This window comes from Pelodiscus sinensis, chromosome 17 (genome assembly GCF_052426305.1).
Source record: "Pelodiscus sinensis isolate ZL-2025 chromosome 17, ASM5242630v1, whole genome shotgun sequence".
Classification (NCBI taxonomy): Eukaryota; Metazoa; Chordata; order Testudines; family Trionychidae; genus Pelodiscus; species Pelodiscus sinensis.
In genome coordinates, this window is record NC_143068.1 from 34,964,631 (window position 1) to 35,031,794 (window position 67,164).

Below are 67,164 nucleotides of genomic sequence, written 5' to 3' on the forward strand. Positions count from 1 at the left end.
GAAAGAGGCTGGCTGGGGTGTGCCACCCCCCATCCAGGACTGCCCTAGCCCTGAGCATCCTACCCCTCAGACGCTCTTTAGTGAGGGTGGGGGGGGGACAAAGCCTTCTCCCTATTTCATATGGGCCCATCACTGGCTGTTCCCATTCATCAGGGAGCGAGGGGAAAGTGCAGAGTTTGCCGCATTCCTCCCTCTGGCTGGGGAGCACAGGGGGCAGATGAACCTGGACCTGCCCCAGCTGGGGGACATGCCCCCCTCCCCCGGCTGTGCCCGCTGGAGCTGCAGTGGCTATGGACAGGGGCTTCTCACCTGACCCCCCCCCCTACTGCTGCAGTGACTGAGGGCTGGGGCTGTCCTCGTTCCCCGGGCAGCCTGCACCTGTTATCCCTCCTGCCAGGGGGGGACAAGGGGATGTGAGGCCCGGGGGGGGCGGGCGAGGGAATGCTCCTGCGTGAGCAGGGTGGGGCAGGCCCCCGACATAATGGGGCCTTGAGCCCTCTGGACTAGAAAGCTGTGGCCGCACGCTCCCTGCAGAGGGAATCTCTGGCTTTGCTCTGCTCACAGGTGGCGGAGGTGGGACGGAGCAGGGCTCTTGGAGGCGGGATATTTTGCAATAAGTTGTGGAGCCAGTTTTATCCTGTGCGCACATCGGGCCACGTTCTCAAAGGCTCTTGTGAACACTCACTATCGTATGACAGCACCACGGTTTCAAACGTGCAAACGCTGGCACGTGTGTGAGCGAATGTGGGTAAGCAGGCGGCTAACTGCACGTTTGTGTCTGCGATCACTCACTGTAAAAGCCGCCATCAGCTAATTGGGCTCAAGGAGGAAGGGAACCTGTGAAAGGTTCTGAGCTGTGATCCGCAGGCCAAACTGGATGAGCTAATGGTCTTAGCTGGCGTTACAGTCTATGAATCTGTGAATATTTTCCAAAAAGGTGGCCCATGCTCTGCCGCTAGCACTGAGCAGGTGCTGCACTTGAGCACAGCACAGAGCCCTGGTCCACGCTACAGAAGGACTTTGCTAGAAATACATTCCTGAGGTGCATGGATACCTGGGGGTGCAGGCATTACACCGACCCAAGCGACGGGCAGACAGGGGTACGTCAAGGGGACAGCTTCTCCTGCCAACGTAGCGAGCACCTCTTGTGGAAGTGGATTGACTAAGCCAACACAACGACCTCTCTTGTCCATTACAGCGCTACTGCACAGAGGCCACGTTTTATGGGTTTTCTGGAGTCTCCGGATTGCGACACGTGTCTCACGGGAAGAGATGCATACCGGGAGAGCTCAGGTCCTTGCAAGTCGTCCCTCTGCCAGGTCCCGATTGGTTGGAGCAGGAACCCTGCGATTGGGCAGCTGGAGGCTTTCTGTGCTTTCAGCGACACGTGTCCAAAAATCTTGTGCAACGTGCGGACGTGAACTTTACATTTGGATTCGACACGCTCAGCCCATTCCTGGTCCAGTCTGGATTCACGCAGGCCAGAAAGGGGGTCCCCACACTATGAGACACTCAGCCGCGATTTACTTTGGCACGCCATAAATGCCACGGCGAGACAATTCGATGCCTTAATTCCTCGGCTTTTATGACGCTTCTTTTCCTCATTCTTGAGCAAGCTTATGTTATATAAGGGCTGCCCGCTCCCTGCCAAGCACAGAGGGCTGAGCAGCTCCGGAACGGCTGCCGCTGACCACTCGCGGGACAAGGTAAGAGAAACGCTGTAAAGACGCCGGATCTGAAGCGGTGTCTTCTACGGCAAAGGCAGACGAGAAGGGCCCGGGGTCTGGATCCTTCTGCTCGTTGCAGTCTTTCGTGTTCACCAAGAGATATGGGCTCCCCTCTGACTGCCCTGGGTTTCGGTCCGGCCCGACTTTCCAAGCAGGAATTCAAATGCTTCCGTCAGTTCTTAGCTTTCCACCTCCTGCCCTATGAAATGAAACGTCAGCCCCATTGTCACTTCCCCCTCCCCATCCACAGCCCCCACCCAACACTCAAAGCCCCTCCCCCAGGAGACCCAAAGACCAACGGGTGAGAGATCTGAGCCATGACACGCGCCTCTAAAGATGGCCAACGTTCTGGCCCTTAAGAATTACAGCACCGATCCCAGGAGCCAGCGAATACCAGACTGCTCTTGTCCTCAGGGCACGTCTCCACGTGCGGGAAGAGCGACGCAGTGGTGATCAATCTTCCGGCATTTGATTTAGAGGGTCTAGTAAGGACTCGCTAAATCAAACACTGAGGGTGCCCCCATCAGTTGACAGGAGTGTTTCTCCCATCCACCTCCTGCTGCGAGGAGGCTTAAGGTATGTTGACTTCAGCCACGCTATTTATGTAGCTGGAATTGTCTATCTTAAGCTGACCTTCGGCTGTAGGGTGGACCCGCCCTGAGGGGGTGGCCATGTGAGTCTGTAGCTGCAAAAACAACGGCGAGTCCTGTGGTGCCTTAAAGACTAACAGATACCTCGTTGAATCCTCCCTCTTTTGGTCATCACACCTCCCCCTCAACTGCTGGGAGGGAGCCCCCACCACCCTCACTGAACTGGCCTCGTTAACACTGGTCCCACAGTCGAAAAGTAACTCCCTTCTTTTGATATGCCAGTGGGTTTGACCCACGGAAGCTGATGCCCAGATAAATCTGTGAGTCTTTAAGGTGCCGCAGGATTCTGCCTTGTCCAGACCTGTCGTGGGGAAGGTTTGCTCTTGGAGGAACTAACTGCAAAGGGCCCCACCCCGCCGCCAGCCCACTGCTGCGTGCTGGGGATTTGCCGAACTCAGGCCGTCAGGGCTGGCCCAGAACAAGCCCGAGCATTAGGATTTCCTGCCTCCTTGGGGGAGCTCTCCCTGAGCCTTTGCAGCGAGCCAGCACCCCGCTCGCAGAGCCGGGCCGTACCCACGGAAACGTGGGCACGCCGCGTGGACGGCTTTCAGCCCAGAGCGAGCCACGTTGCTCCCTTCCATGAGTCACGGCTGGGACTTCCAGGGGAGCGCGGCCATTTCAGGGAGAGTCTGAAGGAGGACAGTTTGGGCTAACAGGAGAGGCTGTTCGTGAGCTGCAGAAAGAGCTCCGGGCTGACCTCCGTGGGCCGTTTCCTCAGCTCCCCAAGGGGCCGTTCTGACAGCCGGAGATGGCTTCTGTCCACCAGGGCCAGGAAGGGGGAAGCCGAGAGGTGGCTCCTGCTGACTCTAGGCCAGCTGGGAATTCTTCCACGTCTGAGGACCCCCCGGCCACACCACACAAGCAGGGGCGAGGCTCAGCCTCACCATCTCTAGAGCGTGCCCCCAGCTCCTTGCCGTTCTAGAACATATCCTGCGTCTCAGCTCTGTCCGGCTGGCTCTCTGGGCTCTGATTTGGGCCTGTCCCCTTCCCAGGCAGGAGCCGTGACCCGCCTTGGGGCGAAGATGTCGAAGGTCCACAGCCTGCTCCTCTTCTGCGCTCTGCTGAGCCTGCCTCCCGGCTCCCAGGGCTACCGGCCGGCGCAAATGATCCGGCAGAAGGCTTCGGGGAAGGGTGAGTGGAAAACGTCCCGTTCGCTCCACAAACTGCCCTCCGGGTTGCCTTCCTGCCCCCCCCTCCCCGGGACCGTTCGCCGGCACTACCATTTGCTGGCTCGTGTCAAGCAGCGATAGGATCAGGCTGGGCCCGTGTGGCCCTCGGATCAGGGCCCTGCTCACTCTCCCTCTATAATGCTCCCCCGCTGGCCGCCATAGCGCAGAGCGTTTGCCTGCACCAGCCCACGCCCTTCCAGAGCTCCCCACGGGCGCCCACGGAGGCAGAATGGGGGCAGAGGCGGTGCATGGCCCTGGTGGTCCTGCATGCGGCGCCCCAGGGGCGACGTTGCCATGGAGACTGGGGAGCCGAGTGGGAAGGTCCCAGTGAAACATTTTCGCCTCAGATTTTGCTAGTTCCTCGAAATGAAAACGCTCCCCTGAGACGTCTCGGTTCTGACAAAGCTCAGAGGGAATCCAGGGCAGTCCCAGCCCGCCTGGCTTCCTGCCCGCCTGGGGGAAGCTGCAGGCCGGTCCGTAGCTTCCCGGCGTTCCTGGCAGATTGCGTGTGCGTCGGGAACGCCGCGGCTCCACTCCCCGGCACAGCTAGACTCATCATTTGGGGGTTCCCCCTGGGACTGGTGTGAAGCCAGAGCTCAGACCCGCGCAGTCCCCCGCCGCGTGGGACGGCCTTTCCCGGCCCAGCTCTGGCCAGGAGCCGAAGGGCTGGGCACACAGACCTCCCAGGGCCCGGCTCCTCAAAGCTCTTTCGGCCCCCCAGATGCAGGGAGTCAGAAGAGGCCACACGCCCTGCCCGGTTCTGCCAGGAAGTGAGCCCCAGAAGTGAGCGCTGGGCGGGCTGCCGGGCCGTGGGCTCCTCCAGCAGCGGCGGGACCCCCCCCACCCCTATGCTGATAGGGGGTGTCAGGAGCTGGGCACTGCTCAGCAAGAGAGAGGGGCAGCGGGCCACTCTGAAAAGGGCCCGGTGCCTGAGGGCAGGGCTGTGGGAAGCCCTAGGGCAGGGGGAGGCGGACGGACCGCCCTGCCCCCCGCCCGGCTCACCAGGCCCGTCACTGACATACCTCCCGATCCTTCCAGCCTTTCTGGACGTGGGGGCCCGCGCGCTCCGTGGGCAGAGTCTGGTGGATGTGCAGCTCAGCGGTGGCCCTCGAGTGCGGCGCCCGGGCGCTGGAGGCCCAGCCGGGGCGGGAAGGCAGCTATCGCTCCTGGGCGCCCTGCTCTCCATGGTGGGAAGGCTCTTAGGGGGGCAGGGAGCAGAGAATTTGCCCAACGGGCAGGGGGCGGGAGCCAGGCCTTCCCTAGCGGGCCTCCTGGGGGTGCAGGCAGAGGCAGGGGCCAGACCGATATTGGGGGCAGAAGGCAGCAGGGCAGATCAGAGTGTCCTCGGGGCAGGGCTTGGCTCACACGCCCGAGGCCCACGTCGGCCCTTGCTGACATGGCTGCTTGGGGGACACAGGCGGGGGACGCGACCTTTCCCTGGGGAAACGCTTGGAGGGGGAAGGAGAGGAGCAGGAGCCCCTGCAGTTGGGGCTGGGGGGCTCCTTGTGGCGGGAGAAGATGCACTTGCACCTCAGGGTGCCTTAGAAGGGGCAGAAGGAGTCACTCTTCTGGGAAACACGCTCAGTGCAGGAGCAGGGATCCCTGTAGCTGTAGATACCCTGAGTGGGGAAGCAGGGATCCCTGTAGCTGTAGATACCCTGAGTGGGGAAGCAGGGATCCCTGTAGCTGTAGATACCCTGAGTGGGGGAGCAGGGGTCCCTATAGCTATAGATGCACTGAGTGGGGGAGCAGGGGTCCCTGTAGCTATAGATACTCTGAGTGGGGGAACAGGGGCTCCTATAGTAGAAGACACATTGAGTGGGGGAGCAGGGGTCCCTATTGTAAAAGAAAACCTCGGTGGGGGAGCAGGGGTCCCTATAGTAGAAGGTACTCTGAGTGGGGGAACAGGGGCTCCTATAGTAGAAGACACGCTGAGTGGGGGAGCAGGGGTCCCTATAGCTGTAGATATACTGAGTGGGGGAACAGGGGTCCCTATGGCTGTAGATACACTGAGTGGGGGAATAGATGTCCCTATAGTAAAAGACATGCTCAGTGGGGGAGCAGGGGTCCCTATAACTGTAGATTCACTGAGTGCGGGAGCAGGGGTCCCTATAGCTGTAGATATACTGAGTGGGGGAACAGGGGTCCCTATTGTAAAAGACAAGCTCGGTGGAGGAGCAGGGGTCCCTATAGTAGAAGGTACTCTGAGTGTTGGAACAGGAGTCCCTGTAGTAAAAGACACTCTGAGTGGGGGATCAGGGGTCCCTATAGCTGTGGATAGGCTGAGTGGGGGAACAGGGATCCCTATAGCTGTAGATAGGCTGAGTGGGGAAACAGGGATCCCTATAGCTGCAGAAGACACCCTGAGTGGCGGAGCAAGGGTCCCTATAGTAGAAGACACCCTGAGTGGGGGAGCAGGGGTCCCTATAGTAGAAGAAACGTTGAGTGGGGGATCAGGCGTCCCTATAGCTGTAGATACACTGAGTGTGGGAACAGAAGTCCCTGTAGTAGAAGACATGCTGAGTGGGGGAGCAGGGGTCCCTATAGTAGAAGATACTCTGAGTGGCAGAACAGAGGTCCCTATAGCTATAGATACTCTGAGTCGGGAAGCAGGGGTCACTATAGTAGAAGACACGCTGAGTGGCGGAGTAGAGGTCCCCATAGTAGAAGACACGTTGAGTGGGGGAGCAGGGATCCCTGCAGTACAAGACACGTTGAGTGGTGGAGCAGGGGTCCCTATAGTAGAAGACACGTTGAGTGGTGGAGCAGGGGTCCCTATAGTAGAAGACACGTTGAGTGGTGGAGCAGGGGTCCCTATAGTAGAAGACACGTTGAGTGGTGGAGCAGGGGTCCCCGTAGCTGTGGATACACTGAGTGGCAGAATAGGGGTCCCTATAGTAGAGGACACACTCAGTGGGGGAGCAGAGGTCCCTATAGCTGTAGATACACTGAGTGCGGTAACAGGGGTCTCTATAGTAGAAGACATGCTGAGTGGGGGAGCAGAGATCCCTATAGTAGAAGATACTCTGAGAGGGGAAACTGGGGTCCCTATAGCTGTAAATACACTGAGTGGGGGAACAGGGGTCCCTGTAGCGGGAGATACGCTCAGTGTGGGAGCAGGTGTCCCTGTAGTGGGAGATATGCTCAGTGGGGGAACAGAGGTCCCTATAGTGGGAGATATGCTCAGTGGGGGAACAGAGGTCCCTATAGTGGGAGATTTGCTCAGTGCGGGAACAGGGGTCCCTATAGTGGGAGAAACATTCAGTGGGGGAGCATGGGTCCCTATAGTAAAAGATACTCTGAGTGAGGGAACAGGGGTCCCTATAGCGGAAGATACGCTCAGTGGGGGAGCAGGGGTCCCAATAGCGGGAATTATGCCCAGTGGGGGAGCAGGGGTCCCAATAGCGCGAGTTACGCTCAGTGGGGGAACAGAGGTCCATATAGCGGGAGATATGCTCAGTGGTGGAGCAGGGGTCCCTATAGAAGAAGATACTCTGAGTGGGGGAGCAGGGGTCCCTATAGTGGGAGATACGTTCAGTGTGGGCGCAGGTGTCCCTGTAGCGGGAGATTCGCTCAGTGGGGGAGCAGGGGTCCCCGTAGTGGGGGAGACACTCGGTGGGGGAACAGGGGTCCCTATAGCGGGAGATTCGCTTAGTGGGGGAGCAGGTGTCCCTCTAACGGGAGATACGCTCAGTGGGGGAGCAGGGATCCCTATAGTAGAAGATACTCGGAGTGGGAGTACAGGGGTCCCTATAGCGGGAGATATGCTCAGTGTGGAAGCAGGTGTCCCTGTAGCGGGAGATTCGCTCAGTGGGGGAGCAGGGGTCCCTATAGCGGGAGATACGCTCAGTGGGGGAACAGGGGTGCCTATAGCGGGAGATACGCTCAGTGTGGGCGCAGGTGTCCCTGTAGCAGGAGATACGCTCAGTGGGGGAACAGGGGTCCCTATAGTGGGAGTTACGCTCAGTGGGGGAGCAGGGGTCCCTATAGCGGGAGATACTCTCAGTGGGGGAGCAGGGGTCCCTATAGTGGGAGTTATGCTCAGTGGGGGAGCAGGGGTCCCTATAGCGGGAGATACGCTCAGTGGGGGAGCAGGTGTCCCTATAGCGGGAGTTACGCTCAGTGGGGGAGCAGGGGTCCCTATAGCGGGAGATACGCTCAGTGGGGGAGCAGGGGTCCCTATAGCGGGAGTTACGCTCAGTGGGGGAGCAGGGATCCCTATAATAGGAAATACTCTGAGTGGGGGAGCAGGGGTCCCTATAGCGGGAGTTACGCTCAGTGGGGGAGCAGGGGTCCCTATAGCGGGAGTTACGCTCAGTGGAGGAGCAGGGGTCCCTATAGCAGGAGTTACGCTCAGTGGGGGAGCAGGGGTCCCTATAGCGGGAGATACGCTCAGTGGGGGAACAGGGGTCCCTATAGCGGGAGATACGCTCAGTGTGGGCGCAGGTGTCCCTGTAGCAGGAGATACGCTCAGTGGGGGAGCAGGGGTCCCTATAGCGGGAGATACGCTCAGTGGGGGAACAGGTGTCCCTGTAGCGGGAGATTCGCTCAGTGGGGGAGCAGGGGTCCCTATAGCGGGAGATACGCTCAGTGTGGGCGCAGGTGTCCCTGTAGCAGGAGATACGCTCAGTGGGGGAGCAGGGGTCCCTATAGCGGGAGATACGCTCAGTGTGGGTGCAGGGGTCCCTATAGCGGGAGTTACGCTCAGTGGGGGAGCAGGGGTCCCTATAACAGGAGTTACGCTCAGTGGGGGAGCAGGGGTCCCTATAGCGGGAGATACGCTCAGTGGGGGAACAGGGGTCCCTATAGCGGGAGATACGCTCAGTGGGGGAGCAGGGGTCCCTATAGCGGGAGTTACGCTCAGTGGGGGAGCATGGGTCCCTATAGCAGGAGATATGCTCAGTGGGGGAGCAGGGGTCCCTATAGCGGGAGTTACGCTCAGTGGGGGAACAGGGGTCCCTATAGCGGGAGTTACGCTCAGTGGGGGAGCAGGGGTCCCTATAGCGGGAGTTACGCTCAGTGGGGGAGCAGGGGTCCCTATAGTGGGAGATACGCTCAGTGGGGGAGCAGGGGTCCCTATAGCGGGAGATACGCTCAGTGTGGGCGCAGGTGTCCCTGTAGCGGGAGATACGCTCAGTGGGGGAACAGGGGTCCCTATAGCGGGAGATATACTCAGTGTGGGCGCAGATGTCCCTGTAGCAGGAGATACGCTCAGTGGGGGAGCAGGGGTCCCTATAGCGGGAGATACGCTCAGTGGGGGAGCAGGGGTCCCTATAGCGGGAGATATGCTCAGTGGGGGAGCAGGGGTCCCTATAGCGGGAGATATGCTCAGTGTGGGCGCAGATGTCCCTGTAGCGGGAGATACGCTCAGTGGGGGAACAGGGGTCCCTATAGCGGGAGATACGCTCAGTGGGGGAGCAGGGGTCCCTATAGCGGGAGATACGCTCAGTGGGGGAGCAGGGGTCCCTGCAGTGGGAGATACGCTCAGTGTGGGCGCAGGTGTCCCTGTAGCAGGAGATACGCTCAGTGGGGGAGCAGGGGTCCCTATAGCGGGAGATACGCTCAGTGGGGGAGCAGGGGTCCCTATAGTGGGAGATACGCTCAGTGGGGGATCAGGGGTCCCTATAGCGGGAGTTACGCTCAGTGGGGGAGCAGGGGTCCCTATAGCGGGAGTTATGCTCAGTGGGGGAACAGAGGTCCCTATAGTGGGAGTTACGCTCAGCGGGGGAGCAGGGGTCCCTATAGCGGGAGATACGCTCAGTGGGGGAGCAGGGGTCCCTATAGCGGGAGATACGCTCAGTGGGGGAGCAGGGGTCCCTATAGCGGGAGATACGCTCAGTGGGGGAGCAGGGGTCCCTATAGCGGGAGTTACGCTCAGTGGGGGAGCAGGGGTCCCTATAGCGGGAGATACGCTCAGTGGGGAAGCAGGGGTCCCTATAGCGGGAGATACGCTCAGTGGGAGAGCAGGGGTCCCTATAGCGGGAGATACGCTCAGTGGGGGAGCAGGGGTCCCTATAGCGGGAGTTACGCTCAGTGGGGGAGCAGGGGTCCCTATAGCGGGAGATACGCTCAGTGGGGGAACAGGGGTCCCTATAGCGGGAGATATGCTCAGTGTGGGCGCAGATGTCCCTGCAGCGGGAGATATGCTTAGTGGGGGATCAGGGGTCCCTATAGCGGGAGATACGCTCAGTGGGGGAACAGGTGTCCCTGTAGCGGGAGATTCGCTCAGTGGGGGAGCAGGGGTCCCTATAGCGGGAGATACGCTCAGTGTGGGCGCAGGTGTCCCTGTAGCAGGAGATACGCTCAGTGGGAGAGCAGGGGTCCCTATAGCGGGAGATATGCTCAGTGTGGGTGCAGGGGTCCCTATAGAGGGAGTTACGCTCAGTGGGGGAACAGGGGTCCCTATAGCGGGAGATACGCTCAGTGGGGGAGCAGGGGTCCCTATAGCGGGAGTTACGCTCAGTGGGGGAGCAGGGGTCCCTATAGCGGGAGATACGCTCAGTGGGGGAGCAGGGGTCCCTATAGCGGGAGATACGCTCAGTGGGGGAGCAGGGGTCCCTATAGCGGGAGTTACGCTCAGTGGGGGAGCAGGGGTCCCTATAGTGGGAGATACGCTCAGTGGGGGAGCAGGGGTCCCTATAGCGGGAGATACGCTCAGTGGGGGAACAGGTGTCCCTGTAGCGGGAGATTCGCTCAGTGGGGGAGCAGGGGTCCCTGTAGCGGGAGATATACTCAGTGTGGGCGCAGATGTCCCTGTAGCAGGAGATATGCTCAGTGGGGGAACAGGGGTCCCTATAGCGGGAGATACGCTCAGTGGGGGAGCAGAGGTCCCTATAGCGGGAGATACGCTCAGTGGGGGAGCAGGGGTCCCTATAGCGGGAGATATGCTCAGTGTGGGCGCAGATGTCCCTGTAGCGGGAGATACGCTCAGTGGGGGAACAGGGGTCCCTATAGCGGGAGATACGCTCAGCGGGGGAACAGGGGTCCCTATAGCGGGAGATACGCTCAGTGGGGGAGCAGGGGTCCCTATAGCGGGAGATACGCTCAGTGGGGGAGCAGGGGTCCCTATAGCGGGAGATACGCTCAGCGGGGGAGCAGGGGTCCCTATAGCGGGAGATACGCTCAGTGGGGGAGCAGGGGTCCCTATAGCGGGAGATACGCTCAGTGGGGGAGCAGGGGTCCCTATAGCGGGAGATACGCTCAGTGGGGGAGCAGGGGTCCCTATAGCGGGAGTTACGCTCAGTGGGGGAGCAGGGGTCCCTATAGCGGGAGATACGCTCATTGGGGGAGCAGGGGTCCCTATAGCGGGAGATACGCTCAGTGGGGGAGCAGGGGTCCCTATAGCGGGAGTTACGCTCAGTGGGGGAGCAGGGGTCCCTATAGCGGGAGATACGCTCAGTGGGGGAGCAGGGGTCCCTATAGCGGGAGTTACGCTCAGTGGGGGAGCAGGGGTCCCTATAGTGGGAGATACGCTCAGTGGGGGAACAGGGGTCCCTATAGCGGGAGATACGCTCAGTGGGGGAGCAGGGGTCCCTATAGCGGGAGATACGCTCAGTGTGGGCGCAGATGTCCCTGTAGCAGGAGATACGCTCAGTGGGGGAACAGGGGTCCTTATAGCGGGAGATACGCTCAGTGGGGGAGCAGGGGTCCCTATAGCGGGAGTTACGCTCAGTGGGGGAGCAGGGGTCCCTATAGCGGGAGTTACGCTCAGTGGGGGAGCAGGGGTCCCTATAGCGGGAGATATGCTCAGTGTGGGCGCAGGTGTCCCTGTAGCAGGAGATACGCTCAGTGGGGGAACAGGGGTCCCTATAGCGGGAGATACGCTCAGTGGGGGAACAGGGGTCCCTATAGCGGGAGATACGCTCAGTGGGGGAGCAGGTGTCCCTGTAGCGGGAGATACGCTCAGTGGGGGAACAGGGGTCCCTATAGCGGGAGATTCGCTCAGTGGGGGAGCAGGGGTCCCTGTAGCAGGAGATACGCTCAGTGGGGGAACAGGGGTCCCTATAGCGGGAGATACGCTCAGTGGGGGAGCAGGGGTCCCTATAGCGGGAGTTACGCTCAGTGGGGGAGAAGGTGTCCCTATAGCGGGAGATACGCTCAGTGGGGGAACAGGGGTCCCTATAGCGGCAGTTACGCTCAGTGGGGGAGCAGGGGTCCCTGCAGCGGGAGATACGCTCAGTGGGGGAGCAGGGGTCCCTATAGCGGGAGATACGCTCAGTGGGGGAACAGGGGTCCCTATAGCGGCAGTTACGCTTAGTGGGGGAGCAGGGGTCCCTGCAGCGGGAGATACGCTCAGTGGGGGAGCAGGGGTCCCTGTAGCAGGAGATTCGCTCAGTGGGGGAGAAGGCGTCCCTATAGCGGGAGATACGCTCAGTGGGGGAACAGGGGTCCCTATAGCGGGAGTTACGCTCAGTGGGGGAGCAGTGGTCCCTATAGCGGGAGATACGCTCAGTGGGGGAGCAGGGGTCCCTATAGCGGGAGATACGCTCAGTAGGGGAACTGGGGTCCCTATAGCGGGAGATACGCTCAGTGGGGGAGCCGGCGGTGTCGGTGGAGCCGGAGAAGATCTGTCTGTCTCCGGAGAGTCACTTATCGGGAGTCTGGTGAGCGCTTCCCTCCCCCCTGGAGACCTCGTTGGGACGGGACGGACCCCTCTGGGCGACTCCGGCAGCGCTGGCCTGCTGGGCATCGAGCTGAGTCCTGGTCTCAGGTGAGTTTATCCCAAACTGATGCTGTTTTCTTTCTGAAAAATGACTCGGATGAAATTCCGGAAGGGGACTGCGGCCTGTCCCCGGAGCCTGCCCAGGGCAGAATGGGCCAGGGCTGCCTCGGACGGCATCCGGCAGGGGATAACGGAGGGGGTGTAGTGTATCGCCCCCCCAAACGCGCGTCCCTGGGGCAACGGTGCTGCCAACGACGGGAACGGCCTCTGGGCAGTTTTAGCAGGGCGGGTGTAAGCCAGTCCCAGACGTAATTCTTGTGCTGTGCTTAGCGCTGTGCAGACCAGGCCCAGAGTCCTGGGTCCAGTGTGGGCACCTCGCTTCGGGCCAGTGCAGAGCAGCTGCAGAAAGTCCAGAGGGGAGTAACAAAAATGGCTAACGGCCTAGACAACATGAGCTACCAGGTGAGGTCGAAACAAGGGCGCCGTCTGGGAAGAAAAGACAGGGTGGGGGAGGGCGCATAGACAACAGGGGTCGAGTACCTCGAAGATCCGTACAAAGAGGAGGGTGATAAATTGGTCTCCTCTGCACTGAGGCTAGGGCAAGAGGCAATGGGCTGGAATGACAGGGAGGGCATGGGACCGGCTGGATCCCAGAGGTCCGTTTGAGACTGCCACCTCATGGGCTGATCGTGCCACAGAGCCCCCTTCCTGCCCTCTGGGGTGCCCCACCACCCTGTCCTGCTAGGCCATGGCAGCAGGGTAATCCAGACACTGACCCAGCTCAGCTCCAGTTGGTTTTGAGATTTGAGAGCACCCAAGTGCACAGCCCAATGGGACCAGCCCCCCCCCCAAAAAAATCCGTCTGACTGTGTCGAAGTTTGACACAAAGCAAGTTCCCAAAAACGTTTGTTCTCTTTATTAATGACAGAGACAGTGTGTCCAGACTACACCTCTCTGGCGATAGAGAGATGCAGATTAGGCACATTGAAATTGCTAATGAAGCTGGGATTTAAATATCCCGTGTCTCATTAGCATAAACATGGCCGCCACTTTTTTTCAAAACTGAGCTTGTTCGGAAAAAGAAAAAGGCAGACTAGATGCAGATTTGTCAAAAGTAAAGCCTTTTTCAACAGATCCTGTAAACCTCATTCTTTGAGGAACACAGGATCTGTCGAAAAAGGCTTTATTTTCGACAGATCCGCATCTAGACTGCCGTTTTTTTCAAAAAAGCTCAGTTTCGAAAAAACAGTGGCGGCCATTTTTATACTAATGAGGCATGGGATATTTAAATCCCTGCTTCATTGGCAATTTCGATGTGCTTGATTTGCATCCCTCTGTCGACAGACGGATGCAGTCTAGATATAGCCAGAGAGATGCACAGCTGTTGCTCCCCCTAAGTAACAATTATTTACACGGGGTTGGATAATTAAAAAAAAAAAGTGCTCTATTAAGTATAAAATAATAGGATTTAAGCGATTGTAAGGAAAACAGACAGATCAAAGTAAGTTACTAATTAAAATAAAACCAAACTTGCCGGCTAAGCTCAATACACTCTGAGAAGTTGTTACAAATCATGTTTCTCACCCTGGTGCTTATTCCTGGTACAGTTCTTCACAAGTCAGAGCTGGTCTCTTTCTCTGACATGGGCGCAGCCGTGCATTCTTTTCTTTTGCTGGTGTTCTTGGGTATCCTCTTAGAGGGGTGGTGGCAGCTAAGGACACTCTTTGTTTGCTACCCATCCCTTGCATAGAATTTCCCCAGGTCGGGAATTCTTTGTCCCATCCTCCCCAGCCCAGTGGAAACATTTAAGATGGATTCCAGCACCAAGAGGCATGGTCACAAGTCTTAGTAGGACCATCCACAGTTTAGGCTCACAGGAAAAACAAAACCATTTACAGAACATTGCTTTGAGCACTGGGCCATTAAGTTCCTTAAGTACCACTAATAACTTTCAGTTCATCTTTCTAACTTCACCCTCAAGAAAGATACAAGCACTCAGGTTTAGATTGGACATTAGGAAAATCTTCCCAACTGTCAGGCTGATTAAGCAAAGGAACAAATTACCTAGGGGGGTTGTGGACTCTTGTTCCCTGTAGATTTTTAAGAACACCACTCAGGGATGGTCTAGCACAGGGCTACCCAACTTTGAAACCCCCAGGGGCCACAGTGATACTCACAGCACATGCCGAGGGCCACAACTTAAGTGTGGTTGCATGTACATGCAAATACATATGCAAATATATGCAAATAGATTTTCACACTGACCGGTATGAATACAAAGATGAAGGCAAGACTACACAACACGCAGACCCCATTTAAGTCATTGTTGATATTAATAGAATGCAATAGTTACCCGATGTTCACCCGTATGGCAGTGCTTTTGCTGAGCAATGACAGCCCAGGGATTTCACTACTAAAACGCATCTCACCAGACGACCATTCTGTTGACTTGCCATTGGGGAGCGTGTTCCCAGCGGAGGCCGTGTTCAAAGGGCCCCACCCGTGGGCCACGTGTTGCGTAGCCCTGCTCTAGACGGCTCCAGATCAGTGGTGGGCTACCTGCAGGCCCAGGGCCTCGTGCAGCCCGTCGGGGTTCTGTGTGTGGCCTGTTACCAGATTTGCCCAAAACTCTGGGGTATGCTCATTTATCAGGGTTACCCTTATGGGACTGGGGGAAGGTTAACAGTTCTATCAGTGTGCTGTTGGTGCTTACTTGGGCTCTCATATGGAGCTGAATTCTCCCTGCTGCCAATTCCCCCTCCCACTGGAGCTCTCCTGCAGGAACTAGGTTCCTCAGGACGGGGTTCTTACCACCTTAGCAACACACACAGACACTCACACCCACTAATCAGAGCACGTCTGAGAGGACTGGGTACTCAGCACTCACAAGCTGACCCCCTCATATGTCCCTGGACTCAGCTGGCTGGGTTTCACAGCAATGCCACACTGCACCCTCATGTGCCTTTGGACTCCGTGGGCTGGATTAAACAGCACTTTAAGCTGCCATCCTCATAAGCCCCCAGGTTCAGCACCCCTTATCCCCACTTTCACACCACAGTCATTCACAGGTAAACCACACGATGAGCAAACCCCACAGGATTTTGGGCACTACAGGGATCTTTTGCTTGGGTACAAGAAGCGTTGTTGCAGAGCGAATGGGGAAGCCAAAACAACACCCCTTAAGGAAGAGTGAGCAAAAGAGAAAGAAAGAGAGAGAAGCAACCAGCTTAACAATGAAAGTGATTTATTTCTGAGTAGTGAATAGATATCAAACAGTTACAATATTAAATCTAACAATTACAATATTAAATCTAAATTGAAGCTGCTTACAAATGTTAGGTAACCATATAATAGTTTACACAGGGCAGGGTCAGGAGGCTATGCTTAGAGAGATAGTTGAGAGAGAGAGAAAGAGAGAGAGAGAGAGAGAGACCTCACCACTCCACGGAGCTTGCACTGATCGGGGTTCCCAGATGATGATGGTAGCCGGGGGTCCAGAGGGCAGGAGAAAAGCAGGACAGAGCCCCCAGCACAATCAGACAGGAGATGAAGAAGTCTCAATGGAACTGATGCAGTTTAAGTCCAGGTATCAGAACAGTTTTCTTGGGACAAGGATAGGAGTTTTTATAGGGATAGTTCAAAGAGAAAGAGGAGAGACAATAGAGACTGATCACACCTGGTTATGGGTGATGTTCCTTGAACGAGCTCACAATGCAACTAGGCAGTTTCAGTATTTTGGATGTCAATAGGATCGTTACTAGAATTGGTCTGATAATGACTAATTTGGGTGTGAGCAGGCCTAGGTTCATTAGCATCTGGAGCAGGGATTTCCCATCAGGCAGTGCTTCTCTGCTTTCGGTGTCCCATAGTTCAGTGCGGTTCCTGCCTTGGAAGAGCTGCTCTCCATTCTGTATGCTAATGAGATGTCCCTCTGTTCCATCCTTAATGTAAATGAGGCTGGGGTGTTTCCTTAATTGTATCACCCTTGTCTGAAGCAGTTTAGGTGTGTCTTCCCCTGCCTTTTCTTTGCTTTGTCTTTGATTCTAGCAGAGGCCTGAGGGAGGGGAATGGTTTTCCATGAGTGTCACTCCCTGACTCCCCAAGAGCACAAGGCTGACAGGTGACCATGTTCTGGTTCCCCAATAATCACAGAGCTGGTGGGTAACAGGCCCACAAGGCATTTTGTAAGACTGAGTCTGCCTCAGGGCAGGGCACTGGCCCAGATGACCTACTGAGGCCCCCTTCTAGGCCAGCATTCCTATCATATTAGGACAAATGATTTCCCTGGGCTGGTGGGGAAGCGCTGGGCTGGGTTCCCGAGGGAGGGGGTGGAATCTCCATCCCTAAAGGTGTTTAAGTCTCGGCTTGACCAAGTCCTGGCTGGGCTGATTGAGTTGGGGTTGGTCCTGCTTTGGGCCGGGGGCTGGACTGATGACTTCTGAAGTCTCTTCCAGCCCTGGGGTTTTATGGGCCTATGATGCAGGAAGCCAGCAGGGAAACATGGCAGAGTGGTTCTAATGCGATCAGAGAGCAGGCGCGTGCCCCCGAGGGTTACAGTCCCATGAGGAATTCCAAGCCTAATTCTCCTCTCACTGTCACTCCGCTTGCACCAGTACAAATCCATAGGCTGGATTGTGCTCTCCCTCGCATCACTTTTACACTAGTGTAAACCCACAGAATGTATTCGCACTGCGCCTCTGGATTCGCCCAGGTGTGAGTGAGGGGGGACTCGGGCACAGTGGTTTTCACCAGGGGACCACGCTGCGCCTTGTACACGTTAGCGAGACCTCACCGTGAGAACAAGAGCTGTTGCCTCATTTTGCAGAGCCAGGCCAGGACTGTGGGGCTGAAATGGCTTCCCCAAGGTTCCCACAAGAAAGTACAATCCCCAAATTCTGATCCCAGTCTGCTCTACCCACTAGATCACGCTGCCCACGACACACTAGATGTTAGAAACACACCAAGGGCATGTCCACGTTACTGAATTATTTCAACAAAACTAAATTTGAAATCATTCCTGAAATAACACAACGGAACTCGCGTGTCCACACGACCAGGAAGCCTCGAAATGAGCCCGAGGCAGGCTCCGTTAGTGTGGAGGCTCCGTTAATGCAGGCTCCCTTGCCCTAGAGCCCCAGGAGGCATTGGGAAGAAGTTACTTCGAATGACTCTGGGGAGCTGTTATTTCAAAATACAGGTGGCCCCCGACTTGTGCCGCAATTGGTTCCCAGGGAAGTATCGCAAGTCGGGGGCGTTGTAACATGAACCCTCATTTACAATAGGCGCTGTGCGGCATCGTAAATGCTGGCTGAGGACGTAAGTTGGGGGGTTTTGGCCCCTTCCGCACTTGTAAGTGGGGGGGTTGTAACTTGGGGGTTTCCTGTAGTGACACCGGAGCAGCCACACAACCGCTATTTCGAACTAGCTGGTTTGAAATTAGCATTACTCCCCGAGGAGAGCCGGAGTGCAGATTTCGAAATAACCAGCCTGTTACTTCTAGCTAACGGGCGTGGTTGTGTGGACGCTCCACTTATGTCAAAAGAAGGGGGGCTATTCCGAAATAACTCCCCGGTGCAGACCAGGGCTAGCTGTCCCATTTGTCATGTAAAGAACTAAAAGCAGAAAGGGATTTGCGGGTTTGAAATGTCTCTGCTGCCCCTGCTGGCCACGCGTTTCTGCTCATTAGCTCTGGTGTCATTGGCAGACTTAGAATCCAGGATGTCACGGCCCTGAACGTCACCCTGGACGTTGTATCGAACAGCGCGGTGGAAATCACCTTAACGCTGAGGCTGCAGCTTGTACTCGAGAGGTGAGCAAACATTTGGCTTGTTCTTTCGATGTTCCTTCGCGGAAAGAGGCCAGAACGGAGCCGGATTGGCTACGGATCGATGCCTCTCTGCAAACATTGCGCCTGCTGCATGTCATAGGTACCAACTGATCGCTGAGTGAAACGCAGCTGCACTGATGGCTCTTGGGCCGCTGCCCGGCAGCCAGCCACAAGGCGCCTGTTTACAACAGCAAGAGCTGGGCATAAAATGCCCCACTAGTGTGGGAAACGGTGACCCAGGCACATGGACGCAGGTTTCCAGCCAGCGATGGGCTGAAGGCCCCAACGTGCAACGAGCCAATGTTTTCGGGCAGACCCCTGTGGCGTCTCACCAGGAGGGAGCCGAGGGTTTGCCGTTCTCTGCTGCGGCCCCGGAAATCGGAACTGTCCCCAAAGGAGCCATTTCTGGAAATGCAGCAGCAACGGAGACAGGCCGATGGATCCCTGCTGAGGGCCGGGGTCCGCATTGCTGGAGTCACAGCAGAGAGCAGGGAGGGGAAACCAGGTTATTGATACAGTTTCTTCGGAAGGAGTCCCAGGGCTGGACTTGACTCCTGAGGGCTCTGCCCGCCCTGGGACTCCAGGATTCTAGGACACCCCGGAGGTGACTGGCATCCTCCCCATAAGGGCATTCGACCCGGTGGCACCTAGTCACGAATGAAGCTGCCCAGGCTGATGTATCCTCCCTAGCAAGTGCCCAGGGAGGGCAAGTGCCACTGCTGTTGACTTCTGCCCCTCAGGCCACGGGGGTGGGTGCCACGTAGCCACGTGCTGGACGCTGGGCGCCGGATTCCTGTCGATGCAGGTCGTTGGGCGCGAGCCTACCGACAATTAGGCCCGTTTGCTCCAGGCTGGCTTTGTGAGGTGGAGGGGCAGGCCAGGTGGGCACCTGCCCCCCCGTTACCTGTCACTGCCCAGCACTCGCACGTCGCGCCCATTGAATTCTCGCGCTGCTTTGCCCATCGTGGGTCTGAGGGGCTTTGGGGAACGGTTCTTGTGGGACCGTGCCGGGGTTCTGGTCACTTGGGGAAAGACCCAGGGTGGCAAGTCTCAGGGCCACTGACTTGGGCTCACGCTATGGGGCTGAAAATAGCCACATGCTCTTTGGGGCTGGAGCCAGGCTCTGAACCCCCCCCACATCGCTGTGGGAACAGCTGCCAGCAACTTCTTGTAGCGCTGTAGAGCCAGCCCCAGTGAGCGGAGGGGGAACTCTCCGGCTGGCTGCTGAGGGGCTATCTGTGCCTGGCGCCCTGGCGGGAGGTGCAGTGTCCGGGGGCAAGCCCTGGCGGGGACGGAAGTGCAGCGTTTTCCTTTGGACTCGCACTTCGGGGGGTTGGGGACGGAGCCCGGTTCCCGAGCCTGGTTGTGCCGCTTCCAGGCCAGCGGGGCTCCAGCTGTTTTTCTCCTGACCCAGTTGAAGGAAATCGTCGATGCCGTGACCCGCCGTCACGTGACTGGAGTGCGGGCTCCGGGGTGGGGCTGGGGATGGAGCTTTGGGGTGCCTTAGCCCCTCCCACCGCTCATCTGAACCCCCTGCAGCCACGAGCCCCAGCACCCGACACCCCACCCCAGTGCTGGGTTGCAACCCCTGGTTTGCAAACCGCTGGGCGAGGCCACGACCCCGCAGTCCCCTTTGGGAAGCGCCAGTTTGCAAGCCGTGGGGAGCCCAGGCGTTAGCTGTTCGCTTACCCCACGTGTGTTTCTTTAGCCCCCTTGAGCCCCTAGGAGAAATAATGGGAATGGAAGTGCACAAGAACATCGCCCTTGCAGTCGGAATGGGAGACTCCAGCCTTGTCCTCGAGGGCTGCAAAGTCCCTCTCGGCTACACGGACCTCAGAGTTCTTATAGCGTAAGTAGCAGCCCCGGTGTGGACTTCCACAGCACCGCCCTGTGAACAGCGGGTGTCTCGCATGCACGTCAGGCGCCTTCCCCGCTGGCTACTGAGGGGGAAATCTCGCTCCCCTGGGGTACAGAGCCCCCAGAAGGGTCTGAGGCCGGAGGTCAAATCAGTGAGGCAGGAGAGAAACCTAGAAGGAAAAACTTTATGATGCATGCATGCAGGCTGTCACACCAAGAGTGAAGCAGCATCCCTGGCAGACAGATTCAGGGATCCTTTATACAGTATGTTCAGACAGTTCAGTTGTTGATTGTTCTTCTTTAACATATCAAAGTCTCAGCAGAAGTACTCTGAGACTTCTGTTCACCCCAGGAGTGCTAGAAGTAAGTTTTTACAGAACAAAGCCACATGAGAACCTGAGTGAGGAGTCTACAAGGCAAACTGTGACAAAGATAAGGGTTTACATGACAAATTGTGACCGACTAGGAGTATCCATGAACTTGAGATAGGAGGCATTGGAAGGGTCTTGATTAGCGTTAATTTGATTTCTCTCTGTTACAGGGAGAGAGGTCTGGAAAACTTTTAACCCTTACAGCAGTTTTCTTTCAGAGAGTTTTGATTTCTGCACAGTTCCCCCTTTGACACAATTGGAGTTATTTGATTATTTCTCCCACACTACCCCGAGCCCCAAACATGGCACGAATGAAGGTTCTCATGCTTGAGGAGGGTTTGATTTTATTCAGTATTTCACCGCATAGTCAAATATTATAATAGTCAACCTGTCACCCTCGTGTGCACATGGCAAACTAAAGGAAGTTTTTCTTCATGCCGCGCACGGTCAACCTGGGGAACTCCTCGCCAGAGGATGTTGTGAAGATCAGGACTTTAAAGGGGTTCAAAAAAGAGCTAGATAAATTCATGGGGGCTAGGTCCATCAATGGCTGTTAGTCAGGATGGGCAGGGATGGTGTCCCTCGCCTCTGTTAGTCGGAGGCTGGGAATGGGTGACAGAGGAGGGATCACTGGATGATTCCCTGTTCTCGTCACTCTCCGGCATTGGCCACGGTGGGCAGACAGGACGCTGGGCTGGATGGACCTTTGGTCTGACCCAGTCTGGCCGCTCCTATGAGTGTCAGTCGCAGGCTCAATGCCTTGCCGGGCTTGAAACCCTGCCCCAGCCGCTGCTCATGGCTTCAGCACCAACACCTCTCTCCTGTTCCGTGCCTCGGAGCTCCACGGCTGAAGCAGCTCCCGCTATTAACCGTTGAACCTTTCACCTGCGCAGACCATCCCCGCCCCTGGAGAATGAGCTCTTGACCCTTGTCACGCGCGCACTGGACACAACCCTTCCTCAGAGCCTGCAGAAGATCGTAAGTGGAAGAGTTTATTGGGGGTTGTTCAAACTGCAGGGGCGGTGAGGGGCCTTTCAGCTGGGTCTCGCGGGCGCTGACTGCAGAGGGCAAGCTGGCAGGGAGCAGAGAGCTTGAGGGTTTGGCTCTTTGAACCCCTTGGCTACGTCTAGACTGGCATGATTTTCCACGAATGCTTTTAACGGAAAAGTTTTCTGTTAAAAGCATTTGTGGAAAAGAGCATCTAGATTGGCACGGACACTTTTCTGCAAAATCACTTTTTGCGGAACAGCGTCCATGCCAATCGAGACGCGCTTTTCCGCAAAAAAGCCCCGGTCGCCATTTTCGGGATCGGGGCTTTTTTTGCGCAAAACAAATCTGACTTTTGCCCGAACGGGAGCAGCTTAGCATTTCCGCAAGAAGCACTGATTTCAGACAGTAGGAAGTCAGTGTTCTTACAGAAATTCCAGCAGCCAGTGTAGACAGCCGGCAAGTTTGCCAGTCTAGACACAGCCTGAGAAAAACTGGTCCATGTGGAGGTTTTGACCATCCAAGAAGTGTTGTGACATCGGCCGTGTTCATGAGCTCTCCGCTAGTTTGACATGGCGTCTCCAGGGACCAGCAGATTTCAGGAGACAGCTGCAGTTCTCCAGAACACACACCGACCCGTCCGGGCAAAGGTGCCAGATTGCAGGTGCATGATGCCAGGGCCAGGTGTGAGCTGGGTCGACGTGTCTGTGACGCTTACATCTTGAATACTGGCCACTTGCCCCATGCAGCAGCGGTGTGCCAGTCTTGTCCCGGAGGCAGGCTACCCTACTCCACGTCTGGGGTGTGTCTAGTCTACAGGGTTTTGTCAACAAAAGTGGACTTCAGTCGACAAAACTATACCTGCATCTACACTACTGCCAAGATCTGTCGACAAAACTATACCTGCATCTACACTACTGCCAAGATCTGTCGATGTCGACCAAACTCGGCAGTTTTGTTGATGGCGGTAAACCTCATTCTACGAGGAATAACGCCCTTTGTCGCCAGCGCTCTGTCCTCAGAAGGCGTTATTGCATCGACACTGTCCTTTGCGTCTACACTCATGTCGACAAAGGGGCTTGCTTTGTCGACAGAGCTGGCTGTAGTCTAGATGCTCTTTGTCGACAGAAGCTTTGTAGACAAAGCCTCTGTCGACAAAAGCCTGTGGTCTAGATGTACGCCTGGATCCTAATACCACCCCCTTGGCCAAAAACCCGAAGCGAGCTGCAGGGTAGGAGCAGGGTCCCTGCACACTGGGTGCTTGGGCAGACTCAGGAGCGATTCCCATGCCACCCGGCGGATGAGCAGAGTGCCTGCAGCTATGTGTGTGTTTCTCTTGGTGGTGCACATTTGCACAGGCCTTGGTGCATACACACATTTATTCCGCACATGGATGGAAAGATTAGGGTGGGAGGGGCTTCCCAGAAGGAAGTGCAGCAGAACCCCCAAAGTGGAACCGCAAACCTCACGCCAGTGGCTGGAACCTACAAAAGCGGGGTACTGAGAAGAGGCTCGTTCTGACGTCCCGGCTTTACGGCAGAGCTGGTCGTTGGGCTATGATGCCTCGTATTGCATTAGCCTACGAGGGCAGGCAGCCTGCACCAGGCCTGTGCTGGCGTGTCCCAAGCGGCACCCCACAGCAGGCCTGCACGCAGGAATTTGGGGGGGAGGGGGCCTGAGCCATGGGAGGGGCTGGTGGCTGCCTTGCTTCCAGCCTTGCTCAGTGCAGGGGGGAATCAGCCCCAGCTTTCCCCCGGCTGGCCGGAGCACAGGGCTGGGGGGCTGGGGGGCTGGGGCAAGGGGCTGCCCCAGCCTCCTGCTTCCTTATGGGCGGGTGCATCGCATGGGGCCTGCACAGAAATCACTGAGGTGGCAACATTTACTCCGGAAAAGCCGAGGAGCCAGCTGGCCGCCCCCCGGGCTGTGGGTGTGCCAGGCCCGTGAAACCGGAGCTGGAAAACACCGAGCAAAGGCGCTGCGGCCGTCTGCCGGGTCGCTGCCCTCCCGGAGGCTCCCTCGCTCTGGGCTGTGATCCTTCTCGCTCCGTCCCGGGATTAGACCCCGCGGCTGTAGAACCCAGAGCAATATCACAAACCTCCCCCCACCCCGTGTCGTGTCCTCACTAGCGGCCTGGCCCCAGGACTCACTAGCCGTGGTGATGGGTGTGTGATTGTGTTCCAGCTCTGCCCAGTGCTAGGTGCCGTCGTGTCCAGCTTGGGGGGAACCTCATTCGGCACCGCCAGACGTAAGTTCCTTCTGTGATTCCACCTCTCCACCCCGTCCACCTCCACACGGGCGGGCGGGTTTTACTCAGCGGCCCCCAGGCCCTGACACGGGAACGGTTCTAATTTACCATCCACGGGCGCCAGCGGCGCCACCGAGGCAGAGTCCCTCGTCTCCCCCTGCCCGCAGGAGCCGGGCAAGGGGAACGGGCCCAAACTGGCAGCAACATGGCTCAGAGGTGGGATCGATCGAGTGAGGACTCTAGCCTGGGGCTGGAGACCTGGGGGGGTCTGTTCCCTGCTCTGCTACAGATTTCTTGTGGGGTCTTGAGCAAATCACTAAGGTGCTCCGTGCCTCAGTTTCCCCCTGTAACACGAGGAGAATAGCCCTGCGGTACCTTGCAGGGGGGTTGTGACAACAATGCACTAAGGAGGGTGAGGTGCCCCGATGCCATGGTGATGGGCCAGGGTAGCGCCCAAGAGACCCTTAGCCCCGGCTCTAACTGTGGCTCCCCGAATGGAGAGGGACGCTCAGGTGCCACAGCGTCGCCTGCCCTCTCTGGGTGCGCAGTGCTGGCTGGGACAGTGACTCCTGCAGGACGGTGGCTGGTTGTGGAATTTAGAGCTTCTCGGAGTTACTCGGGGGGCATTTACCGCCCCTCCCCCTTCTGGGGGAGATGGTACCAGGGCCTGCAGTGCAAAACCCTTCCATGGGTCAGACTTCGAGGGGGGGTGCAAAACCCTTCCATGGGTCAGTCTCTCAGTCCCCTTCCTCAGTTCCCTGCTGAGGTCCCTGCCAGCCTGCCCCGGAGCTTCCACTGTCTCCCTCCTCTGAGACCCTCTGCTGCCCGGCCTCGTGGCCACGCGCCCCTCTCACGCGCGTCCTGTGTCTCTGCAGCCGCGGCGTCCCCCCCGGGAGCAAACAGCCCGGATTCCGTCTTCCCAGTGTCGTTCCGTCCCGCCGCTGTGGTGCTGGAATTGAGCGTAAGTGCTTCCGCCTGGCCGGGGTGGGCGTCCAAAGACGGGTGGGCCCCTCTGAGCGCGGGGCTCCGAGGGGGGGGTTGGACTCTCACGGGGCTCCCGGGCACAGAAGGAATCAGCTGATTACGGAGGGGTAGATCCCGGGCCCGGCTGAAGTCAGAGCTGCACAGTGTCCGGCTCTTGGGTCGGGAGACAGAGCATCTGGGGACCAAGAGCTGCCATCAGTGGCTGTGCTGTCCCTCGGAGGCTGGGCTGGGTGCAGCAGGGGCTGGCTCCCATGCAGACACCGGAGGGTATTTCCTGACCCAGGTGAGTCGTGCCCGGGTGCTGGGCGGTGCAGCCTTGTGCCCTACGGCTTGGAGGCAGAGACGTCCCAGGACTAGCAACGTCTCAGCTGCCACTACCCTCGGCGGGTCACTTTCCAAAGCCTGAGGACTTGCCCTCCGGTTCTTTGAGTTTTCTCACCCACCCCAGTGGGCGTGGGCGCAGGCAGACCCGCGAAGGAGCCGCGCCGCTCTCGGAGCGCGTCCGTGGTTCTGGGAGCCGGGGAGAGGCCTCCCGCCAAGTGAGTGTCTCACTAGGCAAGAAATTGCTCCAAACTCGCCATGTGTGTAGCAAATACAGCGCCCCTCAAGGGCCTCCTAGCCGTAAAATACTGCCCCTCTTAGAATCCGAGAGCCATAGAAGAGCAGGACTGGCAGAGCCCTCAGGAGTCATCGCGGCCAATCCCTGCCCAAGGCAGGACCAACCCAACTCAACCATCCCAGCCAGGGCTTGGTCAAGCTGGGACTTAAACACCTCTAGGGATGGAGATCCCACCCCAAGAGGGGAGGTCTAGTACCACGTCTTCCTGCCCCTCCAGTTTGGGGCTGGGCCCCCGCACGCACTGACCCGCTGGAGGAGGGCCGGGCTGGGGGCGGAGAGGCAGGGAGGGGGTTCCAGCTGGCGGGCGGAGGAGGAGCAGGCGAGTCGAAGGATGACAGGGAGCGGACGGGGACTAAATTGGCGCCCCCCTAGCGTGGTGCCCTGGGGCAACTGCTCTCCCCCCACCGCCCCGCTCGCAATGCCGCTGGACCCAGGTGGGGAAACAAGAGAGTCATGTGAGCCAGGGGGCGCATGGAAAGGGCCTTGGGAGATCCCAACCCGGGAGGCTGGCCAGCGGCCGTGGGGAGCAGGGGGCTGTAGGCGGTTAGAAACCTTTTGCTCTGGTTTTGGAGCCGTTTGCGACAGCGAGGCGCCCAGCACGGGGGTCAGTGGCGAGGGGAGAGCCCTGGAGACGTCCGTGAGGAGCAGGCCGCTGCGGCCTGGGTGCTGCGGAGGCCACCTTAGGGCTGGCTCCGGGGTGGTGTGTCTGGCGGCGTGGGGCAAAGCGCCCTGCCCAGAAAGCCACACAGCACGCTCGCTTCCCGCCCACACGCTCTCGTCTCTTCCACAGGCGCAGGCTTAGTGACCAAACCCTGCCTCTGCGTCCCCAACCCGGCGCCGAGGTGAGTGCTTTCGTGTGCGGCCGGCGCACTCTGCCCTGAGCTCGTGGCGCTGCCTCGACTTCCCCCGTCCCTGCTCTGGGAACACGGAGCCTTTCCCAGCCATGGTTGGCCGCTGGCGCCTCTGTGAAGCAAAGCGGCTGGGCCCCCGGGAGGACGGGCGGAGCTGGAACCCGGGCGGAGGCTTTGCGGGGGGGACGCCGAAGCGGGGCCGACTGGAGAGTTGCTGACAGGGTGGTTCCAGGACGAGCACCCGCAGGCTGATGCGGTCGGTGTCCTGAGCAAAGGATGGGATGGTCTAGGTGGTGCTGGGTCCTGCCGTGGGGGCAGGGGACTGGACTCGACCTCTCGAGGGCCTGTCCGGTCCTAGTGTTCTAGGATTCTACTGCAGCAAGAGAGCGTGGCGGGAATCCATGGATATTGGCACCCTATAGAGCAACATAGGGTGGGCTGGTGGAGCCCAGCTATCGATCCCTGAATCTGTTATTGACTCCCTGGACCGGTCCCCGGGAGGACAGACAGGCGCAGCCTAGCAGCCGTACCAGCCTGACACGCTGCCCAGGTTCAGGGTGACACCGTGAAAGACACAACAAGGACTGATCTCAACACCTCGCCGTGTGCGGCTGCTGCCAGTCGTTCAGTTCCATCTGTGGGCCTGGGCGCATGGTCAGCCCCTGGGCTGGAAAACAGCCCGGCGGGGACGGACGTGCCTGGTTGCATGCAATCCTCAGATCACGGCTTCCTTCCAGGTGCCAGGCCGAGGGGGACAGAGACACAATAGAACCAGCGCTCTGCAGCTGGTGCAGAAATGAAACCCGGCTGTGTTAATCCCGGCTAAGCTAGCTCCAGGGGGCCCGTTGCCAATTGCAGAAGGCAGTAGCGTTGGCCAAGCTGATTTCCCCTCTCCGGGGAGGCGTTTCAATGTTCACGTGTAACATTCACATTCGCAGCCTTATTGTACTTTTTCATAATGAAAACAAAAATTGCCAACACCCATATCTGACTTGTCCCATCCCACATGGTGTTTGCCATGGATAATACAGGCCCAGTCGTCAAGAAGTGAAGGGTTTGGAACCGCTGCCAGCTGAACAGAGATTAAAAAGAGCAGGGCTTTTCAGCTTGGAAAAAAGGAGACTAAATATAGAGAGGGGGGATAGGATAGAGGGCTATAAAATCATGACAGGTGTGGAGAAAGGGAATAAGGAAAAGTTATTAGGAAGCAGGTTTAAAATGAACAAAAGGATGTTGTTCTTCACACAGCGCACTGTCAACCTGTGGAACTCCTCGCCAGAGGATGTTGTGAACACCAAGGCTGTGTCTACATTGGCATGATTTTGCACAAAAACATGCCTGTCTACACCGGCGGGGAGTTCTTGCGCAAGAACACTGATGCTCTAATGTGTGAAATCAGGGCTTCTTGTGCAAGATCTATGATGCTTCTGCTCAGGAATAAGCCCTTTTGTGCAACTGTTCTTGCACAAGAGGCCAGTGTAGACAGGCAACATGAATTTCTTGCGCAAGAAAGCCCAATGGCTAAAATGGCCATCGGAGCTTTCTTGAGCAAGAGAGCATCTACTCTGGCACGGATGCTTTTGCACAAAAGCACATGCCAGTGCAGACGCTCTCTTGCGCTAATACTTGAACGCAAAAGCTCTTGCGCTAAAAGTATTTGCACAAAATCTTGCAAGTGTAGACGTAACCCCGGGGCTTTAACAGGGTTCAAGAAAGAGCTGGATAAATTCACAGAGGTTAGGCCCATCCATGGCTATTAGCCAGGATGGGCAGGGATGGTGTCTCTGGTCTCTGTTTGTCAGAGGCTGGGAATAGGTGACGGGAGGAATCACATGATGATTCCCTGTTCTCTTCACCTGGTGCTGGCCACTGTGGGCAGACAGGACACTGGGCCAGCTGGACCTTTGGGCTGACCCAGCCTGGCCGCTCTGATGTTCTTAAGTCTCCGGCATGGGAAGTGATGGGGCTTGTTCCTTGTTTTATAGGTCGCTCCCCCGCTGTTTGTCCCGCCAGTCTGAGACCCAGGCACGTCTGGACAGGGCCGCGCTGTGTTTCTCCTTTTGCTTTCGCACTGACTTGAGCCTTTCGCGCTTCCCAAACGTGCGGCAGCCATGCGCGCGGAACGAGATTTCCTGAAACCAAACAGGCTCTTTATCTCTGGCAGCGCAGGCCCAACGCGATCGGGAATTGTAACGGCAGCGCCTACGAACCGTCCAACTCGTTGCTCCTGAGCCGAACCCGGCGTGGACGAGTCGTATTTCTCCTTCAATAAAGAGTCCAGCCCCACCGCGGGCGTCGTTACAGTCCCTGGCGTGTCCCAAACGCCTCCGTCCTCTAATCAGGGCCTGAATGGAAACGCCACATCACAGCTCCCCAGCCGGCCGCGCTCGGGGCTCAGCGCCACCTCTGGGTGCTCACGGCCTTTCCGGGCCCACATTCCCGGCTCGTGCCCAGAGAACAAGGCAAGGGCCTTTGAGCCGCGCGTGTCCAGGGCTTCGCAGCTCTGCCCCTCAGCGCCTGGACGCCGGCACGTCTATCCCTGCTGCAGGCGAGGCCGGGACTGCACGAAGGGAGGCCAGGTGCCGGATTCGGAGCCCACTGACCCCAGCAGGGCAGAGACCCAGCAGCCCTGTCGGCGTCTGTGCTGGTCCGGGTGGCTGATGGACGGGCCGAAGCAGGTCCCGTGTGCGGCCGCGGGGCAAACAGCAGCACCAGCAGGCTGTTTAGAAACCCTGTGTGCCAGTCGGGTGAAAGCAACGGCCCTGTCTGACCAGTTCTGTTGTGACGCAACCCCCGGGGGGGCTGAGATAGGGCAGGACCTGTACGAAATGTAAGTGCGGGATGAGGTGTTGGGGACTCAGAACAGGCCTCGGGGAGGGGTGTAGATGTCAGAGCAGGGGCCCCCTGCTCTACAGGGCACCATGGGGAAGTGACCAAGGCCAGGCCTCCAGGGTGGTTCCACCTGGTCGGAGAGGGGCAGCCCTGCAAGCCCCTCCTGCCCCTCTGCGCCCCCTCGGGCAGGCCTTCCCCTGCTCCGGCATCCTCCCGCCAGCCCCACCATGGCCCAGCAGGGCTCTGCTCCCACCCTCATCCCTGGCCTCAGCTCCATGCCTGGCCTCATTCCTGTCTCCAGCGCCAGCCCCCTTATCACTGTCCGCCTCCCCCCCCACGCCTCCCCCAGAGTCACAGCTCCGAGGGGCAGGGCACGGACAGAGGCGTGGGGAGCGTGACGCTCAGAAGCCAGGGGGCCTCTGAGCTAGCCCCTTGCCATTCCCCACCAGCGCTTCAGCCACCTCGTGCGTAGGCGCCCGGTGAGGTCGTTTTGGGGCCTCTGGCCTGGGCTAAGCCAGTGACTCCCAGGCCGCGAGGCCCTGCCCCGGGACAGCACCCACCACTCCCTGAGGGGGGGAAGCTGCTGGCCCTGAGTTAGCAGGTGAAGGGCTGCGCTCAAACCCACGGCACCTGCCCAAGCACAGACCTTACTGCAGAAGTGGGGCGGGTCCCTCACAGCAGCCCGGCTCCCCCCACCCCCACCCCCACACCTCAGTTTGCCCTGGGCTGCAGCTAGAGCAGCTTGGATTGCACAGGCGGGGGAGGGCTCCAGGTGGGGAGGTGGAAGGGGCCTGGTCGGGGCCCTGCTAAGACCTGGGGGGAGTGGAGGGTTGGGACACTGAGAGGATACCTGAGGTAAGGGGTCCTCCCTGGCTCCTTCCGGACGGGGCCGCAGCGTTGCTGCTTTGTCTAGAAAATTGCACCAGCTCAGCAGCACAGGAGGTGCAGAACAGCACGTCGAATCGTGCACCGTCGAATCGTGCACCATCAAATCGTGCACCGTCAAATCGTGCCCCATTGAATCGTGCACCGTCAAATCGTGCACCGTCGAATCGTGCCCCATTGAATCGTGCACCATCAAATCGTGCACTGTCGAATTCTGCGCTGTTGGAACAGATGGGGGCATGGCACCTCGGAATTGTGCACCATCAAATTGTGCATTGTTGAAACAGAGGGGCGGGGGGAATGGCACCATTGAATCGTGCACCGTTGGAACAGATGGGGGGACCGACCTGGCCCAGACCAGCCTGGGATTAGCGGTGTGCGAGAGCACGCACACACGCACACGCACACGCACACACGCACACAGGCACGCATGCACACACACTTCAGTTGTTAAACATTCTGGGCAACTGCGCAAAGCGGCTGGCAGGCTGGGGAACATCAATAAAGCAATTAGCAAACAGCAAATAGCCGCTCCCCGGCCCAAGACGAGGGCCGTCAAGCACCCGGGGGAAGGCCAGAGCCGGCACGTTCAGCATGAAGCAAAATCGATGGGGCGCCAGCAGTGACGCAGCCTCGGGATGCGCAGAGCAGAGCCGGCCTTGCCACCGCCCCAGCGCTGTGGGGGAGCCGGCCGCATGGTTGGTCCCTGCAGGCAGCGCCCCGCTCGGCTGGCGTGGGAGGCCCCGCGTGCCCTGCGCTGAATCCGGGCCACGGCACAAGCGCTTGTGCGCAAGGGTGTTCACTGGCTGCCAAGCAGAACCTGGCCCCACGACCTGTCACATGACCAGCACGCTGGCTGCGCCCCGTGAACAGAAACTCTGGGTAGCTGGAGTCTTTTTTTAACACTTATCTTTAAGATGGGGGTGGGGAGCCTCAGGCCCTTGGTTTGCCTGGATCCATCCCCTGAGGCTGTGGGCAGCCTCGCAGGGGCACAAGAGCCGGGAGGCCCCATCCTGCCATCGGCTGCACACCAGAGACTCGTAAGCCAGCTGTTAGCCCATCTCTGCCAAGCGCCTGCACCGAGAACGGGGGAGTCGCTGCATGTAACGTGTGATTCTTTAACAACCTCGGGCTCATGCGTTTCGTTCGTGCAGCAATAAACCTGTAGTTGTTAGCTGCTGAAGGATTGGCTCCGCGTGCTTTGTGGGTAAGGTCCAGCGGGTAAATTGACCTGGGATCTGTGGCTGGTTTCTTGGGACTGGAGAACCCGTTCGGGGGAGGTGCGATTGGGTTCCATAACCCCTCACCTGTGTTGGGCCCGGGGCTATTTGGGGCACAGGGAGAGCTGGGGGGGTCCAAGGCTTCGGGCAGGCAGCTGGAGCGCTCTGTGGGACTGGTGTGTGGCCTGTTTGGAAGGGCTCCAGTCTGGGGCTGTAAGGAGCCCCTAGTCTGAGCAATTCGCCCTCAGCGGTGCCCACACCCAGCCTGGTCCCTCACGGGGGGGGCTGCCCCATCCCGCCCCGCCCAGTGCGCTCCTCCCTCCACGCCCGGCTGGGCCCCCGGGACGGACCCAAATCAACATGTGGGGGACGCAGGGTCCCACGATCCCGTCACAGTCGGGGTCACCCCAGCAGGCACCAGCAGCAGCATTTTGGCACTCGGTGGGCGGGGAGGGGAGCTGCCCCCGCTGAGGGGGGATGGGGTGGAGCTGTGCCTGATTCGGCGCCGCTCCTGCCCCATGGCTAGAGTGTGGGCAGGAAGGGGTTGAGCCCTAAGGCTACGTTGTGCTCCAGGGCTCAGAGAATCTCTCCGCAGGGACTTCAGCAAACCTGGCCACAGAGGCGGCTCAGCAGAGAGGGTACCTGGGGGCCAGAGCAGCCCCTGGTGAGGCCAGTGGATGAAGGGGATACTGAGCCCTAGCCCGGGAGGCTGCTGGGGGTCTGCAGGGTTGGGGCACCGACAGGCTGGAAATAGCTTCCTCCCTGCGGCTGCAGAGCTCAGCTGAGGGGTGGAGAAGCTTCCCCAGGCCAGTGCTGTGGGGGCTTTGGCACATGCGGGGCTTGGCTCCCCCTGGGCTGAGCTCAGAGCTGTAGGGCCCTGGGCTTTCCCTGGGGGCCTGTTCAGCCAGAGGCAGTGGTGGGAGGAAGGAGCCTGCCAGCCAGGCTGGTGGGGAGCTGAGGGATCGGACCAGGGGCTGGGTCTCTATGCGGGAGGGGGGCGCGGCGGGGGAATTGAACAGGCTCAGCAGGGAGAAGGCAGCGAGAGTGGCAGTGTGGAGCAGGCCAAAGGGTGGGCAGCAGAGGAGACGTGTCACCGGCCATCCGCTGTTGCCTGTCTGCACTCACCAGTCAGACCGAGCAGGTCGCCAGTGCTGGCTGCAAACGTGGCGGGGCGGCCGTGGAGTGGCTACTGGCCACGAGCCAGCACACGGCAGGGACTGCCCTCATGGACAGCACAGGGAGCGGCTGGTCCAATGCTGCAGTTTTGCCCGGCCAACAGCCTTGCATTCCCCCCCCGTCCCTATCGTCAGCCACGCCCCCCCCCCCCCCGCACTCACCACTAGTGGGTGGCTGGTGAGCAAGGATCCGGCCAGTAGAACCCACCTGTGCTGATGTGATGGGCGACACAGAAAACATGGGCCAAACAGCCTGGTTTGGGGCACCTGCAGGAGGGGTCCAGTGCGGGCCTGTCCCTGTCACCGGGGGACACCCAGTCACCCCAGGCCTGGGGTTCAGTTGCACTGGGGCCCCCTGGCCGCACAGCGCCCCCTCTGGGAGTGACTTGGAACGCCACTGACCAGCCCCAAGGGCACACGGGGAGACGCCTGCCCTGGCACGAGCCAGGCTGGGCCCTCGTCAGCCTGCCCCAGCCCTGGGCGCGCGCCTGAGTCTGCCCAGCCTCCCGGTGCATGGCTGGTGCTGCCGGCAGGGAGGTTTCCTCAGCGCTGGGGTCTGGCGCTGCAGCTCAGCCAGGAGAGGCGACGGGTGAGAGGAAAGGGGGGGGCACCAGCCACGTGCCCCCTGCCGCGCCTGGGTAAGGGGCAGGACAACCCTCGTCTGCCCTCAACTCTGCCTCTCCCTGTACCACTCTGCCCCCTCCCCACCCGGCCTGGGGGAGCAGGGGAGGCCCAACCAAAAATAATGCAAAGAGAGAGGGGACCTCATAAAGTTTGAAAAAAGCTAATGGAGCTGGGGGGGCGGGGGGGGGGTAGCTCAGGAGCCATCCTCCCCCCCCCCCACAGCCTGTTGGGACCCCCCCCAGCCACACAGCCCCTAGCTACACCCTGAGTTGCCCTGTCTGCCCTGAGTCACCCCGCCTATCTGCCTGCAGAGACAATATCTGCCCCAACTCAACCCCATTTGCCTTCCTTCCTCCACGGGCCGGGGGGGCGTGTCCAGCCTGCAGGGAACAGCCACGGCCGCCCAACAGGAGGGGTGAATCCTGCCCCAGAAGCCACCCTCGCAGGTGGCTCTCAAGCACTGCTGGGTCCCAGTTTGCACCCCACCCACCCCTCTTCTCCCCCTCACCATGCACACACACCGCCTGCCACAGGAACGCTGGACGGGGCTGCTTTTGGAACTGCCAGTGCTGTCACCAACCCGCCTGCCATGTTCCCGCTAAGCTGTGTGCGGCTCTGTTCCAGCAATGTGTGGAATCAATGTTTTGCATGTGCAAATGTGCACCACTCTGCTAATCATCGGGCAGGACTCTCTCCTGAGCAGCTGCACAAGGGCCCACGGCTCAGTTGCCTTTTTCACTTGGGAAATGACGCAACGACCACTGGGCAAACCAGCCGGCTTGTTCAGCCCCAGTGCACTGCTGTCACATTACTGAATTGGAGGGAAGCAGCCAGATCGCTGCTGCACCCCTAGGTGGGGGTGTTGGCCCCAGAAATTGGTATAAAAGGGAGCCATGTGGGGTATTGAATGGGAGCTTATTGTTTGTTGATCTTATGTACGCTAGTTATGTGAGTGTATAATGTCTGTGTGTGTAGGTAGGAATCTGTAATCTGTGTGGAAGCTGAATATTTCTGTGAATGTGGTTAAGCATTGCTATGGACAGGCTGATTAGCAAAGCCCTGTGGAACAATGACTCTCACTGGGCTATGGACACACCCAAAGAATGGGATTTGTCACCTAAGGGCAACCAGCAGGGAACATAGAGATTGGCCTCTGACCAGGTGACCTGCTGCATACAAGAAAAGGCCAGGAAGGGGATAAAGAGGCCATGTGGTCGATGCCATTTTGTTCTCAGCTCAGCACTTCATCCCAGAGGCAGCACTGCAGGGATTGAAGAGCCCGGAAGACCTGTGAACCCATCCTGATGCTAGGATGTGCAATAAGAACTTTTAAACCAGCAGCTGCAACATCTCTGCTAGAACCTGCATCGAGGACTGGGAGATTCGGTGCATGTAACGTACTGTACTTTAATAACCTGACTCTCAGGCTTTTCTTTCTTGTGATAATAAACCTTTAGATATAGATTCTAAAGGATTGGCCCAGCGTGATTTGTGGGTAGGATCCAGAGTGTAAATTGACCAGGGATCTGTGGCTGGTTTCTTGGAACCGGACAGGACTTGTTTGGGGTAGGTGGGATTGGGTGCTAGGACCCCCCACCTGTGTATAGGCCCGGGGCCATCTGGGGCACGGATATTGCTGGGGCGTCGGAGGGGTTTTGCTCGGGAGGCTTCAGGCAGGCAGCTGAAGCGCTCTGTGAGACTGGTTTGTGGCCTGTTTGGAGAGGTCGCCAGTCAGGGGGACTGTAAGGAGCCCCGGATTCGAGCAGTTTGCCCTGAGCGGACGCCCTCAGCTGTGCCCAGACACGGCCTGGTCCGTCACAGCTGCCATGGCTGATACCCCGAGGGCAGAGCCCGTGGATCCCCCCTCTGATGTAGTGTTGGTACCTTGCTGGTTGCTATGCTGGGCAGTGGGTGACCTCCACTGGCGGCTGTTTGTAGCACGGCCCAGCAGGACAGGGGATGAGTCATTATGCAAGGGGCTCCCAGCCTGTCCCACCAGTTTGCTCCCGGGGAGAGGGACAAAGGAAAGGAGGCGGCGGGCAGCCCCTGGCTGGGGGCAGGGCTGGAAGTGGGGCGGTTTCTGTCTGGCATCATGGAAGAAGCAGCCTAAGCAAGGGGCTGGGATTTAGGGGCCCAGTCTCCCCATCTCAAGGGGGCTGAGGCATCCTAGGCCTGCCCTGGAACCGGATGACATCTGTGCTGTGCTGTGTCCTGGAGGAGCAATAAACTCCCTCTGGTTGGTGGAGTCTGTCCGTGCCATCACGGGGGTGCAGGAGGCGGGGGACCCCAGAGGGGAACTGCTGCTCCCCTGGAGTTTGCAAACTGGGGCAAGGCCACCCCTGTTGCAGGGAGCTGGGGGCAGGAGCTAGGGCCAGGTGCTGGGACACCCCCTCTGTGACTCCCTTCTCATCACGCCGAGGGAGATTGCTCCCCCCATACCCCAGAGGGCAGCCTCAGTGGGTCAGACCCTGGGATCCACCAGACCTGCCCCGTCCCCCTAAAGCGCCAGAGGCTCTGCCCCTCGTGCACCCCTCCCACCACCAGACTCCTGCGCGAGGCACCCCAGCCCCTTGGCACAGCAGGGCTCAGCCGTGGCTGCCGGCGCCCAGCCCGACTTGGGCCGCCCAGGCGGGGCCTCTCACAGGACCGATTCTTCCTACGCTGCAGAGTGGGGCTGCTCCATGTTCCGTACGACGCTTGCTACGTGCTCAGCTTGTCCCAGCAATTCACCTGGGGTCACGCTCCCTGTGGGGGCGGAGTCACGCTCCCCGTGGGGGGGGGGGGGTTCACACTTTCCGTGGGGGGGGGAGGGAGAGAGAGAGACTGGGTCACTCTCCCATGGAGCTGGGTCAATAAAGAGTCCAATGCCCCCCCCGTGGGCAGAGCGGGTTTTTATTCTGCTGGGCCGCACTGCGAGGGTCCCACCGGAGCGGGATCGATTCCACCCGCCAGCGCTCCCCAACAAGGAGTTCCCGAGTGGCTCTGGGACTCCCCGGCCAGCAGTCCTGGGGCAGTGCTCTCTAGCACCCGTCTCCCCCGCGGCCGAGCCAGGGCTCCAGCAGCCCGAAACACCATTTGAAGCAGCTACCCAGGACTCCCTGGTGACAGGGAGGGTCCAGGGGCAGAGACCACCCTTAGCTCCCACCTCCGGCCAGGCACAACGGGGAAGCGAGCAGGCCGTGCCCCCAAGATGCTGGGCGAGGGGCAGCCCCGCAAGCCCCTCCTGGCCCTCTGCTGGGCACGTGAAAGCAGGACGGGACGTCCCCTGCTGGGCCCTGCTCCGCCCCCTCCCGCCAGCCCCCCGCTCTGCGCTCCCCTCCCTCGTGGGCAGCCACGGCCCCGCATGAGCGGCGTGGAAGGGCAGGCCGGGCCGTGGGCGTCCGTGCTCTTCTGCCCAGGAGCTCGCACAACTGCAGCCGAGCAGGCCACGTGTGGGAGGAAGCCCCCCGGCCGGGCCAGTGCTCCCTGCGGAGGTCCCTGGTCCTGGCTTGCGGTGCGGCGTCAGCGGTAGGCTGCCGATTCCCTGAGGGTCGTGCGGCGCAGCAGCGCCCCCTTCAGCGTCTGGGAGCTGGCGGAGGTAATCTGAAAGGCAGCGGCGCAAAACCGGCATCAGTCGAGCGCCAGGGAACCTGCAGGGCGAGCCGGCTGGGAGGAGCGGGGCCATCGCCCAGCTTTGCTGGTCCGGGGCAGATTTACAACAGGGAACGCTGCCCGAGGCCGTGGGCTGGAAACCAGCAGCCGCCGGAGTCCCGGACCCACCCAGCCGGGGCCCTGTCAGAAATCACAGAGCTCTAGAGCCAGAAGGGACCTCGAGAGGCATCGAGTCCAGTCCACGTTCTCTAAATCTTTCATCATTTGTGTTGCTCTTCTTTGGAACTTCTCCAATTTCTCCTCATCTTTCCTGAAATGCGGTGCCCAGAACTGGACACGACACTCCAACTGAGGCCCAACCGGTGCAGAGCAGAGCGGAAGAACGACGTCTCGTGTCTTGCTCACAACACTCCTGTTCATGCAGCCCAGAATCACGTTTGCTTTTTTTGCAACCGTGTCCCCCTGTTGACTCCTATGTAGCTTGTGGTCCACTCTGACCCCTAGATCCCTTTCTGCAGTATCCTCCCTAGACAGCCACTTCCCATTCGGTGTGTGACGTGGATTGTTCCTTCCTAAGTGGAGCACGTTGCATGGGACAGGCGCACTGTGGGGTCCGAGCGCCAAGACGCACTGGGCCCCGCCAGAAGGCACTGCCTGGTGTGGGCGCACAGCCATGCCCGCCCACGCCCCTGGGGGAGGGAACTCGCAGCCCTGGCCGCCCGAGGCTGGGGCGGAGGAGGGCAGGCGTGTGGCCGGCCATTCGGATCTGGGCTCACGGTTCACTTGCGAGCCCAAACCTGCCTGCAAGAGAGCGCTGGCCCGGCCCTTGGGCAACCCTCCCTCGGAACACCCGGCCCCTCACCTTCACTAGCACGTAGTCCCCTGGCTGGGCGCGGCCCGCAGCCCCCGAGCCGGCGCCGGCCTCCAGCTCCGTGTCGGGGAAGACCACTTTGAGGTTGCCATCGTTCCTGCCGCACAGCGCGGCGGCAGAGCGCTTGCTGGGCTGGGGGGACAGGGAACGGTATCGGCGCGGCCCCAACGCCCACTGCGGCGGGACGGGACTGGCACTGCCAGCGTTCAATCCACTCCCCCTCGCCAAGCACGGCCGGCAGCCACCGGCGCTCGGAGGCACACGGGACCCCGGTTTAACCCCCGCAGGCCAGTTCTCCAGGGAAGCCCACAGTGCCCGAGGGCCAGAGCGCTGTACCTGCCACACCCGCAAACCTGTCCCCTGCAGACCCCCACAGGCCCATTTCGGGCCTGGAGATCTGTCCCCGCAGGAAAGCGACCTGGTACACCCAGCGAGGGGGCCTGCGGGCTGGGGAGCCTCTCGGCCAGGGGGTGGGACGTGGACCCAGGGGCACTCACTCCCTCCACCAGCACAAGCTGCGTGCGGCCCACCAGGGCCCCGTTCGCCCGGCTGGCCTCCTCCCGGAAGACAGCGATGAGTTCCTCCAGCCGCCTGTGCTTCACCGCGCCCGGCACGTTGTCCTGCAGCCGGTGGTAGGCCCGGGTTTTCTGAAACACCACACACGTCACAAGCCCCGTCTTGGCCAGGTCGCCTGGGCAGACCCCTGCCTGGCCGAGCCAGTCAGCCAAGGACACGCTTTCCACAGGCGGCCGGACAGACGCCCCCTCAGGGAAGGAGCGTGTCTGTCTGCCTCGGCCTCCTTCAAACACGGCCGACCTCCCGCCTTCCTTCCCACCGGCCGGCACTCCTGGGACAGCCGCCAAGGGAGCTCCGGCCACTTCTGCCAAAATCCTCCAGCCCACGGCCCCCCCACGAAAGCTGGCTCCGGACTGCCCTGCCAAATTCCCCTCCAGGGACCGTAACCTGTGCCGGGTGCAAACCCGAGGCTGGCAGCCTGGACGCTCGCGCCGCATGCGCCGAGACTGTAGCCACGTGGGCTGGGCCGGCCCTAGAGCGATTCGCAGACCCGTCACCGCCACGCGCCCGGGGGGGGGGGGGGGGGGTGGGAGGGGGACCAACAGAGAACGGACCCAGGTGTCTCCCCTGGGCCCGGCGCTCACCTGCCGCATGCTGTAGGCGAAGAGGAACCCCACGTTGTAGCGGACCTGCCGGAGCAAGGACACCGTCTGCTGGTGATCGTCCTCCGTCTCGCCGCAGAAGCCGGCGATGAAATCGCTGCTGAGAACCACTCCTGGGGAGGCACAGGGGTCCGTGGGCACGGGACGGCGAGGGCCGCGCACAGCTGGGGTTGGGTGGGGCTCGGCGGGGCGGGCAGAGGTTGGGAAGGGGTGTGGTCTGGGGAAGGGGTGTGGCTTTGGATGGAAGGGGCGTGGTTTTGGATGGAAGGGGCGGGGCTTCGGCTGCCTTCCCCAGCTGGGCCTTCATTCCCCACCCACGACAGGGTGACACCGCCGGAGCATGGGCACCTCACCCCACAAAGCAGGTGGGGGGGGACACAGAGCAGCTGGGAGCAGGGTTATTACCCATCAGCTCTCCCAGCCAGGGCTCCTTCCCAGCTAGAGCTACCAGGTAGACCCCCCCAAAATACCGGACACACTTGATCGTGGGCGGGGAGGGGACCAGCCGGGAGGAAGGGGAGGCGGGAAGCAGAGCTGGGGAGGGATCGGGGGCTGGAGGAAGGGAAGCAGAGCTGGGGAGGTATTGGGGGCTGGAGGAAGGGGGGGCGGGAAGCAGAGCTGGCGGGGGGGGGGTGCAGCCACAGGCCACAGCTGGAGTCCAACAGGCCGCGCCCCCGGCAGGCACTCCCTCTAGTTGCTAGTAGAAGCTGGGCGGAGGGGGGCAGGGGGGCTGGGAGTCCAGGCCACTGCCCCCACCCCGCTTTTGCCCACGACCACAGGGCTCCCAGCGCCAATCTCGGCCCCGCCTCCCAGCAACTCCCCTGGCCCCGCCCAGCCGGGAATTCAGAAAATACCGACATTGCACGTGTCTGGTATTGTCTGAATTTTTCTACCGGACAGAGGGTGCAAATACCGGACAGTCTGGTAGAAAACCGGACTCCTGGCAACCCTATTCCCAGCATGCACCAGGGCAGAGCGAGGCCAGAGGCTGGTCTGGGGCACAAGCACTTCGAGGAGGACAGGGGAGCGCCGGGCAGGCCGCCCCGACTAGTTTCATGAGGAAGAAAAATCCTGGTTCTTCCCACGGGCTCCTCCAAGGGCCAAGCCCCAGCCCTGAGGCTGCCCGCGGGAGGGACGCCGGGGGCCGGACCGGGCGAAAGGAAGCCCCTACCGGGGATGGACTCCCGCACGTGCTGGACGAGCTCCTCGTAGGCCTCTCTCGTGTAGCTGCCAGGGAAAGCGCAAGGACGGGCTGGTTACGAAGCTACGGCGGCGGCGTGGAAACGAGACCCGAACGCGGCTCCGGCAGCGGCTCCCCCGAGCCAGGGGACTGCTCCGGCGGAGCCCGACGTGCGAGAGGAGCGGGGTGGGCAGGCGCTTCGCCTCCGGCTCCGTCCCTGCCGCGCGTGACACCCGCCCGTTCCCAAGGCCCCCACACTGCGCCCGCCTGGGAGCCACGTGGCAGCGGGGGGAGGGGGAGAAACGGGAGGGGGGGTGCCTGCTCTGCACACCCCGACGGCGAGGGGAGGGGCTGAGGCAGAACCCACAGTGTGTGGGACGAGGAGTAGCCCGCAGACCTGACCCTGGCTCAGAGGCACGCCAAGGCCGAGCACAGAACAGGTGCTGCTGGGACCCCCCCTTTCACCCCACAATCCTGGGGGGCAGTTACATTGGCAGGCCTCTGAACTCCCCTCTGCTGCCATCCCAGCCTGCCCTGGCACGCCTGAGCCCGGTGCGGCCTCCCTCAGCTGCCCGCCCGGTGGAGATGTTGACCCCCAAAAGGCTCCTGCTCCCCCCATCTCCGAGCCGAGGGGCAGGCGGCAGCGCCCCCCCGTCTGACTCACCCCCGCCTCATGGCCGCCAGGACGCGAGAGCTGCCGCTCTGCGCCGGGAGGTGGAGCTGTTTGCAGACGTTGGGCCTCTCCCGGATGAGTTGCAGGACCTGCGGGGAGGAGAGCGGACGGGCGGTCGCGGAGCAGCCCGGAGAAAGGGGACAGCTCCCCAAGCGAAGGGGAGGGCCCCGGGCAGCCCCCTCCCCCCTCACGCACCTCGTCCGGGAAGTCCTTGGGGTGCGGGGAGGTGAAGCGGATCCGCATTTCCGGGTCCACCCGGGAGGCCTGGTCCAGCAGGTGTGCGAAGCGCAAGCCCCCCTCCCTGGCTTTGTAGATGGTGCTAAAGCCGCGGCTGAGGCCCGGTGCGGCCGCCGCGCGGAACTGGACCTCGGAGGCGTCCCGGTAGCTGTTGACGTTCTGACCCAGGAGGGTCACTTCTTTCACTCCCTGCAGAGACGCACCAGGGCCACGAGTCACGCCGGGGAGCAGCCGGCACAGCACGCCACGCCACGCCCGCCTCGGCTAAGCCACGCCACGCCACGCCACGGCACGCCACGCCACGCCACGCCACGCCACGCCACGCCCGCCTCGGCTAAGCCACCGCCCGGGGGCGGGCTCCGGGCACCGGCGGGAAGGGCTGGGACGCCGCCTGGGGCAGCAGGACAAACTCAGCCTGCCCACCAGCGTCCCCTCGGTTTCCGTTCTCATGCAGAATCAATGTTGTGACGTGCGCTGAGCTGTGCGTGGAGGTGCACCACCCGCAGGAACACATGCTACCAGCTGTGGGCACGGTGGGCGCCCTGCTAATCAGCTGGGCAGCATCTGGATTTCTCCTGGGCGGCCACCCAGCGCGCAGCTTACAGGGAGCACTGCTGCCAAGGGGCAGCTCCGTCTGCCCTGCCCTGCGACCTCGGCCTCTCAGCGCAGACCGTCCGCCCCAGGCGCTCACACCCTCGGGAGGTCCCTGCGGCAGCCAGCCCCACACAGCCCAGGCTGCGGCTCTGCGAAGGGCCCGTGGGGGTGGGCAGGGAACAGCCTCCCGGCCTGGACCATAAGCAGAGCCACCCAAAGCAGCAGCCCCCCCACCGGCCCCCACTGCCCCCCGGCATGGCCAGCGGCACCTGGTCGGAGAGCAGCTTCACTTCCTGCAGGATGGAGGCCATGGGCCGGCTCCTCTCGCGCCCGCGGGTGAAGGGGACGATGCAGTAGCTGCACATGTTGTCACAGCCGCGCATGATGGACCTGCCGGGGGGAGGGGGAGACGCCGGTGAGCGGGCTGGTCAGCGCGCCAGGAGAGCCACTGGCTGAGCACAGCCCCGGGCCAGCCTCCCTCCCTCCTAGGGCAGGGTGTGACTGCCTGTCCGTGCCCCACGGCGTGGCCACGCCTCACACGGGGCATCACGACCGGGCTGCTCCGTGCCAGACACGTACGAGCAGGGATGTGGGGGCTGGAAGGGACAATGAATGAGGCAGGAGAACAGGGGTTCAACTGAGGAAGGCAGCCCAAGCCCCGCCCCTTCAGCCCAAAGCCACACCCCTTCCCTGAGACCACGCCCCTTCACAACCTTCCCGCCCCCATGTCCCACCCCACACCAGCTGAGGGCTGGGGCTGCCCTCACGAGCGGCTGAGCAGCGCAGGCAGCTTTGGGAAGGGGACGGCGCCCACGCAGGGTCACACACGCACCACACGGGCGAGAACCCGCCTCGGGCAGCGGGCGTGGCAGCCGCACGCCGGCGGAGCTGCGAATCGTGGGCAGTGGGGCGGGGGCAGTGGGGCCAAGCCCCGAAAGGGGAACCAAGGCTGGGTATTAGCCAAAGCTCCCTGGCGGGGCGGGAGGGGACACGCTCCGGCTCTCACACGAAGGCAGAGGTGGCGCTGGGGCTGGTGTGGACAGGCAGGACGTCCGCGTACGTCTCTTCTAAGGAGAGCAGGACGTTGGCCGCCTGCTGGCCCGACTCGGCCACCGCCAGCAGCCGGGGCAGGTCCCGGTAAGCATCGGGGCCCGCCACGAGATCCACCAGCTTCTCCCGGTGCAGGATCTCCTCCCGCAGCCTCTCGGCCATGCAGCCTGCGGCCAGAGGAGAAGGGTCGGTGTCGAGAGGCCCCCGGCCTGCCCCCCAGCCGAGAAAGCTCAGGTCAAGCCAGCAGCCTGTTCGTCCCTTCCGCAGCGGCGCTCCCCCCGCCCGGTACCCGCCCGCATCTCCGCAGGAACGCAGCCCATACTGCCAGGTACCTAGGATCCCGATGCGGAGAGGAGCCCGGGTCTGCAGCCGCTTGGACTTCAGAGCCGCGAGGTGCCGCAGGCGGTTCCAGATCACCTGCTCGGCCTTCTCCCTGCAGACCAGGAGATCCGGCCGTCAGCGATGCTGCCGGCTCTGCCCCGGCCAGCCCAGGGAAAGAGGCAAGGACGGGCTAGCGGCCTCCCCAGCTGCCGAGGGACACGCCCGCACAGGGAAAGCGCCCGGCCCCCAACTCTGAAGCCTGGGCCCCGAACCTCATCCACGGTAACCAAACCCCTGCCAGGATTCAGACCACAAGGGCCCCTTACGATCAGCTGGCTGTCACCCAGGCCAGAGAACCGCCCCCGGGCCAGTGCACCGTGCTACAGCAGACACCAGCCTGGCCTCTGATGTTCTGTTCTCCGAGGCCCTTGGTTCAACCCCCAGCATGTCAGCCAGGCTGGCAGGGGTCACATGACCCCGTTAAGTTCACGTTGGGCCCATGCGACAGCGGAGAGCAGGTGGCCGTGCCGTGGAACGCTGCCGTGGCCCAAGGCTAGCGCTGGGATAGGACCAGCTGTCCCAGGGGCCGTCCCAGGTCTCCAAGCTCTGGTCTGTGACTCCCGGGGCCCTCCCCTCGCCGCGCCTCCCAAATAGCCCCCCGCAAGCACAGAAAGGTCCTTACCGGACAGAGCAGGTGACAAGGAGAATCACATCCGCCTGTGGAAGGCAAAACAGGGAACCGATCAGAGCTGGGGAACCGATCACAGGCATCCGCTAGCTCCGCCCACATAGGGACCGCCAGCATCACAGGCATCTGCTAGCTCCACCCACATAGGGACCGCCAGCATCACAGGCATCCGGTAGCTCCGCCCACACAGGGACCGCCAGCATCACAGGCATCCGCTAGCTCCACCCACGCAGGGACCGCCGGCATCACAGGCATCCGCTAGCTCCGCCCACACAGGGACCGCCAGCATCACAGCCATCCGCTAGCTCCGCCCACACAGGGACCGCCAGCATCACAGCCATCCGCTAGCTCCGCCCACGCAGGGACCGCCGGCATCACAGCCATCCGCTAGCTCCGCCCACACAGGGACCACCAGCAGAACAGCCATCCGCTAGCTCCGCCCACACAGGGACCGCCGGCATCACAGCCATCCGCTAGCTCCGCCCACACAGGGACCGCCGGCATCACAGCCATCCGCTAGCTCCGCCCACACAGGGACCGCCAGCATCACAGCCATCCGCTAGCTCCGCCCACACAGGGACCGCCGGCATCACAGCCATCCGCTAGCTCCGCCCACACAGGGACCGCCGGCATCACGGCCATCCGCTAGCTCCGCCCACACAGGGACCGCCAGCATCACAGCCATCCGCTAGCTCCGCCCACACAGGGACCGCCAGCATCACAGCCATCCGCTAGCTCCGCCCACACAGGGACCGCCGGCATCACAGCCATCCGCTAGCTCCGCCCACACAGGGACTGCCGGCATCACAGCCATCCGCTAGCTCCGCCCACACAGGGACCGCCGGCATCACAGCCATCCGCTAGCTCCGCCCACGCAGGGACCGCCGGCATCACAGCCACCCGCTAGCTCCGCCCACGCAGGGACCGCCGGCATCACAGCCACCCGCTAGCTCCGCCCACGCAGGGACCGCCGGCATCACAGCCATCCGCTAGCTCCGCCCACGCAGGGACCGCCGGCATCACGGCCACCCGCTAGCTCCGCCCACGCAGGGACCGCCGGCATCACGGCCACCCGCTAGCTCCGCCCACGCAGGGACCGCCGGCATCACGGCCACCCGCTAGCTCCGCCCACACAGGGACCACCAGCAGAACAGCCATCTGCTAGCTCCGCCCAAACCGGGACCGCCAGCATCACGGCCATCCGCTAGCTCCGCCCACACTGGGACCGCCAGCATCACGGCCACCCGCTAGCTCCGCCCACACCGGGACCGCCAGCATCACGGCCACCCGCTAGCTCCGCCCACACAGGGACCGCCAGCATCACGGCCACCCGCTAGCTCCGCCTACACAGGGACCACCAGCAGAACAGCCATCTGCTAGCTCCGCCCAAACCGGGACCGCCAGCATCACGGCCACCCGCTAGCTCCGCCCACACTGGGACCGCCAGCATCACGGCCACCCGCTAGCTCCGCCCACACCGGGACCGCCAGCATCACGGCCACCCGCTAGCTCCGCCCACACAGGGACCGCCAGCATCACGGCCACCCGCTAGCTCCGCCTACACAGGGACCACCAGCAGAACGGCCACCCGCTAGCTCCGCCCACACAGGGACCGCCAGCATCACGGCCACCCGCTAGCTCCGCCCACACAGGGACCGCCAGCATCACGGCCACCCGCTAGCTCCGCCTACACAGGGACCACCAGCAGAACAGCCATCCGCTAGCTCCGCCCACACCGGGACCGCCAGCATCACGGCCACCCGCTAGCTCCGCCCACACCGGGACCGCCAGCATCACGGCCACCCGCTAGCTCCGCCCACACAGGACGTAGCTACGAGTCCTCACTGGGCTCGGGAGCCAGAGCAGGCCAAGGCGTACCAGAGAACAGCAGCGGGCACGCCTGCCGGGCTGAAAGTTAGAGGCCGGCCGCCTGCCTCCTGCTGGGCTCAATTCCCTTCGCGACCGAGACAGACGCCACAGTGAGAAGAAATGAACCCGGCCTGAGTTCTGTTCCCATCCCCTCGGCATCATTCCTTCCGGTGCCCGGCAGGGCGACCCCGCACCAGCACCCAACGCGATAGGGACCCCTCGGAGGGTCGCTCCGCACCTCGCAGGGTCAGACCCTGGAGGTAAAACTGCTTCTCCGCCCAGGCTGGGAGACACGGCCCGGGGCGGGCGGGGCGGGCAGGGCGCCCTACCTCCTCCAGCCGCTTGGTCCGCAGGTAGCCGCTCCTCTGGAGGATGGTCCAGGCGATCTCGGTGTCGTTAACGTTCATCTGGCAGCCGTAGCTCTCCAGGTACACTGCAATCAGACAGCAGGCAGCTGCGTGTGTGACCGGGGCAGGCAGCGGCGGGTTCGCCTTTCCCGCAGTTCTCTAACCGCTAGGCCCCTTGGAAAACCTCTCCAAATCCAGGCCACGCAGAGCAGGTAAAGCGAGGCTGCCCCCGCCGGAACGGATTCCAGGGGGAGCTCAGAGCTGAAGAGCCAAGCGAGATCCACCCCGAACGCCGGGTGCCCCGGAAGAGCCGCCAGCAGCCTATGATCACTGCACGCAATGCGCCGCTTAACGAGGTGGGAGTCCTGCTGGAACGGGGGCCACGGATGCCAAGTCCCTGCACAAGCCGTGTCCCCGCGTGTGTCCCCACACCAGCCCCCTGCCACTTGGCCCACAGAAGTCCGGTGGCTGGCTGCACACAGGCAGCCGCTGCTGGGGCCAGACAGGATCCCATCCCTCAGCCCGTCTGTGGCGCCTGGCTCTGTCCCGCGCCTCTCCCCCCCACCCCGCTGCTCTCCCCGGGGCGGGCCGTCCCGTCCGGGCTCAGACTCGGGCAGGCAGCACGCGAATCGCTTCGCCCTGCCGGCGTGCTCCTTTCACGCCAGGGCTGCCTTGCACAAGCCATTCCCACCACTGGCCCTGGGCAGCCCCCACCCCCGGTCACGGGCCCTGACTGCAGCTCCGTGGGACGCGGTGCTGGCGGGATGGTGTCTCCTGGCAGCCAGTGACCCGCCCTTGTGGTAAGTAGAGGCACCCGCCAGGGCAGCGCTGGGCACCCTGCAGCCACGGGGGCTCTAGGTGCAGCCCCCGAGGCACTTTGCGGCCGTTGGGTTCCAGCCACGTAGTGATTTTCCTCCCGGTGCTAGTGAGGCGACACGCAGGTAAAGCCAGGTGCCCTGGAGTGACTGTGCACAACACGGCAACCACACACGCACAAACACGCCTGCTTTCCTAGCGCCGGCTGTGCCGCACGCCCGGGCATCCCTGCAACGATCTGCCACCGGGAGGAGACTGGCGCTCCCAACAGCACCCCCCACCAACCACCGTCCTCGTGATACAGAGTGCGAACAGCCCCCAGCTGGGCACGTCCCAGCCATTCTCCGCGCTGCCCGGCCCTGGCCAGCTCTCAGTCACTAGCCCATCAGTCGCTGGTGCTCAGTCGCAGGGCTGGCCCTGATGACAGCTTAGCTCCAGGGTACAAGCGGCCGGGCTCTCGCACAAGTGCAGCTCGTGCAACAACCAGGCCAGGCTCTTGCACAAGTACAGCTCGTGCAACAACCAGGCCAGGTTCCCACACAATGCAGCTGGTGCAACGACCAGGCCGGCCTCTCACACCACTGCAGCTGGTGCAACAAACAGGCCAGGCTCTTGCACAAGCACAGCTCGTGCAACAACCAGGCCAGGTTCCCACACAATGCAGCTGGTGCAACGACCAGGCCGGCCTCTCACACCACTGCAGCTGGTGCAACAAACAGGCCAGGCTCTTGCACAAGTACAGCTCGTGCAACAACCAGGCCAGGTTCCCACACAATGCAGCTGGTGCAACGACCGGGCCGGCCTCTCACACCACTGCAGCTGGTGCAACAAACAGGCCAGGCTCTTGCACAAGTACAGCTCGTGCAACAACCAGGCCAGGTTCCCACACAACTGCAGCTGGTGCAACGACCGGGCCGGCCTCTCACACCACTGCAGCTGGTGCAACAAACAGGCCAGGCTCTTGCACAAGTACAGCTCGTGCAACAACCAGGCCAGGTTCCCACACAATGCAGCTGGTGCAACGACTGGGCCGGCCTCTCACACCACTGCAGCTGGTGCAACAAACAGGCCAGGCTCTTGCACAAGTACAGCTCGTGCAACAACCAGGCCAGGCTCCCGCACAACTGCAGCTGGTGCAACAACCAGGCCAGGCTCCCGCACAACTGCAGCTGGTGCAAGGACCAGGTGTGATACGGCCCTGGGGAGCGGGGCGGAGGAAGGGAGCAGCCAGGGCTGCAGTGCTCACCTCTCCGCTTGCCTCCCTCCAGGGCGCTGGAGCCGAGATCGGGGTCCGGCTGCTCTGCTAGCTGACGGCGGGTCTCCTGAGGGGGGGCCGCGCTGCTTAAGAAGTGCTGCAGCGTTGGCCCCGCTGCCAGCCGGGCGCTGAAGTCCTCCAGGCCCCGGCTCTGCTTCCCCTTGGTGGGGCGGGCGCTGGAGCCCCCGCCGGACGCGCAAGCTCGGGGCTCGGACCGCGCCGCCCATGACGACGGCCTCCGAGGACGCGTCCCTGCGGCGCCCAGCACGCGGCTCAGGGGCCGGATCATCGTGGGCGAGGGCGCCCGCAGCCAGGCCACCGGCCGGACGCACTCGCCCAAGGCTGCGTCCTCCCTGCCGGACCAGGAAACGACAGTGAGACAGATCCCAGCAGGCCGGTTCCGGAACAGGCCACGCGCAGCCCCTCCGGCCCGGGGGATGCTGGGGGGGGGGGTGCAGACACCTGCCCGTGGTGCTGGCAGCCCCGTTGGGGCCTTTGGTCACTTTCAGGGAATCAGTCAGCTGCCCGTGGGGGTGCAAATGGGGGGGGGGGTTGGAACTGTGGAGCGCTGGGGAAGCCTCTTTAGGAGTCAGGTCCAGTCAGGTGTCCTCCCCCCCCCCCATGCCACCCCTGCAGGGCAAGCAGCATTACCCTGAGTGGTGAATAAATGGAGTGGGGGCTGTTTGCAAGGGGGGGCGAGGCCATATGGGGATGTTTGGGGGGGCGGGGGCAGGAGGTGGCTGTTTGCACTGGGGGGGCAGGAGCAGGAGGGCTTCTTGCACAGTGGGGGGGGAAGGAGGCTATAGGGGAGCTGTCTGCATGGTGAGTGGGCGGAGGCCGGTGAGGGGCTGTTTCCACGACCGGGAGGGGGGCAACAATCCATACGGGGGCTGTTCTGTTTGCACCGCCGGCTGCGGGGGCAGGAGGCCAAAGGGGGCCTGTTTGCACGGCGGAAGGGGAGGCGCCTGTTTGCATGTCCGGGGGGGGCAGGAGGCCGCGGGGGGGGGGGGTGTTTGCACGGCGGGGCCGGGGGGGGCAGGAGGCCGCGGGGGGGGGTGTTTGCACGGCGGGGCCGGGGGGGGGCAGGAGGCCGCGGGGGGGGTGTTTGCACGGCGGGGCCGGGGGGGCAGGAGGCCGCGGGGGGGGGGGTGTTTGCACGGCGGGGCCGGGGGGGGGCAGGAGGCCGCGGGGGGGGGGTGTTTGCACGGCGGGGCCGGGGGGGGGCAGGAGGCCGCGGGGGGGGGGTGTTTGCACGGCGGGGCCGGGGGGGGGCAGGAGGCCGCGGGGGGGGGTGTTTGCACGGCGGGGCCGGGGGGGGGCAGGAGGCCGCGGGGGGGGTGTTTGCACGGCGGGGCCGGGGGGGGCAGGAGGCCGCGGGGGGGGGTGTTTGCACGGCGGGGCCGGGGGGGGGCAGGAGGCCGCGGGGGGGGGTGTTTGCACGGGGGGGGCAGGAGGCCGCGGGGGGGGTGTTTGCACGGCGGGGCCGGGGGGGGGCAGGAGGCCGCGGGGGGGGTGTTTGCACGGCGGGGCCGGGGGGGGGCAGGAGGCCGCGGGGGGGGGGGTGTTTGCACGGCGGGGCCGGGGGGGGGCAGGAGGCCGCGGGGGGGGGGTGTTTGCACGGCGGGGCCGGGGGGGGGCAGGAGGCCGCGGGGGGGGTGTTTGCACGGCGGGGCCGGGGGGGGGGCAGGAGGCCGCGGGGGGGGGGGTGTTTGCACGGCGGGGCCGGGGGGGGCAGGAGGCCGCGGGGGGGGGTGTTTGCACGGCGGGGCCGGGGGGGGGCAGGAGGCCGCGGGGGGGGGGTGTTTGCACGGGGGGGGCAGGAGGCCGCGGGGGGGGGTGTTTGCACGGCGGGGCCGGGGGGGGGCAGGAGGCCGCGGGGGGGGTGTTTGCACGGCGGGGCCGGGGGGGGGGCAGGAGGCGAGGGGCCGGGCCCGGTCTCACCTTCCCGCGAGCGGCGCCGCGCCGGGCCCGGCTGCTCCCGCCCCGCCTCTTCCCGGCCCGGCCCACGTGGCGGGCGCCGCGACCCGCCCCCCCCGGATTCCCCCCCCCCAGCCCGGCGGGGTCCGGCCGCTGCGTTTCACAGCGACCCCCGATTCCCCTCGAACCGTCCTGCCCCCCCCGCTGCCCCCCCCGGCCCTGTTAGTGCCCCCGGACCCGCGTGGTGTGTACCGGGCACGTGGCGTGTCCCAGAGCCGGTCCCCGGGCCAGGGCCGCTCTCCAGCCCCATGCCGTGGGGATGCGGGTGGGGGCCCGGCTCCAGGGGAGCCCCACCTGAGCGGAGGCTGCCGGCTGGGTTCCCTGCGGGCGGGGCCAGGCGCTAGGGGTGAGGCCGGGGGACCTGCCCTGCTCCCCGCCCGCCCGCCGACCCGACTGGCCCGGGGGTGGCGAGCACGTGAAGTCTTTGCCCCGGCCCCTGGCAGCCGGCCTGTCCCCCTAGCCCCTGGGGGCAGGACACTCGGCGCGCTCCCGGCCCTGGGTCTGGATGGGCCTGGGGGCAGGGAAGGGGCCGCGGGCCGGATCCATCAGCTTGGTGTCCCGCGGAGGCTGGAGCAGCCCCGCTCTGCGGTGTGGGGACCCGACCAGGCCAGCCACGCTGGAACGCCCCCCCCTTAACCTGCATCGTGGTTAACCGGTTAACCGAGTCCCCTGTGTGTCCGCAGCAGCCCCCTTAGTAATAATCCCATTGGCCCCTGAAACGGGAGGGCAGGGGCTGGACTTGACCTCTCGAGGGCCCTTCCCGGTTCTGGCACTCCTGGATGGCTGGGGAAGGCCATGCGAGCCCGGTTTTGTCAGGGTGCAGGCAGATGCTCTGGTGCCTGCAAGGGGCAGGTGGAGGGGTGCAGGCGGGGGTGGTATAAATGTGCCGAAAAGGGGGGGTGGTATAAATATGCCGAAAAGGGCCCGCCCCCCAGGGAGAGAGACGCCGTCATTCCCACTGGAGCACCGTGCACGTCCAGAGCAGCTGTGGTAGAGGCCGGGACCAGCCTTACTGCATTTCCAAACCAGCTCTTGTGCTCGTTTTACAGGGGCTGACTTCACCGGCGCCGCTCCCGGGCCGGCCCTCTGCGGCTTGATCAAACAGCAGCAGCATGGTGTAAGCAGAGCGCGTCTGCTGTCCGCCTGGAATGCGTGGGGCGGTTCTGCCCCCGTCAGTCGCCCCTGCTGACCCACGGTCAGGCAGCGGCAGGAGGCCAGAAGGCCACACGTGGACACTGCGTTTTCAGTGGTGCCCAGCGCCGGCGGCAGGCAGGAGCTGGGTGGGCCACGACTTCCCCCGTGGAGGGAAGGCCAATGAATTTTGGAACTTAGCGGCAACCCAGAGAGCAGCCTCGCCCCAAACAAGCAGCCAGCAGAGTGGCTGGCGTGTAGATCTGCCCTATCCCGCCCTGCCCCGCACAGCCAGAGCTCGGTCTACACCCCGGAGCAGGGGGGAATATTTCTCGCCCGGGAGTCGTACGGACAAGCCCTCCTTTCCGTGTGCCCCATCTAGTAACTGAACGCCCTGCTTCCTGTATCTGGCGCATGGGAACCGCGGCTCCACGGAGACCCGGGACTCGCGGGTGGGCAGAGTGCAACGCAGCCGCAGCGCCGCTCACCGCAGCGCCCATGTGCCCAAAGGGTAACGTGGCGCTTGTGAAATCGCACGGGGGCAAGGGAGGAGCACCACCCGCACCAGTGTGGAAGTGACTTAGCTCCGCAGGCCGGTTCCCTTTGGAACAGTGCTTCCTGAACCCGGCAGCGGCCAGTTACGTTTGCCCCCTTCCTGCCCCTCCCTGCTCGGGGCGTCTGGCAGAGCGTTGCGCCGAGTGCACGGCCCAGCGCGGCTCGCAGCAGTCACGAGGGGCCGGGCAGTGCGGGAACCAGGAACCGGTGGCCGGTCTGGCTCCTGCTGCAGCTTGTTCCCACGCTCAGCTCCCCATTTTTGTGCCCTCCGCAAGGGCAGGATCCAGGGTCCTGGCGCCTTTGCCCGGGGCTGCCACTCGCTCTGCGCTCCCCCGAGTGCGTGTGGGCGTCACGGACCGTGCTGCAGCCGGGCGTGTGGGGCCAGAGTGGGACGTCGCCGTGTTTCAGACACAGCCCCCCCCCGGGTTCCCTGCTCACCGTCTCCACAGCCCCGGCCTCCGAGTCTCGATTCCACAGCCAGACACCTGCTTCTGATGACCGGCTGCAGCCTGGCCAGCGGTTCGGGACCCTGCTGCTCTCCCACTGCCCCTCCCATGGGGCCCGACATTCCACCCGCAAGTTCTGCTCATCCTGCCCTGGGCTCTCCGGGCCTCTCAGCCCCACGGCCACGCTCACCGTTGTCACCACTGCCAGGCAAACCACCCCCCGCGCCGGCCATGGCCCCCTTCCTCACTGGCATGGGGGCGCTTCCTTGGGAGAAGACCCGGCCCTGGTCTCCAGCGGCCTGAGCCCTGCCTCTCCAGAACAACACAACGGGGCAGGGAAACCCGTCACTCTCCTCCCCAGCAGACAGGCAGGAGGCCCCGCCTGGGGACCGCTCTGAGCGACCCCTCTAGCACCCAGCGTGCAGGAGCCAGGGGGACGGTTCTTCTGCATTCAAAAGAAAAACCATCCACGGAGCCGGTGGCGGGTATTTCAGGCAGATCCGTGTGTGACCCATAGGCGTGCGCAGCACATTTCATTAGGGTGTGCACCCAGGGAATTGTATTTTTTTTTAAAGGCGAACATTGATTGAATACTCAATCGTAAGGGACGTTATTTTTATTCATCAAACTAAAGAAACTAAAACTTGACTAAATGTATTTTTGTTTTCATTAAGAACTAAACTTTACTTAAGAAATACAAACGACAGTATGGGACATTGTACTTCGTTTGTTTTTTACATGTGCAGTTCGGCGCTTATTGCATAATACAGCGATCCAGACTCTAAAACAAAGAGCGTATCGTGTGATTCAATTAAAACGCAAAGCCACCTTTTTTTTTTTGAGACGTTATAGGTTTACTAGGTAGTCTTAAAAAAAATACCGGATACACTTCATGGGGGGGGAGGGACAAGCCGGGAGGAGAGCGGGGCTGGCCGGGAGGAAGGGGGGAGGCCGGGAAGCAGAGCTGGTGGGGGGAGAGGGGTCGGGGGCTGGCTGGGGGAGCGGCCGACAGGAAGCAGAGCTGTTCGGTGGGGGGAGGGGGTTGGGTGGAGCAGGGCTGGCCGGGGCAGATCGGGAGAAGTGGGGGAGAACCACCCGGCCAGCCAGGAGGGGGCAGGGTGGGAGGGGTGTATCAGCCGGGGGGCAGGACTTACCCGGGCAGTGCAGATCCCAGGGCGCTCCCACCCCCACACGGTCCAGGCGAAACGCGAGTCAGTCCGGCTGCGGCTCCACCACGGGCTTGGCCAGCGCAGAGGAGCACGGACCAGGCTGCCCCTCCGCCTCACACGCAACCAGGGCCCCCAGCGCCGATCGCGCCCCCCTCCCAGCCACACCCCCCGCCAGGCTTCCGGGCGCCCGGTCGGAAAACCACAAAATGCCGGACGTTGCACATGTCTGGTATTTTCTGGATTTTTTTACTGGACAGAGCCCCAAAAAACCAGACTGTCTGGTAGAAAACCAGACACCTGGCAACCCTAGGACATTAGAGTGTGCCTGGCCACACCCGGCACACCCCGTACGCACGCCAGGGGGTGGGGCGGGGCGCCGGGACTCCTGTGTGTGGCGGGGAGCCCCCACCCCTGCACCCTCATCCGCAGCCAGAGGTGATTCACAACCGGCCAGTAGAGTGGAAGGTCTTACTGCTTCTCAGCGGCACAGCGCAGCGTAGGAGCGATGTTAGCACAGGCACCGAGAGCAGACGCCTCATTCCTCTGGGCTCACGGGCCCTGAACCCCCCTTTCCTGCTCCCAGTCTCCTCTCCTCATTAGGGGAGAGACGGCACATACTTCCCCAGTGAGTCGCACCCAGCCTCCCCCGCCTCATGCAGCTAGTGCTGCAGGGCCTGGGTAAACTGAGGCACCCGCCCACCTACAGCGTCACTGTACAGCAGCACAGGGCAGTAGGATCACACAGAACTCCACAAGACAAACGGTGAACCCAACACCAGAGCAAACATGGGAGTACAAAAGGAGACAGCACCCCCGCTACGTCACACCGAGCGTGCGGCTTAACCGCCCTGTGCCTCAGTTTGCTGGCCTGTGAGATGGGCGCCTTTCTCCAAGACTTTCATAGAACCCTAGCACACTAGAACTGGAAGGGCCCTCGAGAGGACCCGTCCCGTCCCGTCCCCTGCCCGCGCGGCAGGACCCGGCACTGTCTAGATCAGGGCTGGGGAACATTTTTGTGTTGGGGGAGGGGCCTCTGAACCACAGAAAAATCAGTTGGGGGCCGCACACAAGTGAGAAACGAAAAACCCCAACCCAAGCCCTCACTGACGTGGCCCCTGACTGAGAAGGAAAAAGACCCTCCCCACATTCCCCTTGCACCCCAGAGCCTGGGGGGCCCAAGCCAGTAGGTCCTGGGTGCTCCAGCCCCACGGGGAGGTGCCAGTGGGGCTGGGCCACCAGCGTGTCCTCCCCAGTGCTGGGGGAGGGGAGCCCTGAGCCTCCGGGGTTGGATCCGGGCAAGTCGGAGGCCGCCTGAGGTTCCCCACCCCCGATCTAGACCATCCCTGACAGGTGTCTGTCTCACCCACTCTGACGTGTCTCCACTGGCCTCCCTGCTTTGAAAAACTCGGAAGAAAATGGCGGTGGCTGGTTTTCTACCTCTACCCAGGCTTCATTGGGTTGTTTTCACTGAAAACCTGATCAGCAACGTTTTCCATTTTAAACGAGACATTCCTAAATATGGGGGGGGTTGTGTGGTTTACAAACAGAACATTGGTTGGGTTCATCATCCCTCCCCCCTCCCTCCGCCCCCAAATTTGCAGCACGTCAAAAATTGTTTTTCACTGGGGAAAAACAGGGTTTGGGCAGAATTTTTTCCGCCAGCTCCGTCCTTAATGTGTGTAATGGAGCTCCCGCAGGCCTGGCTGAAAGCCATTCTGGGCCAGATGCAAGGCACATGGACGGCAGTGGAAAATTTCCCACTGGGTTAGTGTGTGACATGCCAGCGCGGGGGGCGGCCTGTGCGTGTGAAGGAGCCGTGCTAGGTCGGTGCCTGCCTCGGAGTGGGGATGCTGCGAAGGGGGCGGTCGACACTGATTGCAACCCCCAAAACTTTCCGCAACGCCTGCCTGGCGCAGAAGTCGGTTTATTTGCCAACAGCACGATACAACGGTTTCCTCTGTCTGATCCCTTCCGCTGGAACAGGTTGGGCTGTGAAGAAACAGGATACGGCGGCTTGGAGAGAAAAGGGAGGGGCGGGGGGAGATGTGGGGCTGGGAGCCCTGTTCTGAGGAGGCCACGATTCCCATGCACCTTTTCCCGGGGGTTTCCTATCACGATAAAACGGGCAGCGACCCCTCCCCCCCCCCGCTGCACTGCATGAAAGAGGCAGCCGCCGATGCAGTCAACCAAGTGCTGCTTTGCCAGGAGCGGTGGCTGTGGCGAGCCGGCCTCCCGAGTGAGGGGCCGTGGGCGGGAGACGACGTCTGCTGGAGGGGGAGGCCGAGGGACCCCAGCTTAGACGCTCTCGCTGCAGTGGGGCGCGCGGGTATCTGCACACGCACGAGGGCCGGAGCTCAGAGGAAGCCGGCAGCCGGGGGCCCTGGGACAGGGTGACTCTCCACTCCCGGCTAATCAGGCCTCAGCCCCCAGCTTTGCTTCATCTCCCGTCTCTTCTGCTGTGCGCAGGCATCAGCCACCTCCCTTCTGAACGCCCGTGCGCAGGCGAGCGTCTGCCTGGGCCACACGCCGCCTGGCACAGCCCGTCTGCGCCGCAGGGCAAAGGCCCCTGCCACTCGGGCGCGGGCCTGGGAGCCCTTCCTGGGAGCTGGTCGGCTCCTGTGCCGAGCCGCACGGCCCTGACGGCGGGAGGGAAGCGCGGGTTCGCTTTTTGTTCAGTTGCATGCGCGTCTCCTCTGCCTAGCCCGGCCCAGCGACCCAGCCCGAGGCTGGCAGGGCAGGTGCCTTGGAGACAGCGCCGGTGGGTTTTGCTCCTGGCCACACAGCGTTGGCAGCAGAGAAGTGCAGGGGAAGGTGCGAAGCGGGAGCCCTCCCTGGGCACGTGGCGGGCGCCCGGGGTCCGTGCCGAAGGCCAGGCGTGCGCAGGGGGCAGAGGAGCGCTGTCTGTGTAGCGTCGTTCCTTGCGGCATCCAGGCCCGGACGCCGCTACACGTACCGGACATCAGCTCCAAACAGCAGGAAGTTCTAGGAGAGAGCTCCCGATGTAACGTACCGGCCAGGCCGTGCGGGGCCAGAGCCCCGTGCACATGCCACAGGGCGTGCGGCGTGGGGGCTGGCTCCATGACAGAGGGACAGCCACGAGCCTCCCCGGCTCTCGTTCCCAGCTTTGTACTTGAGCAGCTGGGACTGGTCCGTCATTGGCACGGTACCGCTTGGCCCAGGGCTGGGTGCTGGAACAGCCGCACACACCCAGCCCCTCCTGCAGCTTAGCCTTGGGCTGGCTTTGGCAGCGGGGCTCTGCCCTTGGCGTGCTACGTTTCTTTCTGTCCTCCCCGCCGCGGGGCTCCAGCCAACCCCCCTGACAGTAAGAGGGCTCTTCGCACTGATACGGTGGGCGCTGGGTCGGGCCCACAAAGCCAGGCGAGAGGGAAGGAGCCCAGCAGACAGAAAACCCATCCCTGGCATGTCGCTGGGGAATCGAGGCCAAAAAACTCACAGCAAGTTTCTGCTCTTTCTAAAAAGGACCCTGTGAAATTTAGGACCCGGTTTTCAGACCCCCCAAAACCAGGTGTGCAGTTGCACGCCGACTTTGACGGGCCATTCTGGTGCACTACTGTACTCGTGCAATTGTGAAAATCTGGACCCTGATGCTCGGGGCCAAGGCCACCTCAGTGCCTAAATTCTTGGCAACCCAGGCATGTACCTTGGGTAGACAGGGCTGGCTATGACCCTGGGCTCCTGCGGAGCCGGTGTATTGCTTGACTAGTGATCTGTCCTGTCTGGGAACCTCTCCTCATTCTCCTACCTTACCGCACAGATAACCTGTGGAACTCCTTGCCAGAGGATGATGTGAAGGCCAGGACTTTAGCAGGGTTCAAAAAAGAACTAGATACATTCATGGAGGTGAGGCCCAGCAATACTTATTAGCCAGGAGGGACAGGAATAGTGGCCCTAGCCTGCGTCAGGAGCTGGGAATCGGTAACAGGGGAGGGATCACTCGATCCCCTGTTCGGTTCCCTCCCTCTGGGGCACCTGGTACTGACCACGGTGGGCAGACAGGACGCTGGGCTGGATGGGCCTTTGGTCTGACCCAGCCTGGCTGCTCTGCTCGTAAATTCCACACAGGCCAGCTGGCACCGACTGCCCCGGGCCCTTCCCCTGTTCCCCGCCCTGGGAACGGTGCTGCCCAACCTCCCGGCTCTTCCCCCAGCCGGTGTGCGCGCTCAGAGAGCTCTTCGCCCCCTCGCAGCCCCGTAGCGCGACTCCCCACCGCGAGCGTCAGCAGCCGTGCGCCGGGTTCATCGGGCCCCTGGCTGTCCCCTGCCGCTGTCCCCCGGGTTGTCCCGCCCTCGAGGTCTGCCCACACCCTGCTCCCCCCCACCTCTCCCGCCGGTGCCCAGCCACCGAGGGCTGCGTGCGCTCACCTGGCGGGGCTCTATGACGAGGCTGGAGAGCTGGATGCGAGCGGGCAGGGGGAGAGGGAAGCCCTGCTGCAGTCTCGCTGCAAAATAAAACCCGGGTGAGCGCCAGGGGGCAGAGCTATCGCCGCGGCCGTGGGGCGAAGGGGGCGCAGCCGACTCGGCCCCTCCCCTGCCCCCTGGGAGGAGGAGCAGGGAGCCCTCCGGGGGACACGTCTCGGGGGCTGCGTGCACAGCAGCCAGGGCCAGCGCGCCGGCCTGCGAGCCGCGGGGGCCGGGTCTGGAAGGGATTAGGGCCTGTGCCAGACACATTCTTTCCACTGGGTCCCCGGCCTGTCACCGCTCCCAGACGGCCTCTCTCCAGCCCCCACCCCGGCGGCAGCCCCCACACGTGGTGCTCCCGGACTCTGCCCACGGCTGCGCCGGAGTCTGGCGCCCCGCCGGCCCCGTACCGTTGATGCGCGGGATCAGGATGTTGGTGCCGTAGAAGTTCATGAGCGCCTGCAGCAGCTGCACCTGGGGAGGCCAGGAAACAAGCGTCACCTGCTGCAGTGGGCGGCCGGGGGGGGGGGGGCAAAGGGGACCTAGAACCTCGTCAGAACCGGCCAGGAGCAAACAGGCGCAGGAGCCCACCGGCCGGCCCAGGCAGGGGAGTCGCAAGGCACGTTCCTGGGAGAAAGGGGGCTCCGGCGCCACCCGACGGAGCCAGGGAGCCGCTGCGGCCAGGCGGCTGGGAGCTGAGAAGAGCCCGGCGGGGCAGCTCCGCTGGAGCCCTGGCTGGGCCGTAAAGCTGCCCTCGCCTGGCAACACCCAATGGAATGGAGGCGGTGGGGCACCGCCCCTCCCCCCGGAGCTCCCCGGGGGGACCCAGGGGTGTGAGTCACCCTCGGTAGCTGCTCCAGGCAGTGACGTGGGGGAAAGCCCCGGGGGGGGGACTCACCGAGAACGGGCCCACGTCCGAGTGCTTCAGAGACAGGTGCATCCTGCAGAGAAACAGAGACAGGCCACGTCCACTGCAGCCTGGGGGGCTCTGCTGCCAGGCCCTGCCCCCCGGGGGACCCACATGCTGAGCCCCACCTGCCAGCCCGGCCTCTTTGGAGAGTGGAATGGCCCCCATGCCTGGCAAAGCACTGGCAGACCCGCGCGACAGCCACAGGCCCTGGCAGCGACGGGCATGGCTGGACTTGGCCTTGGGCAGTGACACTCGGGTACTGTGCTGCGGCCGGGGGCGGGCGGGGAGCTGTGATACTCGGGTACTGTGGCGTGTCCAGGGGCGGGCAGGGAGCTGTGATACTCAGGTACTGTGGAGTATCCGGGGACGGGCGGGGAGCTGTGATACTCAGGTACTGTGGCGTGTCCGGGGGCGGGTAGGGAGTTGTGATACTCAGGTACTGTGGCGTGTCCGGGGGCGGGCGGGGCTCTGTGATACTCGGGTACTGTGAGGTGTCCGGGGGCGGGCGGGGTGCTATGATACTTGGGTACTGTGGCGTGTCCGGGGGCGGGTAGGGAGTTGTGATACTCAGGTACTGTGGCGTGTCCGGGGGCGGGCGGGGCTCTGTGATACTCGGGTACTGTGGCGTGTCCGGGGGTGGGAGGGGCGCTGTGATACTCGGGTACTGTGGCATGTCCGGGGGCGGGTAGGGAGTTGTGATACTCAGGTACTGTGGCGTGTCTGGGGGCGGGCGGGGCTCTGTGATACTCGGGTACTGTGAGGTGTCCGGGGGCGGGCGGGGTGCTATGATACTCGGGTACTGTGGCGTGTCCGGGGGCGGGTAGGGAGTTGTGATACTCAGGTACTGTGGCGTGTCCGGGGGCGGGCGGGGCTCTGTGATACTCGGGTACTGTGGCGTGTCCGGGGGCGGGGCGCTGTGATACTCGGGTACTGTGGCATGTCCGGGGGCGGGTAGGGAGTTGTGATACTCAGGTACTGTGGCGTGTCCGGGGGCGGGCAGGGTGCTGTGATACTCAGGTACTGTGGCGTGTCCGGGGGCGGGCAGGGAGCTGTGATACTCGGGTACTGTGGCGTGTCCGGGGGCGGGCAGGGAGCTGTGATACTCGGGTACTGTGGCGTGTCCAGGGGCGGGCAGGGAGCTGTGATACTCAGGCACAGTGGCATGTCCAGGGCCGGGCAGGGAGCTGTGATACTCAGGTACTGTGGCGTGTCTGGGGGCGGGCGGGGCTCTGTGATACTCGGGTACTGTGGCATGTCCAGGGGCGGGCGGGGAGCTGTGATACTCGGGTACTGTGGCGTGTCCGGGGGCGGGCAGGGAGCTGTGATACTCGGGTACTGTGGGTTGTCTGGGGCTGGGCGGGGCTCTGTGATGCTTGGGTACTGTGGCATGTCCAGCGACGGGCAGGGAGCTGTGATACTTGGATAGTGTGGCGTGTCTGGGGGCAGGCGGGGCGCTGTAATACTCGGGTACTGTGGCGTGTCCGGGGGCAGGCGGGGCGCTGTGATACTCGGGTACTGTGGTGTGTCCGGGGGCGGGCGGGGCGCTGTGATACTCGGGTACTGTGGCGTGTCCGGGGGCGGGCGTGGCGCTGTGATACTCGGGTACTGTGGCATGTCCGGGGGCGGGCAAGGAGCTGTGATACTTGGGTATTGTGGCGTGTCCGGGGGTGGCCGGGGAGCTGTGATACTCGGGTACTGTGGCGTGTCCGGGGCTGGGCAGGGCGCTATGATACTCGGGTACTGTGGCGTGTCCGGGGGCGGGCGTGGCGCTGTGATACTCGGGGACTGTGGCATGTCCGGGGGTGGGCTGGGCAGGGCGCTGTGATACTCGGGTACTGTGGTGTGTCCGGGGGCGGGCGTGGCGCTGTGATACTTGGGTAGTGTGGCGTGTTCGGGGGTGGGCGGGGAGCTGTGATACTCGGGTGCTGTGGCGTGTCCGGGGGTGGGCAGGGAGCTGTGATACTCGGGTACTGTGGCGTGTCCGGGGGTGGGCAGGGAGCTGTGATACTCGGGTACTGTGGCGTGTCCGGGGGCGGGCAGGGAGCTGTGATACTTGGGTATTGTGGCGTGTCCGGGGCTGGGCGGGGAGCTGTGATACTCGGGTACTCAGGTACCCGGGGCCCTGCTGCTCATGGGGACTCCCTGCTCTCTGCCAAGCCGAGCCGGCGTCTTGGGACCCGCCCCGCGGTGCCTCTTACTCGCCGAGCTGCAGGCTCCCGCCGATCCGGGTGGAGGTCACCGTAATCTTGGCCGACACGCTGCAGGTCTGGAGCGGGAGAAGGGCCATCAGTCCCCGGGGACGGGCTGTGACTGCAAGACCCGGGGCCGGGCCCCTGGCTGGTGGCCCTCTGGCCCACGCTCCGGGGGAGGAGGTCAGAGCGGCTGGGCGGGGAGGGCAGGGAGATACAGGCCACGCCAGGAGACCTGCTCCTCTCCTGCTGCGGGGTGGGGCCCAGCTCAGAGCAGCTCCAGGCCCGGCCGATCGTGGCAGGAGCCAGCTCGCTGGGGGGCGACCCGGGGACCTGGCTTAGGAAAGCTCACAGCACCGTGCGCCACGTCCCTCCCCCACCCGCAGAGCAAGCGCACTGAGGTCTGTCCCCCAGGGCCCCGGACCACCAGCCGTGCCCTACTGACCACGCCCAGCAGGAAGACGGAGACCAGGGAGGAGTTGGGCAGGACGACGAAGGCTTGAATGTCCAGAACAGGCGTGAGCGAGACGTTCCCGGGGGCCATGGTGAGGAACGGGGCAGAAGCGGTTTGAATCGTGAGCTTCATCGGCCTGTCTGGGTACTTCTTTTCCAGCTGGGGACAGAGCAGAGGCGGCCGGTCAGCCCTGGGGAAGGTGACGCCGGAGCCACACACGCTGCTGCGGCGAAGCCAAGTCCCCGAGAAATGGAACCTGTTACGGTCCAGAATCGAGCGCCACTGCCCGTCCCCCCGCGACCTTCGCCCCCGCGGCTCCAGTTCGAACTGTGGCCTCTCCTAAGCGGAAACGGCCGTGTGGTGGGACGTTCTCCTTTTTAACCCTCCCTGGGATGTGCCAGGGCTCACCTGAACTCAGTCCGGCGAGGCTCCAAGGCCGTCCCCAGCAAACCGCGGTGCCCCGCCATGAGGGGGGCAGCCCCCCCCACTCTCCGGAGGGCAGGCCACTCACCTGGGGGATGAAGGCTGAGAAGGTGGAGGTGTTCAAGTGGAACTGAAACTGCTTAGGAATCTGTAGCAGGAGAAACACAGACAGCGCCTGAGGGCCCTTCGCCCCACGGAACGGCCACGCAGAAGAGCTGGAGGCAAAATTGAGCCCCCGAGCCCCGGCTAGATCCCTCATAGGAGCCAGTCTCTCCATCAGGGAAAGGGGTCTCCGGGGTCCTTCGGGAGGGCAGCAAGGAGGTGGGGCCAGCGGGACCCCGTCTGGGCTCCTCCCCGTCTGGGCTCCTCCCCGTCTGGCCTCCTCCCCGTCTGGGCTCCTCCCCGTCTGGGCTCCTCCTCGTCTGGGCTCCTCCCCGTCTGGCCTCTCTGGCAGCCAGAGCCGAGTGGCCGCTGGAGCCCGCAGAGGGGGGCCCACCCGCGGGTGACAGACCCGGGGCGCCAGGCAATGCCCCGAGACTCCCGCGGTGTCCGGCCGGGATGAACCCGGCGTGACGTGCCCAGTCAGGCGGCGTTGTGACCGAGGTGGGCAGCTCCAGTTTCCTGCTCGCTCTGACTCCGCCGGGGGGCCGGGCGCCCCCGCGATCTGCCGTTCGTGCCTGAATTCAGAGCTGGGAGGGGACCCACAGCCGGTGCCCGGGGAACCGCCGGGCAGGGCCCAGTCTGCGAGGGGGAGAAATGCCGCGGCCACCCCGAGCCGGTCACTGCTCCGGGCCAGAGGGCAGCCTTGCTCCCAGGAACCGGGACTGACCCCTCCTCGCACACACGTCCCTCCTCCTCGGGCAGCTCATGCCCCCCCCAGCCAGGGGGTACTTGCCGTGGACCTGTCAGGATGGCTACAGACTCACCATCTGGTGCCCGGTGAGAGAGAAAACTTGGCCCGGCAGCCCCTGCCCAGTGCCCACCAGGCAGCCATCAGTGGAGTCCCTCCCGCTGCCCCATGAGGTCAGGCAAGGCAGAGACCCCCGCCCCACAGAGGGGCCGGAGAGACTCCTCCAAGGAAGCCTGTGGAGATGGACTGGAGCGGGGTCTCCGGGCCCCTCACCATGGCCTCCGTGATCTCAAAGCGCAGGGCCCCCGCCGTGTGGTACACGAAGCCGGCCGTGTTGAAGAGGTAACTGGAGGCCCCGAAGTACACCATGCGGGCAGGATCCACCGGGAAGGCCAGGGCAGGGGGCGCAAAGGGGGCAGCCGTGCGATGGGCCAGGGAGAAAAATTCACCCTAGTGTGGAAGCAAAAGCAGAGTGAGGCCGGCGGAAGAGAACAGGCTGGAGCTGGAATTCACGGCCTCAGCTCGGGAGCAAAGTGCTCAGGGGCAGAGAGTAAAAACCGGGGCTGCCCCCTGTCCCCACCCTGTACTCGCACCGGAGCGTGTTAAAACTAGCCTGGGACTGGAGCCATGTGCCCTTTGGGACAGCCTGGAGCACGTCACAGGTGGCGTTCGACTACCCCGGGCGTGACACCTGGGTGGCCTCCTCTGTGTGCACGTTTTCAGCTGCAGATAGCTCGCCGGAGGCAGAGGGGGGTTAAGTGTCTTGCCAATGGCCACGATTCCACACCTGGAGTCAGTGGCAGAGCTGGGAACAGCCCCAGAGTCCTGATTCCAGCCCCTCGCTCCTCGCACGCCCTGTCCTCTGGCAGCTGATGCTCCAGGCCCTTGCTAGGCAGACACGCTAATGGATCACACGACTGTTCTTCACGGCCCGCCCTGTTTGCCTCTCCCTTCCCCTCTCACCTTCAGGCTCACGTCCAGAGACTGGGCGGATGCAGCGGGCGGCACAACCAGCGAGTAGTCGATCCCGGCCACCTTGTCTATCTTTGCTGTGACTGCGGAACAGGAGAGACACAAATGCCAGGGGCTGAGCTGCCCGCGGAAATCACCGGGCGGGGGGGGACCCTCCCTCTCCCCCGCTGGGACCCGGGGCTGCTCTGAACACGCAGGAAGTTCCCAGGGCCCTGGGGAATTAGGGAGCCAGGTTTATCCCTTCCCAGCTCAGCGTGGAGCAAAGAGACGGGGTTTCTGTAGCTACCAGCTCCGGAAACTGGCGCCCGAGAGCCGAGCTGGGCCCTGTCTGCCAGGGCCAACTGCAGTCCCGAGCCGGGGAGCCGGGGCTGCTCCTGCACGCTCCCCAGAAGCTGCCCGGCAGAGGCAGAGCTGTGCACCCCTAGCCTGAGAGCCGCCGCCGGGGCGCAGAGGGGACGGCCTCCCCCAGGGAGCTCGCAGCCCCTTCGGGGTGATGTGGGACAGGGGCTAACTAGGGGGTGAAAAACAGCGTCCCAGGGCATGTGCCCGGCTGGTAACAACCCCACATCCCTCTCGTCCCCGTACCTGGCAGCGTCTGGAGAAAGGGCTGCAGCTTGGACTGGGCAGAGCTGGCCGCCACCTCGCAGACCTGAGGAGAGCAGAGAGGTGGCACCGTGGGGCCCGGGGCTCGCCCAGAGCGGCAGGTCCCCCTGCGGCCGTGTGGCCTGGGTCACAACGCGGGTTTTCTGCAGCCACGCTGGAAGGCCTAAAGCAGTGGTCCCCAATGCGGTGCCCACAGGCGCCATGGCACCCGCCGGGGCATTTATGTGCACCCGCCTAGTGACCAGGGCCGGCCTCAGCCATTCTTGCGCCCCGACCCCCGGTGCATGCGTGGTTCCCACCCCGGGCGTGTGGCGCATGTGTGGTAGCCCCAAAAGGTTGGGGACCACTGGCCTAAAGTCTCCTCGGCAGGCGGACAGGCAGCAGCCGGCGGCTGTCCTCACCTTCCATCCTGAGGGCGTTACCCGCGTGTCGCGCCAGGCTGTGAGGGGAGACCCGTCCCAATGGCCCCCGCTGTCCCCAGACGCAGACACAGAGCTCCAGGGGGGCAGAGAAAACGCAGCTGAACAGCATCTCGCCCGGCAAGAAACGGCTCATCACTGGCTGGGGTGGGGACCCTCGCTCCATGACCATGTCACAGGCCCCCGGGATGTGGCTGCTGTCGAATCGACTGTGCGCGGTGTGAACCGATCAAGGCGGTGGGCTCGGATTGGTCAGGCAATCCTGCGACCGTCTCTTCCGACTGGCTGGGAAAATGGCGGTGCCAGGACCGGTTGCGGTCGAGCGAAGCCGGGCTCGGGGGTCGCTTTCGAAATCGGGGCCCAAAGGGACGTGCTCGGGGAACCAACTCCAGGACTCAGTCCCCTGCTGGGAGCTGCCAGACCTCGGGGACACCGGGCTGAGTCCCCCGGACGGAGCGGATCCTGCCTGGCCCGCGAGCCGCGTGCCTGGGCCGCTGGGAGTGGGGCGCGCCGGATGCCCGGTGTGAGCGTGCAGCTGTTGATCATTAATAGAGATTCAGAAGGATCTGACTGGGAAAGTCGCAGTGGGAGCTTACGCCCGAGTCTGCAGCAGGGTGCAGGCGGGTGCCCATTTTGGGAAGGTTACGCCCGAGGCCTATGAAGGGGGGAGCGTGGGTGCCCCTAGAACCGGGGGAGGGGAAGGGATCCTTTCCCACGGGAAAACCAGCCAGGGGCTGCACACAAGTGAGAGTTTGTGCGCTCCAGCCCCACGGTGGAGTTGGGGGGGGGCTGAGTCTCGGGGGCCGGGGCCAGGCTAGCCTGAGGTCCCCCAGCCCTGCCCTAGAGTGTGTCACTGTGGGTAGCACGCCAGGCAAGCTCTTCACTTCGGCCCATGCCTGCAGGAGCCACTAGAGGCAGGACCTGCAACCGGCCGGGTATTAGCCTGGCCCCTGGGGTCAGGACACGCACCCGCTGTGAGGGGGAGACCGGTTCTCGCCCCTTTGCACGACAGGTAGGGATAGGGGAGCAGGGTGACTGCCACCCCACTGTGCAGACGGCACATGTCCCCGCGGGGGTGGGGCCCCAGAGCCTGGCCGAGACCGATGGGGGCCGGGAAAGACTTGTGCGTGCGCACCAGCGAGTGCCGGCGTGTCAGGGGAGCCAGCCCGGCAGGGGAGAGAGGTTAGCTCAGCCATGCAGGGTGCGGGAAAGTCCCCGGGGGGGCGAGGAGTTAGGCTGAGGCAGGGTATAGCCCCTGTTCTACGGAGGGAAAACAAAGCATCTCCGTTTGTCTACACGGGCGTGTTTTGTCGCCCCAAACTGCCTCTTGGTGACGGAACAGTGAGAGCGTACACATTACAATGCAACTTTTGTCGGGAGGGGGGACACACCCAGTTTTGGCAACAAAAAACTTCCACCCCTGTGAGAGACTTTTGTCACACACACACACACCAGCCCCTCTTTTATTGTTGACAAAGAGCCAGGGTGGACTCTGCTGTGTGTGTTATGGGGAGATCTGGCTTCCGCTAGTATCCCACACTGCCTGCCCTGATGGCTCTGCTCAGCGTGTTGTGATCTCTGCTGCCCCGCAGGCCTGCGCCTGGTGTATTTTTCTGTGACGCTTTGCAACACTGGTCTCCCCGTTACATGGCTCAAAGCTCCCGACTCCTCCCGCCCCCCACGTCCCGCCCACCCCCCCCACGCCAGGGGCTGGAAGCCCAGCCAGAGAGCAAGTGCACATGGACAGGGCCCATTTGGGGACAGTGTCTGGGCTGCAGGAGAGGCGACCGCAGAGAGGGGACCGCTAAAGAGCTGGCGTTCTGGGCTCCTGGCCCAGCATACCTTTTTTTCCATGGTCTTCTTGAAGCTGGACTCAATCTTCTTGTGAAAGAGATTGTACAGCCAGCTAGGGAGAGAAACAGCACGGTAGACCTGTGTGCCTGCCCCCAGCAGGAAATCAGAGCAGCATTTCCTTGGACGGAGGCGATGCTGGGGACCTATGTGGCCAGGGGGCCGACATCCCAGGGGCTACGTCGACACTGGCATGAATTTCCGAAAATGCTTTTAACGGAAAAGTTTTCCGTTAAAAGCATTTTCGGAAAAGCGCGTCTAGATTGGCAGGATGCTTTTCCGCAAAAGCACTTTTTGTGGAAAAGCGTCCATGGCCAATCTAGACGCGCTTTTCCGCAAAAAAGCTCCAATCGCCATTTTCGCTGTCTACACTGGCCCTTTTGGGCAAAAGTCTTTCGGAAAAAGACTTTTGCCCGAACGGGAGCAGCATAGTTTTTCCGGAAAGGCACTGATGATTTTACATGAGATCGTCAGTGCTCTTCCGGAAATTCAAGTGGCCAGTGTAGACAGCTGGCAAGTTTTTCCGGAAAAGCAGATGATTTTCCGGAAAAACTTGCCAGTCTAGACACAGCCAGGATGTTTTGGGTTCAGCCTTCGCTGCTGTGCTTGGCTTTAACGGGAGGGCATGTTTGCAAGGGGAGGGGCTGGTCACACATGTGCACACACCTTCGGAGAGAGGCTGCAAACACGCCTCCGAAAGGGACAGCGCCCTGGGGCAAATTCAGAGCTGGTGCAAGATCATTCCGGCTTGTGATCTGGTGATTGATTAAATGCATCTTGGAGCAACCGAACTCCTGGGCAGGCTCAGAGCTTTTCCTTAATTAGCCTCTGTGCGCAGCGCTGGGCCAGTAACCCCGGGGGTCCGCCTACCCGCAAGCATTTTGCGGAGGAATCATAGAATCACAGAACACTAGGACGGGCCCTCGAGGGTCATCAAGTCCAGTCCCCTGCCCTCGTGGCAGGACCCAGCACGGTTTAGATCATCCCTGCCAGGTGTCTGTCTAAGCTGCTCTTAAGTCTCTCCAGTGATGGAGACTCCACAAGCTCCTTCCACAACTTATCCCAGTGTTTCACCCCCGCCAGTTGGGAAGTTTTCCCTCGCGTCCAGCCCAACCCTCCCTTGCCGCAGCGTAAGCCCCTTGCTCGCAGAGGCGGAGTGGGAAGGGACGTGCCGACTCCAAGAGGTGGGGAGGCAGCAGAGCGGGGCTGAAGGGAACCCAGGCCCCCGGAGGCCCGCGCCGGAGACAGCGAAGGGCCGGTACGTACCCAAACCGGCCGGAGATGCGCACCCGCACTCTGGCGATGTGGGCCCCGCACTCCGAGAGGGTCACCGCGGGCCGTCCCGCGGGGTCGCTGCCCAGCCTCAGCCCAATGGTGATGGAGAGACCCTCCACCTTCAGGTCAAAGGAGCCGCTGTCTCTGCTACGGGGAAAGACCAGAGG

The 67,164-nt window shown here is 62.6% G+C and overlaps 3 protein-coding genes across 5 annotated transcripts in view; 1 reads left to right on the forward strand and 2 right to left on the reverse strand.

Annotated features, from left to right (window-relative positions):
* The first annotated feature begins 3,399 nt into the window (after positions 1 to 3,399).
* Positions 3,400 to 28,276, forward strand: LOC142818883 (uncharacterized). The gene is made up of 8 exons (XM_089769814.1): positions 3,400 to 3,508; positions 11,944 to 12,256; positions 17,913 to 18,017; positions 19,744 to 19,884; positions 21,157 to 21,241; positions 23,432 to 23,495; positions 24,371 to 24,456; positions 27,935 to 28,276. The coding sequence occupies exons 1-8, from the start codon at positions 3,400 to 3,402 to the stop codon at positions 27,965 to 27,967; spliced, it is 936 nt and encodes a 311-aa protein (XP_089625940.1). The 3' UTR covers positions 27,968 to 28,276.
* Positions 28,277 to 36,037: 7,761 nt separating this feature from the next.
* On the reverse strand, positions 36,038 to 49,356 carry CDK5RAP1 (CDK5RAP1 mitochondrial tRNA methylthiotransferase). Of its 3 annotated transcripts, XM_075900815.2 has the most exons (14): positions 49,297 to 49,356; positions 47,347 to 47,708; positions 45,267 to 45,370; positions 43,063 to 43,097; positions 42,392 to 42,492; positions 42,016 to 42,226; positions 41,279 to 41,399; positions 40,374 to 40,604; positions 40,170 to 40,267; positions 39,497 to 39,552; positions 38,308 to 38,438; positions 37,645 to 37,794; positions 37,139 to 37,279; positions 36,038 to 36,267 (listed from the first exon to the last, which is right to left on the reverse strand). In XM_075900815.2, exons 2-14 carry the CDS (start codon positions 47,642 to 47,644, stop codon positions 36,187 to 36,189), a joined length of 1,758 nt encoding a protein of 585 aa, XP_075756930.2. In that variant the 5' UTR covers positions 47,645 to 47,708; positions 49,297 to 49,356; the 3' UTR covers positions 36,038 to 36,186. The 3 variants fall into 3 exon arrangements, with proteins under 3 accessions (XP_075756930.2, XP_075756927.2, XP_089625897.1); XM_075900812.2 differs by lacking the exon at positions 36,038 to 36,267 and having other exon boundaries at positions 37,145 to 37,794; XM_089769771.1 differs by lacking the exons at positions 36,038 to 36,267; positions 49,297 to 49,356 and adding an exon at positions 47,818 to 48,032 and having other exon boundaries at positions 37,145 to 37,794.
* A 5,185-nt stretch (positions 49,357 to 54,541) lies between these two features.
* LOC102446184 (bactericidal permeability increasing protein) overlaps positions 54,542 to 67,164 on the reverse strand; it is a 15,617-nt gene continuing 2,994 nt past the window's right edge. The window contains exons 4-15 of the mRNA XM_075900811.2: positions 66,989 to 67,144; positions 65,714 to 65,777; positions 63,435 to 63,498; positions 62,841 to 62,932; positions 62,151 to 62,327; positions 61,116 to 61,175; positions 60,596 to 60,763; positions 60,160 to 60,227; positions 57,950 to 57,992; positions 57,462 to 57,525; positions 57,016 to 57,092; positions 54,542 to 55,615 (exon numbers count right to left, since the gene is read on the reverse strand). Of these exons, the coding sequence (XP_075756926.1) occupies positions 55,577 to 55,615; positions 57,016 to 57,092; positions 57,462 to 57,525; positions 57,950 to 57,992; positions 60,160 to 60,227; positions 60,596 to 60,763; positions 61,116 to 61,175; positions 62,151 to 62,327; positions 62,841 to 62,932; positions 63,435 to 63,498; positions 65,714 to 65,777; positions 66,989 to 67,144 (1,072 nt within the window). The 3' untranslated portion in view covers positions 54,542 to 55,576. The remainder of the gene's footprint in view (positions 55,616 to 57,015; positions 57,093 to 57,461; positions 57,526 to 57,949; positions 57,993 to 60,159; positions 60,228 to 60,595; positions 60,764 to 61,115; positions 61,176 to 62,150; positions 62,328 to 62,840; positions 62,933 to 63,434; positions 63,499 to 65,713; positions 65,778 to 66,988; positions 67,145 to 67,164) is intronic.

What these genes read in the sequence shown, in the direction of transcription:
- CDK5RAP1 (XM_075900812.2), bottom strand. Translation starts at nt 47,644, where the DNA reads ATGATCCGGCCCCTGAGCCGCGTGCTGGGCGCCGCAGGGACGCGTCCT. An exon ending in TCTCCGCATCGGGATCCTAG is followed by an intron (nt 42,227 to 42,391) that starts GTACCTGGCAGT and finishes CTCTGGCCGCAG; the next exon opens with GCTGCATGGCCGAGAGGCTG. An exon ending in CCAAGGACTTCCCGGACGAG is followed by an intron (nt 40,268 to 40,373) that starts GTGCGTGAGGGG and finishes TCCTCCCCGCAG; the next exon opens with GTCCTGCAACTCATCCGGGA.
- LOC142818883 (XM_089769814.1), top strand. Translation starts at nt 3,400, where the DNA reads ATGTCGAAGGTCCACAGCCTGCTCCTCTTCTGCGCTCTGCTGAGCCTG. An exon ending in GAGCTGAGTCCTGGTCTCAG is followed by an intron (nt 12,257 to 17,912) that starts GTGAGTTTATCC and finishes TGTCATTGGCAG; the next exon opens with ACTTAGAATCCAGGATGTCA. An exon ending in CTGTGGTGCTGGAATTGAGC is followed by an intron (nt 24,457 to 27,934) that starts GTAAGTGCTTCC and finishes CTTGTTTTATAG; the next exon opens with GTCGCTCCCCCGCTGTTTGT.